At 35.6% G+C, this 72,089-nt stretch overlaps 4 protein-coding genes and 1 pseudogene across 4 annotated transcripts; 3 read left to right on the top strand and 2 right to left on the bottom strand.

Annotated features, from left to right (window-relative positions):
- Window positions 1–8,979: 8,979 nt before the first annotated feature.
- Window positions 8,980–9,968, bottom strand: LOC132799703 (uncharacterized mitochondrial protein AtMg00810-like). Its single transcript, XM_060812165.1, has 2 exons — window positions 9,826–9,968; window positions 8,980–9,409 (listed from the first exon to the last, which is right to left on the bottom strand). The coding sequence occupies exons 1-2, from the start codon at window positions 9,966–9,968 to the stop codon at window positions 8,980–8,982; spliced, it is 573 nt and encodes a 190-aa protein (XP_060668148.1).
- Window positions 9,969–38,057: 28,089 nt separating this feature from the next.
- On the top strand, window positions 38,058–39,486 carry LOC107412297 (1-aminocyclopropane-1-carboxylate oxidase homolog 1-like). The gene is made up of 3 exons (XM_060812164.1): window positions 38,058–38,221; window positions 38,745–39,028; window positions 39,278–39,486. The coding sequence occupies exons 1-3, from the start codon at window positions 38,058–38,060 to the stop codon at window positions 39,484–39,486; spliced, it is 657 nt and encodes a 218-aa protein (XP_060668147.1).
- A 5,881-nt stretch (window positions 39,487–45,367) lies between these two features.
- On the top strand, window positions 45,368–47,921 carry LOC107412298 (1-aminocyclopropane-1-carboxylate oxidase homolog 1-like; annotated as a pseudogene).
- Window positions 47,922–51,579: 3,658 nt separating this feature from the next.
- On the top strand, window positions 51,580–52,632 carry LOC132799702 (sulfated surface glycoprotein 185-like). The gene is made up of 2 exons (XM_060812163.1): window positions 51,580–51,714; window positions 52,390–52,632. The coding sequence occupies exons 1-2, from the start codon at window positions 51,580–51,582 to the stop codon at window positions 52,630–52,632; spliced, it is 378 nt and encodes a 125-aa protein (XP_060668146.1).
- Window positions 52,633–54,056: 1,424 nt separating this feature from the next.
- On the bottom strand, window positions 54,057–56,074 carry LOC132799701 (glycine-rich protein DOT1-like). Its single transcript, XM_060812162.1, has 2 exons — window positions 55,969–56,074; window positions 54,057–54,349 (listed from the first exon to the last, which is right to left on the bottom strand). Exons 1-2 carry the CDS (start codon window positions 56,072–56,074, stop codon window positions 54,057–54,059), a joined length of 399 nt encoding a protein of 132 aa, XP_060668145.1.
- Between the last annotated feature and the right edge of the window lie 16,015 nt (window positions 56,075–72,089).

Here is a 72,089-nt window from a genome sequence, read left to right as displayed (position 1 = left end):
TCGGCTGTTTTTATTTATTTATTTATTTATAAATTCAAATCAAAAGGTAAGAAATGGGTGCCAATTCAAAGTTTCGGAAGTTTTACATAATTTTTTGGAATAATGTTATGGATTGGAGAAGTGAGTTTGCACGGACATCAATAATGCTTTTAAAGTATTAAATTATATTATATTCACCAACTCGGGTTTTGAAAATGTCATAGCATTGAAGATTTCTTAAAATCTTTATCCCACCAAACATATAACCCAAATATAAAACAGAAATTGTTGGATGTACTTTTACCTATAAGCATCAAGAAGTCAAACCAAGTTGTCATTTTGAGGCAAACCCAATTGATTAAAAATTGCATGGCTTGCGACTTAAGACGTTAGATTTCCCAATGCATACATTTATTTATAATTATTACAATATCTTACTACTTTTTCTAATACATATCCCAAATGTCGTAGGCACTGGGTCTTTCACTTACCGGTGGTTTTGACAAATTCTTGATTATAGGTACCTAATTTTCCATAATTATAGAGTCCCATATATGATATAAACTTGCTACACCTCATATATATATATATATATATATAGCTAGCATCGATCTGGCTTACAATCGGAGACGCGTACATTGCAAGTAGGTAGCAAATGGATGTGGCTTCGTGCTCATCTACTTTGCTTCTGATCCATGTGCTATTGCTTTCAAGTTATAGTTATGGAAGTAGGAGTATTGAAGCTGCCTCTTATTCTTTCCCTGCTTCACTTCCATTCCATGTTAGGTCCTCTAGATTATTGGAAGTGAAACCTAACAGGGTTGGAGGTGGAACACCTCCACCAACTCCTAGAGGCCATACTCCAGTCCATCAAATACCTCCTGAGGATCCACCTCCACCAGCTGCATGAACTCCTTACCATACCTCATCCCGTCATCATGATCCAAATCTACATATTATATATATAGATCAGGAGATGTCTTCTGGTAGCCTTTGTTTTTGGTTGTGTAACATATATGTTATTTTTTTGCATATTAGTGATGCATGGGTTTTAGTCATATGTTGTTCGCTGGTGAAAACCGCTAATATTTCTCTCTTCTAAATATGTATAATATTGTGTGTAGGACTGTTTTTGTGCAAAATAAATAATAAAAATAAAAATACATACATCATGAAATTAAAAATATCTTATTAAATTTTGTTGACAAATAATTATCACATAAAGTATTATAATAGTACTTATTTGTAGGGGTGGGCAAAATCCAATCCAACCCGTTCAATCCGTCTAATCCAATCCATTTTTAACGGTTTGGATTGGATTTTTACATCAATTGGATTGTATTGGATTCAAAATATTATAAATTGTATGGATTGGATTTGTTATGGATTGGAAATATAGATTCAATCCAATCCAATCCAATCCAAATAATATATTATATAATTAAAAAATTATATATTTTTTATTATTTTTTTTTTTATATATTAATTTTAATATATTTTTTTCATTTTTATATACTAATTTTTAATATATATTTTTTTTACATCCCAAAGCTCAAATCAAATTGTAAGTTGTAACCCTAAACTAAACATTTACCTCCATTAGCGCCCACCACCAGTCCATCACCATAATCATTAACCACGCCAAGCTTCGATTTGACCATCTGCTCCTCTGCTTCAAGACTCACGGCTTCAAGATTTATGGCAGCTTCAGCATCTGTTCTTCTACTTCAAGACTCACGGCAGCTTCAGTATATGTTCTTAAATTATATTTATATTTATTATTTATATTTTATATTTGAAATTTTTTTTATTTGCATTATATATTTATAAATTAGTAAGTTTCAAACCGATTAACCAATGCAAACCAATCCGATCATAAATGGTTTGGTTTGGTTTGTGTAACAGCCCAGACCACCCGCATCAGGATATTATCCTCTTTGGCCCAGGGTTCACACCCTCTCTCCCCCCTGGCCTCAAGGTTTTGCTCACAAAACGCGTCCTGAAGGGAGAGGTATCCACAACCTTATAAAGACCGCTTCGTGCCCCTCTCCAATCGATGTGGGATGTTACATTTGGGTTTCACGTTTTAATGGTTTGGTTTGGATTCTATATTAGTGAAACCAATAAATATGGATTGGGTTGTATTTTGGTCCAAAATCGAACCAATCCAATCCATGCCCACCCCTACTTATTTGCTCTCTGAATCTTGATGAAAATAGAGCTCATTTATTAATGTCTCACTTGGGAAAAATAAAATTTTCTTTTCAGAAAGTGATGATCAAGTTTAAGGCAGTGGAATATATATTCATCAAGAGGACCCTATCTTTTGAATCAGCAAAATTCTTCACCCCCCCCCCCCCCCCCCAAGCAGCCCCTTTTTTTTCTTTACTGTAAAATGGAATTTAATTAACCAATTTAGATAATTAATTTCTCTATCATATATAACCATTACTCTGTATCTCTTTCCCTTGCCAACAACTTTCCTTTTGCATTAATTGGCTGGTAACATTAGGAGCAGAGTTTCCTACTTTTTTGAAGGTTGTTGACATCCATTAATATATGTGGGTCAACTATGGGATCCAAACCGAAAAAGTTGACTTTGTCAAAGTCTTCTTCACCTTGTCCACACTGAAGTTCCTCTCTTGGACTTGTGTGGATGGGATTTATACTATATGATACCATTAATTGGATCCACTCATATATACTAATTTAATCAAAGTTGTTCTTGTTAATACATAGAAATAGTACGGCCTCACTAACAAAACCATCATTAACGACTATAAATTCAGCATAGACTCTATTAATACTGGTTTAACAAACACAGTATTTATAACGAGGCAAAAGGTTAGGATTAGGAAATTAATGGTGTCCATTAAAAGTTGATGCTACGTTTCATGGTAATATGTGAGGTTGCTACTATCAAATTCTATGCACACCGTTCCCTGCACAACCCAATTTCTCAATTCATTTCCGTCACCATTTTAAATTTTGTGAAACTCAAAATCGAAAAGGGTATCTATTAAAGCTATGCCTGCAGACAGCAACTGTTAATGGGACAGGTTCTTCAATAGTGTTTTTCACGGAAGCAAGATTCAAAAATTGATAATTCAAAGATAGACTAGAAAGAGCAATTAATTAATTCTTGCATACCTGGAGTATTCATGTTTGTTCTGTCAGTCTTTAATTAAATGAATTATTACATACTTCAACGTACTCGGTGGGCAGTATTGAAATTGGCCTTAACAATATATTTACTGCTCTACATATAACTAGACATAGATAACCATCTTAGTTATGCAAATTAAAAAGGAATTAGAAAGTAGTAGTAGCAAAAGCAAAATATGGGTGTGGTTCAATACTTGTTTAGGTTACTTTTGATCCAACAGCTTCTACTACTTTCAGGTAGTTGTAGTTATATAATACCTGCAAGGGCTGCATTAACTCCTCAAACAAAAGTAGGATCAGATAGGCTTCATGTTCCATATCCACCACCATCTCCACAACGTAGCAGTCCTTTTGTTCCCTCGTCGCCGCCGCCACCTCCACCGCCATCGCCTACCACTCGCCCTTAGCCAAAACTAGAAGTTTCTCCTCCAGTATTGCCATCGCTCACAACACCACCGACCAGTATACGATGAACTGTTGTCACAAACTCCAATCATTATCAAGTACATAACAATATTTTATGTGGGATCCAGATTGTGTAGCTGTTATATATGATACCTTCTCATAAACAATTAAGGAGTGAATTCCTACTGTTTCCACATACGGTTGTTTCACTTCATCAACCATGCTACATATATACTACTAGCATCTGGCTTTCTTCACTATTTATCTTTTAAGGCTTTCTTTGTATTAATATATTACCTTTTGCATACTATTTATATAGTTAAGCTGTAAATTTATCATGCTTTTTTCTTTGTCATATTCTTTTCCGCACCAATAATTAATTTAGTCCCAAGCCTCAATTAACATACGAACTTTAGGATGAAAATTAACGAACTTATATACAAAAAACAAAAAGGGAGAGTACTCCATTCCTTTCCAATATTTAATTTAAAAAAAAAAAGTGAGAGACGTACAAAAGGGACTAGATGTAGCTGGGGACTCAGAAATCAACGGGCAAGGCAATAAAAATTGAAAAGTGACAAGTCAGGTTAAAGCTATAGAGAATTGAATTCTAGAAATCTTTAAATTTCGTTCATGTATTCTACTGACCATACGACGTTATCCATTCTAGTAGTTAGGAACTATATTTTGTCAGAGACCACTATGTTTGATCTAAAATAATAATAATAAAGTTAGATTTTCTAAGTGTCTACATACTTTAGCATTGGAAAATTAAACTATGAGCCGAATTGTAATTTGAATTTGTTTTTGTCTGTTTGGTTTCGGTCCCTTTAGGAGCATTTATTAAATTATCAAAATGGTCATCCCCTGTTCCTGGTCCCATGTAGCTTCCTCCCTTTGGAGTAACAGCTATGATAGTCTCAAAGTTAGTTGTTTAAGTGTATTGAGCATGAAACATTAACCAATAAAAAGTAGTAAAGCCATGCATATTCATTTTAGTGTAATATACAATCATCACTCTGGATGTCTTTCCATGCCAACAACTTTCATGTAGCATTAATTGGGGAAAACACTAGGAGCAGAGTCTGCCCAATTCTTTGTAGAGCTTGTTTGGATCTATTAATATATGATCAATTATGGGATCAGGACCAAAACTTGACTTTGTCAAGTTCTCCTTTCCCTGATCTTCCTTGAAGCTCCCTTTCTTATACTTTTGTGTATGACACCTAATGACTATATAATACCATTGTTAGTTGTATTTGTGCACTGCTTAATTGTTGTATATGTATGTAATAATTTAATCAAAGTTGTTATTGTTTATACATAGTAAAAGTAGGGCCTCACAAAACTATGATTAACGACTATAAATCTAGCATAAACTCTAATACTGGTTAACAAGACACAAAATTTATAATTAAGCAAAAGAGTACGATTAGGAAATGAGTGCAAAGCTGCTGCTATATAAGTTTGATGTTAATCTATGGACTACTATACTATCAGATGTTAATGGAGCTTGAAGAATTCTATATTTTCTAGTATATTTTGTAGTGAAGATGATGATAGCTTGAAAGAAAAGTTAGAAGAGAGAAAAAAACGTGAGCTCAGCTTGTATATTTCATATTTTCTCAATGTAACTGTAAAAACAAAAATATTTTTGCTTACATCATAAATGCAATGATTACAAATTTGTTATAAAACATAAATTTGTATTTTCTCTCTCTCACACTTTCAAGCACTCACACATTCATTCTTCTAGTTAGTTCTATGACACATGACATATGAGCCACTAGGAAATACACCTATACTGTAACACCCCGTCCCAAACCATGTCGGAAATTTTTGCACGTTGACCGAGGTTGACCGTTGACCGTTGACCAAAGGGGTCAAAAGTTGACTTTTTGATCCGGTTGGAATTCTAGGTTGACTGAGGTACCGTTACGAAGTACACGTTGGCACGAGTTCGTAGACTGGTAGCACGTTGAAAACGGAGCTTTCGGTTTGAAAGTTTTGAGCAAAACAAGTTGAGGTCCAAACTGTCTAAGGGGTGCCGGAGTTGACTTTTTATTCATGCAAGGTTGAGCTTTGACTCATGCATGGTTTTGAAGTGCTCGTCGATACGAGTCCGTAGACTAGCGGTACGTCCGATTTGGACATGTGGTTTGAAAGTTATGGACCTGTAAAGTTTTTCAAATACCCTATTATTTTAATATTATTTTTAAACGCGTAACGATGTGCCACGTGTGACTTAATGAAGGTGACCATGTGTCACCATGTTGAAATGCCACATGTCAACCATGTTTAAAATCAAATTATTTTTATTATTATTTTAAATAATAATATTATTATTTAATTATTTTTATATATTTTATTTTCTTTTCTTTTTTTTTTCTTTTTCTTCTTTTCCCCACGTGGGAAAACACTTTCTTTTTTTCTTTTTTCTTTTTTTTTCCTTTCCCTTTCCTTCCCTTCTTCCCCGAGCCCGTGAGACAAAATGCAGAATTTTTTTTTCTCCCTTTCTCTCTCCTTTGACTCTCACCCTCTCCCTGTTGACCGACCGGTTGGCTGGATTTCAGTTGCCAGAGTGCTACACCCGCCGGCCACCGGTGTAGCCTGCCACCTCGCGACCTCGGCCACCAAGTTTCCCAGCCAGCCGCCGCCGGACGCGCCCAGATCGGGCCGGCGAAGTCGCGGCGGCGACTTGAAATTTTTCCGGCGATTCTCGCCGTTTCCGACCAACCCAGCCCGTCCCATACCTCTATCCCACTATTTTCGACCCCTCTGAGTCCATTTCCAGGGTTAGATTGCCCAAAATCCTGACCATTTGAAAGATCCCTCAAGATCAAAACCGGCCGAAGCTTCCCGACCAAATTCCGGCCACCTCCGGTGGAATTGGGGTCAATGGAGACCGGATTGGTGATCCTCGTCCATTTTGGTATATTATTCGACCATTTTGGTTAAAGTTTGTGTTTGACCCCCCGGGTACCGGGTATTATTTACCCGATTAAAATATTAATTTATTTGACTGTCTGTGAATTTTGTTCTAGGGGCACCGGTGAGTCGTAGAATTGATCCCGTGGTCGATCATGGGTTAATTGCGTGCTCCAGGTGAGTGACCCACCTTTAAAAATATTTTCGGGGTAATTAATTGTATTTATGTGGTATTAATTTGGTATCTGTAAAATTGTGCTCATATGGCGTATTTTAAATATAATCGGAAAAAAATATTATTTTATATATAATTACCCATTGGTGCTAAATGAAATTTTGGGGTCATTAAGAAATTTTCAATTATTATTTTATTGTGATTAAATGGTATTTATTACACATGAGCAAGTATTTTCAGTAATTGATTGTGTCTGGATTTTATATCATTTTTGGACAATTAATTATATTTAATTGGTATTTAAATTGGTATTTAAATTATGCTCATGTGGTGTGATTTAATTATGGTTATATTGTGGTTTAGTTTATTGTGCATGAGCAAAGTGTATTTCAGTGGTATTTGTACGTGGTTTCAAATATGATTTCTCGGGCATAATTGGGTTAAATATTTTACGAAAATATTTGGTTATATTTTATAAATTATGCCTGTGGTATTTTTATGGTTGCATCTCGTACTTTGAGAAAATTGTGGTTTGTTGGTTATCAATGTTTCGTACCGGGTTATTAAATAAAAATATGTGGGATGGTGTTTTGTGAAAATTTGGTATACTTCCCACGGTAATTTTGAAAAACGGTACGTTTGGTTATTATTGTTTATTTTTAGACGCACTCATACAGTATTGGTGTTCTGGTGTATGGTGTATGGACACGTGGTAGCACGCGGTTATTATGTGGTTTAGCGTGCGGTTATTACTTCACCCGTGAGTTGCCATTGGACCGTGGGCAGGCAAGGTTATTGTTGTGCACAGCCGCCCCCCTCCTTGGCCGGGTTGATGGTTTTAGCAGCGGTACTGTCGGGACGCCGAAGTGACCGTTGCAGGTTTCTCTCTTTAACCCCCCGCCAGTCGGTGCTCGGGACGCTGGGTATCGGAGGGCATCACCGGTATATGGTGTGGTGCGTCAGTGTAAATTGCAAATAATGGTTTAAACCCCAAAGGTGTTCAAAATTATTTACTATAATTTATTATATTTTTATTATATATATTGGGGTATGTTTTTATTTATTTATTGTGTATCAAATGGTTTAATCCCTTGGTTTTTGGGAGGTATGTACATTGGGTTTTGCGAAAAGGTTTTAAAAAGGGAACATTTCAAACGGAGCGATTGGTGAGAGTTTTGAGGGAAATTATTATTTTCCAACAGTTACTATTATTATTTATTAATTGTTGGTATTTGTCTATTCCTTAATTGCTATTAATATTATTTTATTATTAAAAGTGTTTAGTAGTTAGGGTCACTCACGGAGATGATTAGCATCTCACACTCTTAAATTCCGTTCCCTTAGGTGCAAGTGGTGGTAGACGTTCTTCCGGAGCGAACCAGGTTTTCCGCTGCTGTTGTGTTTCGAGAAGTACTTCTTGTACTCTTTCATTTCAGTGTATTATTTCTTTCAGCCTTGTTGTATTTCTGTTGTTTAGCACTTCTTAAGGCTCTGTATACTATTGGGATACTTCTGTTTTATTTATGCACTGGACTGTTGTTGTTTTTGAGAAGTGCTGAAATCTGTGGAACCAATTTGTAGTTTGCGGGAGGAATAAAGGGATGAGTATAGAAGTGTGTTTTCAGTGCAGGTAATTTGTGGTAAGTAAATCCCTTAGGGGAGGCTCTGCCGGATTTTCCGTTGGAGGGTCCGGTAGGGTTTCCCTGGGATCAGGGCTGTCTAGGGTTCCGGGGAAGGAATTCTGGACGGGTCCTGACATATACAGCCTCATTTATCCACATCTGCATTAACCTCCACGTCAGTACAGCAAGTTATATTTCAACACTCTCCTGTAACCTTTATGCTGAAACAACTCCAAGCGTTTCCCTTAAGTAATTGAATTTGTCCCTTGGCAAAGACTTAGTAAATATGTCTGCAACTTGTTCTTTAGAGGCACAATATGTCAAGTCTGCAATTCCATCTTGCAAAGCTTCTTTGATGAAGTGGTACCTCCTGTCAATATGCTTGGTTTTCTGATGAAAAACTCGGCTCCTAGTAATGGCAATTGCTGAGGTATTATCACAGTGCAGAGGTGTAGCTTCTACTTGCATTTCACCAAAATCTTCTAGTACAAACCAAAACCAAATTGCTTATGCAGTTGCATCTTAGGCCCTTATGTATTATGCCTCAACAGTAGAAAGTGCAATACAGCTTTGCTTGATCGAGGCCCATGAAAACACCCCACTTCCAAAACTAAAAGCATATCCTGATGTACTATTCGTGTCATCCACAGATCCACTCCAATCACTGTCACAGTATCCCACTAACATTATTTGTCTTCCCTTGACCTACTGTAAACCATAGTCTAGAGTGCCTTTAACATATCTTAGTACTCTCTTTGCTATGCCAAGATGCTTCTTTGTGGGACAATGCATGAATCTTGCTAGAAGATTTGCAGCAAACATGATATCTAGTCTTGTAGCTGTAAGATACATAAGACTTCCCACAATTCTCCGATAGAACTCTTCATCTGCAGCTCCACTTCCATCTTCTTTGCTTAGTTTCTCATTTGCAATCAATGGTGTGAGAAATGGATTGCAATTTGTTAAGCCAAACTTATTTAGCAATGTAGAAGCATATTTATTTTGGTGCACGAAAATGCTTAAACCTATTTGTATTACTCCCATACCAAGAAAATGATGCAGCAATCCTAAATCTGTCATTTCATACCTTTTCATCATATCTTCCTTAAACCAGTGTAGCATTTCATCATCATTCCTTGTATACACTATGTCATCGACATATATAGCAGCAATCAATATTCCTTTTTCTCCCTTGGTTTTGTATAAAAAGTAGCCTCACTTTGACTCTTTTGAAACCCACTCTTACTGAAATGTGCATCAATCTTACTGTACTAGGCTCGAGGAGCCTATTTTAACCCATATAATGCCTTGTGTAGTTTATACACTTTATTTTCATGTCCCTCAATGACAAAACCATCTGGCTGTTCTACATAAACCTCCTCTTGTAGCATACCATTTAAAAAAGCAGATTTAACATCAAGCTCGTACAATTTTCAGCTTTTGTGAGCTACTAGAGCAATCAAAGTCCTGATAGTATCGAGTCTAGCAACAGGAGCAAAAGTCTCATTAAAATCCACTCCTAGTTTCTATGCATATCCTTTAGCCACTAACCTTGCCTTGTTCTTTTGAATTGAGCCATCTAGATTGAGTTTGGTCTTGTACACCCATTTAACACCAATTACAAGCTTATCTGTTGGTCTATTCACCAACTCCCCAGTTTTGTTTTTCTTAATCATTTTCAACTCATATGTCATTGCATTAATCTAGGACTGATCTTGTGCTGCCTCATTATAGTCTTCTGGTTCAATGATGGAATTATTGCATTTTGCTAAAATATCAGACAAACTTCTCCATTTCACTGGTGTGTGGTCAAATTCAGCTTGCATTTCACTAGCTTCAGTATGTGCAGAATCCATATTTATGCTTTTATGTGTATTTGAAATGGCCCTACTGCTTCCTTTTTTAAATTAAACACCCTTTGTGCTGACCTCTCTGGTGTTTGATAACCATTTTCAAACACTGAATTCACTTCTTCTGAAGCTTTACAGACATACGTGATTATTAAATTTGACCTGTCATCATCATTTTTCATATCTTTCTTCCAATCCCATGAATTTTTTTCATCGAATACCACATCTCTTGATAAAATCAATCTTTTAGTTATAGGATCAAATACCCTATAACCTTTTTTGCAAGTTCCATAGCCAATAAAATCTCCTTTTACACTTTTCTGCCTTGTCTCAATTGGTACATGAATATAACAAAGAGATAGAAAAATTTTCAAATGTGCTACACTAGGTTTTCTTCCATTATAAGCTTCAAAAGGGGTTACACCATTCAAAGCATTAGTGGGGCATCTATTTAACAAATACATAGCTGTATGAACAGTTTCTCCCCACAGATAATAGAGCATCTGTTTATCATGTAGTATAGCCTTGGCCATTTCAACAACCACTCGATTCTTCCTTTCAACCATCCTATTCTATTGAGAAGTGTAGGCCATTGTCATTTGCCTTTGAATTCCCTCAAATTCACAGAATTTTATAAACTTAGCAGATAGAAATTCTCCTCCTCTATCACTTCTTAAGCATTTAATTTTAAAACTATTTTGTAGCTCAACCATTGCTTTGAATTTCTTAAAATAGATAAAAGCTTTGGATTTGTTTCATAGAAAGTACACCCACACCATACATGTACAATCATCTACAAATAGCATAAAATACCTGTTTTCAGCAAGTGTCTTTGTTTGCATTGGACCACACAAATCAGTATGAATTAGTTGTAGTGACTGATTTACTCTCCATGCACCATTCTTTTGAAAAACTTCTCTATGCTGCTTTCCAAATTGACATTCTTCACAAACCTTCATCATTTCTACAAGCTTTGGTATTGTAACACCTTGTCCCGAAGTACACCAAAAATTTCTCAAATTTGACCAAGGTTGACCGAGTTTGACCGTCGTTGACCGAGAAGGGATCAAATGTTGACTCTTTGCTCCTGATGAAAAATTTCATTGACCAAGGTACCATTAAAAAGTACACGTTTTCATGAGTTCATAGACTAGTAGTACGTTAAAAACGGAGCTACGGTTTGAAAGTTATGAGCAAGACAAATTGAGGTCCAAACTGTCCAAGGGGTGCCAGAGTTAACTTTTTGTTCATGCAAAGTTGAGCTTTGACTCATGCATGGTTGTAAAGTACTCGTCGATAGGAGTTCATAGAATAGCGGCACGTCCGATTTGGACATGTGGTTTGAAAGTTATGGACCTGTAGAGTTTTTCAAATACAGTATCATTTTAATATTATTTTTAAATATGTGAACAGTATGCCACGTGTGACTTAATAAAAGGTGCCATGTGTCACAACGGTGAGATGCCACATGTCAATTATGGTTAAATACCACATTATTTTATTATTATTATTCTATACAATAATATTATTTTAATATTATTTAATTATTTTATTTTATTTCTTTTTTCTTTTTTCTTTTTTTTTTCTTCTCCCCACGTGGGGAAAAAAGGGGGGAAAACACGGGGGGGACTTTCTTCTTCTTCCTTCCGACCGGTCCCTCTCTCTCGGTCTGCGTCTTTTCTTCCGGCCATCGGACGGCCACATGCGCCAGGCGACGAGACGGCCCACGACCAGGCAAGCTCAGCCGTCGATTCTCCGGCCGGTTGGCCGACGGACGTGCTGGGATCGGCTCCCAACATCGACGGCCGGCGTCCTCCCTGTTGGCCAGTTTTCCGGTGGCTATCGGCGGCGTGACTGGTCCTTTCCCATGAATTTGGGCCCCCTGAATCTGTTTCCAAGCTTGGATTGGTTCAAATCTGGCTCATTCGTGAGATATGACAAGAGACCCGTTTTGGCAGCAACCTCACGACAGGATTCCGGCGACCTCCGGTGGTGGTTGGACCAATTGAAGGTATCTTCTTGATGCTCTCATCATAAGCTTCAAATTGGTAGCTAGAATGTGAATTATAATTGAGTATTTAGGAAGTTGCCATTGATGGGGCTAGGTTGTGTTTATATTGAAATTGGATAGAGATTGGACAAGTCCTTATCCAATTACCATTACATTTGGGTTCTTAATGATTGTTAGAGGCTAAAGGAATGGTTAAATTGAATTAATTGTCAAGATATTGAAAAATCCCAAATTTGCAGTTTAGGCCATACGGGTTCATCTGATTTTCTATCAAATTCGAGTGGACAATGTTGATAATATTAAGCAGAAGGTGTAAAAGGATTGTTATAGATTTTGTGAGTTTACTTGTTATGTTGATTGGAATTATTATACAAAAATTATAGGTAGCATGTATATAGATTTATATATATATATATATATACACATGTACGGTAAACATAGGATGCATATATGTATGTATATATATATATATTTATATGTATTGTTAATGGCCATATATATATATATATATATATGGAGATGTGTGATGTTATATGAAAATACATAATTATATATATATATATATATATGTGGATATATATGTGTGTGTGTGAATATATATATATATATATATATCTATGTACTTGTGTGCATCAAGACATTTATACATATGTATTTTATATCATTCAAAATTTTGAAGTATATCATATATGTTTTAAATTTTAAGAGATATTGTTATTTGATTTTAATGTGTTATTTTAATGTGATTTAAATATATTCGTTATATAGAATTTATTAGATCATATGTGTTTAATATTTAAGAAACTGCTATTTAAATTTGTGATGCTAAGTTATGTTGATTTAGTATATATATTGCCTCATATTTATATTTTGGGTTGTTAAATTAAGTATATTTTGTGTTAATTAAATATTTAAAGAATGAATTTTATGTGTTGGATATTTAACTAAGTTATTATTTATATTGAAGATGCCAAATTGTGTTGAATTGAATTATTATGAAAGAGACTAATTTTATGAAATTATGATTTAAATTTTATTATATTTATTGATGCTAAATGGAAATTTGGTTTATTAAGGAATTCTTGATTTTATTATTGTGATTTAATTGTATTCGTTACGTATGAGTAAGGTGTTTTCATTTAATTAAGTGTATTTGGATTTTTAATATTATTTTTGGGCATGATTTGGTTTAAATATTTCAAGGAAAATATTGGTTTAAGTTTGGTGGTTTCAAATCATATAATTATACCCTTGGAATATGATTTGATTGATTTTATGATTTGGGAAAAAATTAATTATATATTATTCTCGGTGGATTTATGCTGGTGTTATTAAAGAAAAATGTGGGATGGTGAATTCAAAAAATGGTATAATTCCCATGGTGAATTTTGGAAAAATTGCGTATTTTAATAATAAATATGGTTATTTATTTTAGATGCACCCATACACGTACCGATGTTCTGTACTGTATATGTGATTATGATAAGCGCGCAAGTTGTAATGTCTCTTGTGAGTTGCCATCGGACTGAGGGCAGGCAAGTTTGATATTGGCTATAAGTGTAACACCCCATCCCAAACCACATCGGAATTCGTGCACGTTGACCGAGGTTGACCGTTGACCGAGTGGGTCAAAAGTTGACTTTTTGTTCCAGTTGAAATTTCGAGTTGACCAAGGTACCGTGGTGAAGTGCATGATGCGCCGAGTTCGTAGACTAGTAGCACGTCAAAAACGGAGCTACGGTTTGAAAGTTATGGGCAAAACAAGTCGAGGTGCAAACTGTCCAAAAGGTGCTGGGAGTTGACTTTTTATTGTTGTATAATTTTGCTTTGACTTTTGTATGGTTGTAAAGTACTCGTCGATATGAGTCCATAGACTAGCGGCACGTTTAAATCGGACATCTGGTTAAAAAGTTATAGACATGTGAAATTTGTCGGATACCGTAATATTTTATTATATCTGGCTTAAGTGCACAGTAACACCACGTGTTGACACCTGATTGGTCCACGTGGGTGAACAGTGTCACCCACGGTGGCTTTTATTTGGCAAAAACTACGGGGAGGAGAGAGAAAGAGAGAGAGGAGAGAGAGAAACGACCGGCCGCCGGAATCGACAAATTTTCCGGCCGACCCTTACTACACGCGCCGGCCAGACGGAAGCGACTCCCCATTTCTGGCCAAACCCCAGATCGAGCCGGCGAAGCTCGGCGGCGATTTTCCCCTCCACCGCCGTTTGACCCCTTTCCGGCCATTTTCAGGCCACACGCACTAGCCACCCCTCACCACCTCCTCATTTCCGGCCAGCCCACCAAATTTCACAGCCACATGACTTCCGACGCGCCGGGATCGGAGCGTTTTCCTGCAAGGCGCCGAAAACCTTCAAACCCCGATTTCTTCACCGTTCGGCCTCCGTTTGCCTCACCGCGGGTCCTGTTGGAATCCTCTCCCCTCGATCTACAAAACCCCCAAAAATCTCAGCCAACGGCCACCGCACGCGCCGGCGGCGGCGACGGTTGCCGGTGACCGCGGCGGCTCGCCGGAAGTCACTGTTCCGGCGAGTACCCAGTTGCACTGCCGGTCCCTCTCCACTGATTCCGACCCCCTGAATCCAAATCCGGGGTCCTTTTCTGCCAATTCGTGATGGATTGAGAGAATCGAAGAGTTGAATCACGAAAGCGTTCCGGCGAGATTCCGGCCACCACCCGTCCGATCTCCGGGAAGTAAGACCGGATTTATAATCCTCGTCGCTCAAGCTTCAATTCGGTATATTATTCGACAATTTTGGTTAACGTTTGTGTTTAACCCCCCGGGTACTGGGTATTTTTTATCCGAATAAATATTAATTTATTTGACTGTGTGTGAATTGTGTTCTAGGAGCACGGGTGAGTCGTGGAATTGATCCCATGGTGGATCGTGGTTTAATTGCGTGCTCCAGGTAAGTGACCCACCTTCAAATTAATTTTGGGAATTTAATTTGTGAATATTTTATGTGAATTGAATATTTGAAAATTATATTCTATGTGTCAAATATTTAATTGATTATTGTGGAAATTGTTGGTGGATTTATTTTGATTAAAGAAAATATGCATTATATAAATTCATGCCATGTGAAAATTATTTTATGGTATTAAGAATTGTGGAATTCAATTATATATGAAATTCTTGTGGTTTTAACATTATTTTGGGCATGATTTGATTTTCAAATATTTCAAGGAAAATATTTGTTTATGTTGGTGACTTCAATTTTGATAAGTATGCCCATGAAATATTATGTGATTTAATTTATTATATTTCAAAAATATTTATGTCATTGGAAAATTTTGAATATTTAAATTGGTGGATTTGGGAGTTGGTAGATTTGGAAATCATGGAATTTATGGCGACGATTATAATGGAATTGTGGGAAATTTACGGGTTTAATTGGATGGAATAAACCTGGTATGTTATGGAAAATTTGAGATTTTGAGATATAAAATAAATATGTGGATTTTATGATTTTTAGATGCACCATACACGTACTGGTGTTCTGTTTATATGTGATATGGTTAGTGTGCACACGGATGTGATTAGCGCGCAGGTGGGTGTGAGTAGCGCGCAGGTGATTTTATGGGGTTGTCCTGTGTTTGTCATCGGATGAGGGTAGGCTGCCCCTCCATGGCAGGGACACTTGTTTGCAGCGGAGCGGTGGGACGCCACGCGACCGTATGCCGGTTTCTCTCTATAACCTCCTGTCTGGCGGTACCTTGGGACGCTGGGTACTGTTGGCGCCACTGGTATATAGTGGGTGCATCAAGTGATTTTCAGAACTGGGATTTTTTTTAAAATAAATATTTTGAAATTGTATTGGAATTAAGAATATAATTAATACTGTGTTTATTATTTATTTGAGTGGGGATTTTAAATTGATTTAATTTTTTTCCCTTTACTTAATTATTCAATAAATTAATTTCTTTTAATTATAAATTTTGGATGCTTGAATTATTACATTTTATTTGATATTTAGTTGAATAATTGACTCCTTGGTTTTCGGGGAATATGAATAACGGGTTTTGTGACAAGGTTTTAAAAGGGAAACTTTTCCAACCGAGAGAATCGTAAGGGTTTTGAGAGAAATTATTATTTCTAATTAATTATTATTTATCTACTTAGTTATCGTGGTATTATAATTGTTCAGTAGATAGGGTCACTCACTGAGATGATTAGCATCTCATATTTTTAAATTCCGTTCCCCTAGGTCCAGGTTGGGTGACGTCGATCATCCGGGGCGAGTCCGACGTCTCAGTTCATTGTCGAAAGTCTAAGGAGCATCTCCTTTCCTTTTTCCTCTCCATCCTGTATTACTTCTTTATCGGTCATTGTATTAATTTCATATTTATTTGTATAATGCTCTATATACTGTATTGGACATTTATGTATTAATTATGCACTGGATTACTGTTGTTCATTTGAAGTGTTGTAAATTTGTGGAATCAACTTGTAGTAATGTGGGAGGAATAAGGGGATGTTTATAGAAGTGTGTTTTCAGTGCAGGAAATTTTTGGTTAGTCCCACCCTTAGGGGAGGTGCTGCCGAATTTTTTGTTGGAAGGTTCGGTGGTATTTCCCTAGGATCAGGGCTTGTCTAGGATTCCAGGGAGGAATTCTGGATGGGTCCTGACAATAAGCCGCCCCCCTCCATGGCCGGGATGACGGTTTAAGCAGCGGCGTTATCGGGATGCCGAAGCGACCGTATGCAAGTTTCTCTCTTTAACCTCCCGTCAGTCGGTGCTCGGGACGCTGGGTACCTTCAGGCACCACTGGTATATAGTATGGTGCATCAAGTATTTTTTTTTATGTTCATACATGTATTTGTATGTTATATTGTTTGATATTATACTACATATACCGCACTATACGGAGGCGGCGAACTAATGTGGTCCATGTAGAGCTAGCCCCATAATCATGTTGCCTACGAGTCCAGGGGATTGGGCGGCCAATATAGGCAACCATCCTGGTTTGTATTGGCAGCAGAGTGCCAGCGACAGCTGGAATCATGGATCACGTAGCATGTTAGAAGGTATCGTACGTATCTCCATTACGAGCGTGTATATTTCATTTTATGCTATGGATTCTAAGATATGATTTTACGTATTTATGTTATGTTATCTATTTGTGATTTAATTTCTTACTAATATTCTTAGTCGATGTTATTATATTCTTATTATTATTAATTGTATTTAAATATTTATTTAATCATTATTGTCACTGTTATCGAGATTGTTATTATTATTTATAACGATTATTTTTATTGTAATTCCAATTTCTATTATCATCATTATTATAATTATAGTTGTTATTATTGATTTTTATTTTTATTAACATTATTATGAGGTCTTTAATTTTAATTTTGTTATTGTTGTTTATTAGTATTACTACCATATGGTACCTTCGGATAAGTATCATAGCCTACGGGCAAGAAAGATAGCCATCGGGCAAGTATAATAGTCCTCGGACAAGTGGTAGCCTCTGGGCATGTGTCAGGACCCGTCCAGAATTCCTTCCCCGGAATCCTAGACAGCCCTGATCCCAGGGAAACCCTACCGAACTCTCCAACGGAAAATCCGGCAGAGCCTCCCCTAAGGGATTTACTTACCACAAATTTACCTGCACTGAAAACACACTTCTAAAATTGTCCCCTTATTCCTCCCACAGTACTACAAGTTGGTTCCACAAATTTCAGCACTTCAAAATAAATACAGTAATCCAGTGCATAATAAATACAACAAGAGTGAAAGAATTAGTACAACTGCAATAAAGAAGAACAGGGTACTTCACGAAGTAAAACAGCGATGAAGATCGAGTCCGCTCCGAATGAACACCGACAACCTGGTACCTAGAGGAACGGAATTTAAGAGTGTGAGATGCTAATCATCTCAGTGAGCGACCCTACTACTATACCATATAATATCACAGTAATAAGTATAAATAATAATTATTTGGAAATAATATTTTCTCTCAAAACCCTTACAATTCTCTCAGTTGGAAAGGTTCCCCTTTTAAAACAATTTCACAAAACCCTTTATCCATATTCCTCGAAAACCAAGACATCAATTAAATACCAGAAGCGGTAACAATTATATTTTTACTTCCAATTCAGTTTCCAAACATTTTATTTTTAAAACACAGTTCTGAAAATCATTTGATGCACCCACTATATACCAGTGGCGCCAACAGTACCCAGCGTCCCAAGGTACCGCCAGACAGGAGGTTATAGAGAGAAACCGGCATACGGTCGCGTGGCGTCCCACAGCGCCGCTGCTAACCTGGTGTCCCGGCCAAAGGGGGGTGGCCGCCCTCTCCGATGGCATCCACAGGACACCCTCATAATATCAACCGCGCGCTACTCACACCCACCTGCGCGCTAATCACATCACCTGCGCGCTAATCACACCCACCTGCGCGCTAATCACAACCGTGTGCACACTAACCATATCACATATACCATATCACATAATCAGAACACCAGTACGTGCACGGTGCATCTAAAAATTATAAAATCCATAAATTTAAATCATAAAACAATTTTCACATTTTTCATAAGCATAGCGGGCATAATCCATCCGCTTGAACCGGGAAATTCTCCACAATTTCCTTATAATCCATACCGTAAATTCCATGATTTTCAAATCCACCAACTCCCAAATCCATCAATTCAAATATCCACATTTTTTCCAAGCATAAATAATTTCTCGAAATATCATAATCAAATCCCATAATATTTTATGGGCATATTTCATAAAAATTGAAATCACCAATATAACCAAATATTTTTCTTGAAATATTTGAAAATCAAATCGTGCCCAATTTACCATTAAAACCACACCAATTTCAAAATCCTCAAAACCATAAAATAATTCCACATGGCATAAATTGTAGAATTCGCATTTTCTTAAATCCAATAAATTCATAAATAATTCTACAATAAATTCAATAAATATTTGGCACATAGAAATTAAATTCCAAATATTTAATTCACACATAATATATTCATCAATTAAATTCCCCAAAATTAATTTGAAGGTGGGTCACTCACCTGGAGCACGCAATTAACCCATGATCCACTACGGGATCAATTCTACGACTCACCGGTGCTCCTAGAACAAAATTCACAGACAGTCAAATAAATTAATATTTTATTCGGGTAAATAATACCCGATACCCGGGGGGTCAAAACACAAACGATAACTAAAATTTACGAATTATATACCGAATCGAAGCTCGAGTGATGCTAATCACAGATCCGGTCTTAATTTCCGATGATCGTACCCGACGGGGTCGGAATTTTATCGGGAAGCTTTTCGGGTTTCGGCTCTGCAATTCTCCCAAACCGTCGCGAATTGGTGGAAACGGAAGTCGGATTTGGGTTCAGGAGGTCGAACACTGCGGACTGGAGCTGGCCGGAATTTTCGGGTACTCGCCGGAACAGTAATTTCCGGCGGGCCGCCACGTCACCGGCAACCGTCGCCGGAACAGTAATTTCCGACGGTGGCCGTTTGCTGTGAAATTTTGCAGATTTGTAGATCGTGAGGAGAGCAATCCAACGGGACCGACGGTGAGCAAAACGGAGGTCGGACGGCGGAGAAATCACCGTTTGAAGATTTTCGACCCCTCGCTGGAAAACGCTCCGATCCCGGCGCGTCGGTGGTCCGATGGCCGTGATTTTTGGTGGGTAGGCCGGACTTGAGGAGAGGATGCTGGGTGTATGGCGCGTGTACTGTACATCGGCCGGAATAGTGCCGATTCGCGGTGGCCGGCGGTGGAGGGGGAAAAATCGCCGCCAAACTTCGGACGTCCGATTCGGGCGCGTCCGGCGGCCGTTCGCCGTGAAATTTGGAGGTTTTGCCGGAAATGAGGTGGGCAATCTGGCTGGCCGGCGCGTGTACAGTAACTAGGCCGGAAAACGTGAAAACGGCCGGCGGCCGACGGGTCCTCTCTCTCTCTTTCTCTCTCCTCTCTCTCTTTCTCTCTCTTCTCTCTCTTTCTCTCTCTTCCCCGAGAGTTTTTCAAAATTAAAACCCTATTTGACACTGTTCATGCCACGTGGACCACTCAGAAGCTGACACGTGGCATTTCACTGTTCACGACCCAAAAACATTAAAATAATACGGTATCCGGTAAACTTCAAACGTCCATAACTTTTTAACCACATGTCCGATTTAAGCTTGCCGCTAGTCTATGAACTCGTATCGACGAGTACTTTACAACCATACAAGATTCAACTCACAATTACATCACAAGAAAAAGTCAACTACCGGCACCTTTTAGACAGTTTACACTTCAACTTGTTTTGCCCATAACTTTCAAACCGTAGCTCCGTTTTCGAAGTGCTACTAGTCTACGAACTCAGGGCGTCATGCACTTCGCCACGGTACCCTAGTCAACTCAAAATTCTCACCGAGTCAACCTCGGTCAACGTGCACGAATTCCGGTGCGATTTGGGACGGGGTGTTACAGCCTTCCCCCCTTACAAAAATTTCGTCCTCGAAATTTCCGCGCGTCACTGGAACAAACAAGGGTTCTGATCACGCACCTGCGCTTCGGGCTCCCATGTCGCTTCCTCGACTAAGTAGTTCCTTGCCAACCAATCCATGCCCAACACTACTTCAAGTCCGGATAGATCCAACAGGATCAGGTCTGCTTCCATCACTTGATCTGTGAAATCGTCGGGCGTAGTCCTGGCTCCCTGCTGCGTCATAGCAAACACCCGGCCTTGACTTGTCTGCTGGGGTCTCCTTCCTCTACCTCGACTCGATCCTGCAGACGGCTGGACTGATCCCGAAGAAACTCCTACTGGCTGACTCCCCTGGGAACTCTGTCCTGGAAATATCCCCGTATGCTGTGTCCGTCGACCTGCTTCTAGCACACTGCTGCTACCATAAGGGCAATCCCTCCTTATGTGGCCTGGCTGCCCACACCGAAAGCATAAACCATCCATCTGACACTGCCCAGAATGATTCCCCCTACAAAGTGGACAAATCCGCGGAGAACCAATGCGTGACTGCTGATACGAGCTTGCATCCACAATGATCGAATGGCGAGCTGGCTGGGGCATACGATAACTATCTCTCCTCTGGAATCTGCCTCGTGGGCTTAACCCATCACTGTCTGAGCCTGAGCTATGGCCTTTCTTAGCTGCCCCCTGTCGAGGTACTCCGCTATACGAACCTTCGAAAGATCTGGGCCTTGAGGGTCTGTGTATCTCCTCCTGTCTCTCTAGCTCGAGCGCTGCATCCCTGGCGGACTGATAGGTGGGATGTACTGATCCAGAAAGGGTGTAGCCGATGCTCTCTTTCAATCCGTCTATGAACCTCACCTTCTTCGTGTGATCGTCGGGAATTAGGTGCATGTAGAATTCTGATAGTTCTCGGAATCTCCTCTCGTACTCTGTCACCGTCATGTTCCCCTGTCGTAGTTCCTCGAACTCTCTCCTTCTTGCTTCACGGTAGGCAGGAGGACAAAACTCAGTAGAGAAGGCCATCTTGAACTGATCCCACGTATGCCTTGCACGAACAACTGGGCTAACTTCTCGGGTGAAAAACGTTCTCGCACCGGTAGGAAGTGTGCCGACTTGGTGAGACGATCAATGATTACCCAAATGCCGTCGTACCTTCTAGGTGTGGAAGGAAGCTTGAATACGAAGTCCATGTTGAGTTCTTCCCACTTCCACACGGGAATCGGTAAAGGTTGGAGTAGTCCCGAAGGCTTCTGTCTTTCTGCTTTCACTTGTTGACAAATCAAACATTTTGATACGAAGTCTGCCACTTCTCTCTTCATACCAATCCACCAATAATACTTAACAAGCGTCCGGTACATCTTGGTACTTCCCGGATGCATCGCATACATCGAGCTGTGCGCCTCCTCCAAAATCTCCTGCTTGAGTCCTGGGATATCCGGAACACAAAGTCGTCCTTTATACACGAGGGCTCCATCCCTCCTTATGGAAAATTCCGGATCAAGACCTTCTTGTACCTTGCCCTTAATTGTCCTCAACTTAGGATCTTCCATTTGGGTCTCTACTATACGATCCACCAACACCGGTCGTACCTAGAAGCTAGCCATGAGAACTCCTGAAGGATGCATATGCATTAACACCCCCATCTTCTTCAACTCCACCATGAGAGGTAGTTGGATGACTTGGATGTGAGCAAGGGATCCAGTAGCCTTCCTACTCAAAGCATCTGCCACTACATTCGCCTAATAGTGACTTTAACTTCCCTCTTGTGCAACTTTCCTTCTCATGCCCACTAATTAAGGATAGTCAAATTGGTCCACGAGAACACGATCTGCAAGTCTTGGTCATAGTCGAACGCTAACCATAAGGTGCTTCTAAAGCATGCATCCTTAAACCAACAACCAACTCTCGTGACTCGATCAGCACTTTAAAAGGTTAGATTAGAACTTAAGTCTAATTTCCTCAAATACTGGTATCACCAAGTTAAGGTTGAGATTAATTCACTTGTCTTCGATTACCCTCCTAGTACTTACAATTATAAAACCCTTGCTCCTCATTGATTAACCAATAGTCTTAACCTCGACAAACATCAATCTTTCTTTTAACTAAATTCATCAAGGTCATGAATAAAATTCTCAACATCCAAATACCATTCTTGAAAACCCTAAGTTTCCCCCATTTCAAATAGATTCCATGAATCCACACCTCAAGCAATAAGAAATTTAAATCTTAATTCTAGCATCACCACCAATACTATGAACAAATCACTAGATCCTTAACCCAATAAAGTATTCCACACTTCTTAAATTCTAACTCCGTCCCAAAAATCATACTCCTTATCATTGTAAATTATCACCAACAATATCAACCACCTTGAATCGATGAAGCACCATCAATACGAACCTTAAATCTCCAAGGAAATAAGATATCAAGATCTTAGCTTCTAGAATGAAAATAACCATGCTTAAACATCCAACCATGCCTAAGGAATCATCCTCATCTCATTAACCTCATCAACCACCAAGTAGAACTTTAGTCGCTATCCGGATCTTGCTTGATTCTCTAAACGCTGTCGTACCTTCTCTTTGTGAATGATAGTTTAAGCACGAAATCCTTATTTACATCTCCCTACTTTTACTTATCGATGACCTAAGTACCTTTATTCGGATCTTGCAACTTCCTTTATCGTGCCAAACCACCATGTCATCCAGTGAGCATTCCATACGTCTTGGTACCCTTGGGGTGTATCGCATACATTGAATCACGTGCTTCCTTTAGGATCTCCTTTTTGAACTCAACGATACCCTGCTTTGGATTCTTAATTGGCGATACTTAACCTTAAGTCGCTTTTGGAAAAACCATAACATAAAACAAATAATAAAATATATTTTTCAAATATACCTAACTTGCATAGGCAATTGTTAAAACTCCACATTGAAATTCATATCTTAAAATCCATAGCATAAAATAAAATATGCACGCTTGTAATGGAGGTACGTACGACACCTTCTACATGTTACGTAATCCATGATTCCAACTGTCGCCGACACTCTGCTACCAATACAAACCAGGGTGGTTGCCTATATTGGCCGTCCAATTCCCCGGGCTCGTAGGCAACATGATCATGGGGCTAGCTCTACATGGACCACATTGGTTCGCCGCCTCCATATGGTGCAGTATAATATTACACAATATAACATACAAATACATGTACGAACAAAAACCAAAAATACTTGAATAAAACACTTCTAATTTCAAATACCACTTTGAAAAGCATTTAATTTTTTGATAAACGATCGGAAAAATATTTGACGCCTTGAAATCGATCGACACACATCCTTAGGCAATCATCCCTCTTCTCCATGAACGAAACGGATACCATTCACGATGATAAGCTTGACCTTCAAAAAGAAAAGGCATCCTCGACCATCGACTAGGGCATAGGAATTTCCCGTTAGGCTAGATGATCCTAATTGACACCCTCGAAGATTAGAGTTATTCAAACTCGGGCAACGAATTTACTTCGAGACAAACAGAAAGAACGCTTTCACACGGGTAAAACGAGAGATTAAACACGGATAGGATGCACAACAATGCACAGTCCCTTAGGAATACTAGAACCTAGAGCTCTGATACCAACTGTCAGGACCCGTCCAGAATTCCTTCCCCGGAATCCTAGACAGCCCTGATCCCAGGGAAACCCTACCGAACTCTCCAACGGAAAATCCGGCAGAGCCTCCCCTAAGGGATTTACTTACCACAAATTTACCTGCACTGAAAACACACTTCTAAAATTGTCCCCTTATTCCTCCCACAGTACTACAAGTTGGTTCCACAAATTTCAGCACTTCAAAATAAATACAGTAATCCAGTGCATAATAAATACAACAAGAGTGAAAGAATTAGTACAACTGCAATAAAGAAGAACAGGGTACTTCACGAAGTAAAACAGCGATGAAGATCGAGTCCGCTCCGAATGAACACCGACAACCTGGTACCTAGAGGAACGGAATTTAAGAGTGTGAGATGCTAATCATCTCAGTGAGCGACCCTACTACTATACCATATAATATCACAGTAATAAGTATAAATAATAATTATTTGGAAATAATATTTTCTCTCAAAACCCTTACAATTCTCTCAGTTGGAAAGGTTCCCCTTTTAAAACAATTTCACAAAACCCTTTATCCATATTCCTCGAAAACCAAGACATCAATTAAATACCAGAAGCGGTAACAATTATATTTTTACTTCCAATTCAGTTTCCAAACATTTTATTTTTAAAACACAGTTCTGAAAATCATTTGATGCACCCACTATATACCAGTGGCGCCAACAGTACCCAGCGTCCCAAGGTACCGCCAGACAGGAGGTTATAGAGAGAAACCGGCATACGGTCGCGTGGCGTCCCACAGCGCCGCTGCTAACCTGGTGTCCCGGCCAAAGGGGGGTGGCCGCCCTCTCCGATGGCATCCACAGGACACCCTCATAATATCAACCGCGCGCTACTCACACCCACCTGCGCGCTAATCACATCACCTGCGCGCTAATCACACCCACCTGCGCGCTAATCACAACCGTGTGCACACTAACCATATCACATATACCATATCACATAATCAGAACACCAGTACGTGCACGGTGCATCTAAAAATTATAAAATCCATAAATTTAAATCATAAAACAATTTTCACATTTTTCATAAGCATAGCGGGCATAATCCATCCGCTTGAACCGGGAAATTCTCCACAATTTCCTTATAATCCATACCGTAAATTCCATGATTTTCAAATCCACCAACTCCCAAATCCATCAATTCAAATATCCACATTTTTTCCAAGCATAAATAATTTCTCGAAATATCATAATCAAATCCCATAATATTTTATGGGCATATTTCATAAAAATTGAAATCACCAATATAACCAAATATTTTTCTTGAAATATTTGAAAATCAAATCGTGCCCAATTTACCATTAAAACCACACCAATTTCAAAATCCTCAAAACCATAAAATAATTCCACATGGCATAAATTGTAGAATTCGCATTTTCTTAAATCCAATAAATTCATAAATAATTCTACAATAAATTCAATAAATATTTGGCACATAGAAATTAAATTCCAAATATTTAATTCACACATAATATATTCATCAATTAAATTCCCCAAAATTAATTTGAAGGTGGGTCACTCACCTGGAGCACGCAATTAACCCATGATCCACTACGGGATCAATTCTACGACTCACCGGTGCTCCTAGAACAAAATTCACAGACAGTCAAATAAATTAATATTTTATTCGGGTAAATAATACCCGATACCCGGGGGGTCAAAACACAAACGATAACTAAAATTTACGAATTATATACCGAATCGAAGCTCGAGTGATGCTAATCACAGATCCGGTCTTAATTTCCGATGATCGTACCCGACGGGGTCGGAATTTTATCGGGAAGCTTTTCGGGTTTCGGCTCTGCAATTCTCCCAAACCGTCGCGAATTGGTGGAAACGGAAGTCGGATTTGGGTTCAGGAGGTCGAACACTGCGGACTGGAGCTGGCCGGAATTTTCGGGTACTCGCCGGAACAGTAATTTCCGGCGGGCCGCCACGTCACCGGCAACCGTCGCCGGAACAGTAATTTCCGACGGTGGCCGTTTGCTGTGAAATTTTGCAGATTTGTAGATCGTGAGGAGAGCAATCCAACGGGACCAACGGTGAGCAAAACGGAGGTCGGACGGCGGAGAAATCACCGTTTGAAGATTTTCGACCCCTCGCCGGAAAACGCTCCGATCCCGGCGCGTCGGTGGTCCGATGGCCGTGATTTTTGGTGGGTAGGCCGGACTTGAGGAGAGGATGCTGGGTGTATGGCGCGTGTACTGTACATCGGCCGGAATAGTGCCGATTCGCGGTGGCCGGCGGTGGAGGGGGAAAAATCGCCGCCAAACTTCGGACGTCCGATCCGGGCGCGTCCGGCGGCCGTTCGCCGTGAAATTTGGAGGTTTTGCCGGAAATGAGGTGGGCAATCTGGCTGGCCGGCGCGTGTACAGTAACTAGGCCGGAAAACGTGAAAACGGCCGGCGGCCGGCGGGTCCTCTCTCTCTCTTTCTCTCTCCTCTCTCTCTTTCTCTCTCTTCTCTCTCTTTCTCTCTCTTCCCCGAGAGTTTTTCAAAATTAAAACCCTGTTTGACACTGTTCATGCCACGTGGACCACTCAGAAGCTGACACGTGGCATTTCACTGTTCACGACCCAAAAACATTAAAATAATACGGTATCCGGTAAACTTCAAACGTCCATAACTTTTTAACCACATGTCCGATTTAAGCGTGCCGCTAGTCTATGAACTCGTATCGACGAGTACTTTACAACCATACAAGATTCAACTCACAATTACATCACAAGAAAAAGTCAACTACCGGCACCTTTTAGACAGTTTACACTTCAACTTGTTTTGCCCATAACTTTCAAACCGTAGCTCCGTTTTCGAAGTGCTACTAGTCTACGAACTCAGGGCGTCATGCACTTCGCCACGGTACCCTAGTCAACTCAAAATTCTCACCGAGTCAAAAAGTCAACTTTTGACCCCCTTCGGTCAACGGTCAACGGTCAACCTCGGTCAACGTGCACGGATTCCGGTGCGATTTGGGACGGGGTGTTACACATGTGAGATAGCCCTTAGGCAAGTTGCATTAATACATGTGTGGGAATATAATAGCCCTCAGGCAAGTTACGTCAATACCATCATCATTAAAACGTTTGTTATAGTTTTTTGATTGTTAATGTGATGTAGTTTACCTTTCTTTCTATGTTACACATTGGCATATTTGTAAAACGATATTTAAAGTGTATTTGACATGTGTAGCACTAAGTGGGTGGTGTGGCGAGAATCTATGATGGTATATCTTAATTGGTTATTTACTAAATTAATTCCATTATATGCCTTTTATATAATTTGTTATCGAAGTGCTGCCAGTTGTGGAACTAAAATTGTAGTAATGTGGGAGGAATAAGGTGGTGTATATAGAAGTGTATTTTTAGTGCAGGAAAATTGTGGTAAGTCCAACCCTTAGGGGAGATTCTGCCGGATTTTCCATTGGAGGAACCGGTAGGGTTTCCCTGGGATCAGGGCTTGTCTAGGGTTCCGGTGAGGAATTTTGGACAGGTCTTGACATTTGGTAATGCAAAAACCATATCATTCTTCTTTAGTTCAAGCAAAGCATTCAAATGAAGATGTCCCATGCTTTTGTGCCAAGTTTCCACACTGAATTTCGCTTGAACTCTTAATGCAATCTGCTCACTCAATGTCATAGTTAGTGTTGGTCCATCATATACATGACACACTCCTCCATCAAACATTGGATAATAACCATGCTCATCCATTTGACTAACACTCAATAGACTTTCTTTCAAATCAAGTAGATACAATACCTCTTTGATATGTCTTTTTCCCTTGTCAGTGTCAATCATGAGTGTACTTTTTCCAACTATGTTCTCTAGTGTTCCATTAGGCATTTGGACTCTTCCAAACAAATTTCTCTTAACATCAACCAATAAATTGATATTCCCTATCATGTGGTTACTACAGGCACTGTCTATGTACCATTCACTGCTTTTGCTTGAGCCATCAATCTCACTAGCTGCATAGAACATATTCCCTGACAGTTCCATTTGATTTGTCTAATGGCCTTTCTACACATTCCTTCCATTTGTGCATTCTCTTGCCTAATGTCCAAACATGTCATAATTATAGCATTTTGGCTTTCCTTTAAACCTACACTCTCCAAAATCGTATTTACCACAGGTTTTACATTGTGGTTTTGAATTGTCTTGACCACCTCTAGCTTGCCATTTATTTCCATCATGAAGAGTATTTGCTGAATGTGTGTTTATCATTTGATTTCCATGAAACCTTTTGTTGAAACCACTGTTTAGGTTCCCATTTCTTCTCTTTCAAAAACCATGACTTTTGAAACTTCACTACATTTGCTTGTGTTACTCCCTTGTTCTGTAATTTGGAGTTCATAGATAATGTAGAAAAAGCTTTCTCTGTAGAATCAATAACTTGCAAGTTAAGTCTCTGCTCTTGACTTTTCAAAATTGCAATTACTTCTTGAAATTCTACCGATGCTAAGTCCTTAGTATTTTCTATCACCAAATATACAGGTCATATGGTTTTGTCAAGCTGATTAATACCTTTTGGGCAATTCCCTCATTAGACAGTGTCTTTCCAAATGTTTTCATCTGGTTTATTAGATCATTTAGCCTAGTAAGATAACTAGACGGTGTTTCATCATCCTTCATCTTGGTGTATTCAAATTCTCTCCTTAAACTTTGCAATTTCACAGATCTTACTTAATCTCCACCATGGAATTCTTTGTACAAGAGCTCCCAAGCTTCTTTTAAGGTCTCTATATTTGCTATCCTCGGGAAGATCTGGTCTAAGACAGCACTTTGAATAATTCCCAAAGCTTTTACATCCTTCATGTAGAACTCCATCATCTGTTTATCATCTTCCATTGCTGAGCTTCCTTCAGCTTCTTCACTCTTACCCTTTTGCTTTCCAATAGAAATTGGAATTCCTTTCTCCACGAATTTCCAAAGCCCAAAGGATTTGAAAATAGTTACCATTTTGATTCTCCAGAACTCATAGTTCTCACCCAAAAATATTGAGCTCTTACCTCAGATCCAGCCATTGATGATGCAGATCTGAAGCTTTAGCTTGCACTCTCTGGTCAAGCTCAGATTTACTTGAATTTTGTTTTTTTTTTTTTTAAATCACAGTGTTTACTACCAACTCAGATTCAACAAGCTCTAATACCATGTTAATGGATCTTGAAGAATTCTATATTTTCTGGTATATATTTAAGTGAAGATGATGACAGCTCGAGAGAAAAGTTAGAAGAGAGAAAAAAATGTGAGCTCAACTTGTATATTTCATATTTTCTCAATGTAACAGTAAAAACAAAAATATTTTTGCTTACATCATAAATGCAATGATTACAAATTTGTTATAAAGCATAAATATGTATTTTCTCTCTCTCACACTTTCACGCACTCACACATTCATTCTTCTAGTTGGTTCTATGACACGTGACATATGAGCCATTGTGAAATACACCTATACAGCCTCATTTATCCACATCTGCATTAACCTCCATGTTAGCACAGCAGGTTATATTTTAACATCAGAATCTATTTACATTGGTAAGGCCATGGAGTATGTTTTAGTTGAGCTCTCCATTGAGTTGAAGGTAGTGCCCAAAAGGTTGAGCAGAAGATCAACGCCGCCGCCTCCTCCACAACCCATACTCCTCCACCTTAAGTCTTTTCCAATGATTAATTTTGTAATATGGTCCGGAGGGGAAAAATTTCTATCTGATCTTGGTTATGTTTTATTTTTCATATCATTGAAATATTTCGTAATTTCTTGAAATAAGTCACATGCTATGTCTCATAAAGTAACATCATGATTTGTCTACATTGGAAATGTCAAATTCAAAATTTGGCCACAAATATAGAAATTCGTCCTTAGGTTTTTATTTCTGTCTAGTGAGTTACCAAAATATATTAATCTCAAATGTAAGCAATACTTTCTGAACCTTAAAATATGTCCCTAGGTTTTTCACACATGCTCTATCTCTATCTTTAATTGATTTGTCTAACACTTAGGCATTAATTGATTTGCCTAACACTTAGGCTGTAGGGGTTGGGCAATATTAATTGGATTAAATGCCATTGACCATAGTCAATGGATTTTCCAATTAGCCATAATAACAATATATATATATATATATATATATATGTACATATAGATAGATACATATATGCTGTGATCATCTCAGTTATGATATAAAGGAAGATGAAGTAGCAAATATGGGTGTGGTTAAATACTTGTTAAGTATAGTTATGATCCAACAGCTTCTTCTAGGCTTGGATACTCTTAGTTATGTAATTCCGTCATCATCATCATATGTAACAACCCAGACCAACCCGTGTTCGATATTGTCCGCTTTGGGTCCAGCCCGCACGGTTTTGTCAAAACGCTTCGTACGAGAAAGATATCCACACCCACTTATATGGCATGCTTCGTTTTCCTTTCCAACCGATGTGGGATCTCACAATCCACCCCTCTTGGGGTCCAGCGTCCTCGCTGGCATACCGATCCGGGTACTGGCTCTGATACCAAATGTAACAGTCCAGACCAACCCATGTCCGATATTGTCCTCTTTGGGCCCAGCCCACACGGTTTTATCAAAACGCATCGTACGAGAAAGGTATCCACACCCATTTATATGGCATGCTTCGTTCTCCTTTCCAATTGATGTGGGATCTCACATCATATTCCTATGAGTTTCCTGCTAAATTCAAGCTAGTAGCACCACCTCAACAATTGGGATATCGCCTTTTTCCTCCCTCTCCAAAGTTCACCTCATTTCTTCCTTCAACCCTTGCCAAGAATGAAGATCCACCCTTCTTTTTGATAAAAAACCCTTCCCTTTTGACACCTCATCATCCGTTTTCTTATGCTCACAAAAATAAAAAATAAAACTGAAATATGTTGATGTGTGGAGTTTAAGGGTACATGCCATTTTGGCGTGACTCCACGTCACTCTATCTGTGAAAGAAAACTCGTGGTTGGCGTGAAGCTTGCAGCACGGAGGGTGGTTAGGTGTGGACCTTGGCATGGAGTATGGCATGGACTGGGATCCACTCTATCCTCGCATGGAGCATGGCGTGGAGCTTGGCATGGACTCCATTTTTGGCATGGAGCATTTTCATGCTTGCCAAAATTTGCTATACCCTTGATCTTTTATTCAATAACAAGCCATCAGCTCCAATCTAAAGCTTACTTTCAAAATTTTCACAAAAAAGTATTAAAAATAAAATGAAGCTTAAGTTTTTAAGATATTAATCAATCATTGAAGGTCAAAAACAGTGAGTAAAAATCTCACTTATCAATTTGGTCTTCTTTTTTTTCCCCCTCTCGTTACTGTAAAATAGAAATCTAATTAGCCAATTTAGATAATTAATTTCTCTGTCATTTATAACCACTACTCTGTATCTCTTTCCCTTGCCCACAACTTTCCTTTTGCATTAACGGGGGGTAACATAAATAGGAGCAGAGTTTCCTACTTTTTTGAAGTTTGTTGACATCCATTAATAGTTTGTTGACATCCATTAATATATGCGGGTCAAGTATGGGATCCAAACCAAAAAATTGACTTTGTCAAAGTCTTCTTCACCTGGTCCACACGGAAGTTCCTTTCTTGGACTTGTGTGGATGGCACTGATACTATATGATACCACTAGTTGGATCCACTCAATTCCTATGTACTAATTTAATCAAAGTTGTTCTTGTTAATAAATAGAAATAGTACGGCCTCACAAACAAAACCATCATTAACGACTATAAATTCAGCATAAACTCCATTACTACTGGTTTAACAAACACAGAATTTATAACTAAGCAAAAGGTTAGGCTTAGGAAATTAATGGTGTCAATTAAAAGCTGATGCTAGGTTTCTTGCTAATATGTGAGGCTGCTACTATCAGATTCATCGTTGCCTGCACAACCGAATTTCTTAATTCATTTCCCACCATATGAAATTTTGTGAAACTCAAAATCAAAAAGGAAATCTATTAAAGCTATGCCTGCAGACAGCAACTGTTACTGGGACAGGTTCTTCAACAGTGTTTTTCACGGAAGCAAGATTCAAAATTTGATAATTCAACGGGAGACTAGAGAGAGCAATTAATTAATTCATGCATACCTGGAGTTTTCATGCTTGTTCTGTCAGTCTTCAATTAAATGAATTATTCCACACTTCAACGTACTCGGTGGGCAGTATAAGTGAATTGTTCCACACTTCAACGTACTCGGTGGGCAGTTAAATGAATTATTCCACAACTCAAATTAGACTGTGGGCATTATTGAAATTGGCCTTAACAATATACTCTCTGCGCTACATATATATAGACATATATATCCATCTTAATTATGCAATATTAAAAAGGAATTAGAAAGTAGTAGTAGCAAAAGCAAAATATGGGTGTGGTTCAATACTTGTTTAGTTTGCTTTTGATCCAACAGCTTCTCCTACTTTCAGGTAGTTGTAGTTATATGGTACCTGCAAGGGCTGCATTAACTCCTCAAACGAAAGTGGGATCAGATAGGCTTCATGTTCCATATCCACCACCATCTCCACAACGTAGCAGTCCTTTTGTTCCCTCGCCGCCGTCGCCATCACCACCACCACCTACCCCTCACCTTTAGCCGAAACCAGAAGTTTCTCCTCCAGTATTGCCACCACTCACAAGACCACATACCAATATGCCATGGAGTGTTGTCACAAACACCACTCATTATCAAGTACTTAACAATATTTAATGTGGGATCCAGATTATTTAGCTATTTTATATAATACCTTCTCATAAACAATTAAGGAGTGAATTACTACTGTTTCCACAAACGGTTGTTTCACTCCATCAACCATGCTGCATATGTACTATTAGCATCCGGCTTTCTCTACTATTTTGTCTTTTAAGGCTTTCTTTGTATTAATATGTTACCTTTTACATAGTTAAGCTGTACAACGAACAATATATTGTGCTTTTTTCTTTTTCTTTTTCTTTTTCCTTTTGGCACCAATAATTAATTTAGTCCGAAGCCTCAATTAACATACAAACTTCAGGATGAAAATTAACAAACTCGTATACAAAAAACAAGAAGGGAGAGTGCTCCTTTCCTTTCGAATATTTAATTAAAAAAAAAAGTGACAGACGTACAAAAGGGACTAGATGTAGCTGGGGGCTCGCAAATCAACTGGCAAGGAAATAAAATTTGAAAGGACAAGTCAGGTTAAAGCTATAGAGAATTGAATTCTAGGAATCTTTAAATTTCGTTCATATATTCCACTGACCATACTATGTTATCTATTCGAGTTGTCGGAAACTATATTTTGGCAGAGACCATAAAAGTTAGATTAACTAAGTGTGATACAAACTAATAAAATAATAATAATAAGAAGAAGAAGAAGAAGAAGAAGAAGAAGAAGTTAGATTTTCGAAGTGTGCACATACTTTAGCAATGGAAAATTAAACTATGAACCGAATTGTAATTTGAAAATTTGTTTTTGTTTGTGCGTTGTCGGTCCCTTTTAGGAGCATTTATTGAATTACGAAAATTGTCCTCCCCTGTAGCTTCCTCCCTTTCGATTTCTATGTATAAGATCTAATTAATGAAACAGCTATGATAGCCTCAAAAGTTGTTTAGGTGTACTGAGCATGAAACAATAACCATCAAAAAGTAGTAAAGCCATGAATATTCATTTCAGTGTAATATATAATCATCACTCTCTATCTCTCTTCCATGCCGACAACTTTCATATAGCATTAATTAGGGAAAACACTAGGAGCAGAGTCTACCCAATTCTTTGAAGAGTTTGTTTGGATCTATTAATATATGGTCAATTATGGGACCAGGACCAAAACTTGACTTTGTCAAATTCTCCTTTCCCTGGTCTTCGTTTAAGCTCCCTCTCTTGTACTTTTGTGTATGACACCTAATGGCTATATAATACCATTATTAGTTGGATCTGTGCACTGCTTAATTGCTGTATATGTATGTAATACTTTAATCAAAGTTATTATTGTTTATACATAGAAAAAGTAGGGCCTCACAAAACTATGATTAACGACTATAAATTTAGCAGAAACTCTAATACTGGTTAACCAAACACAAAATTTATAATTAAGCAAAAGTGTAGGATTAGGAAATGGGTGCAATTACTCCTCCACCTTAGTTTTCTCCAATGATTTTGTAATATAGTCCGGAGGGGAAAAATTTCCACCTAATGTCGGTTGGCATGTTTTATTTTGCATATCATTGAAATATTGTGTAATTTCTTGAAATAAGTCACATGCTATGTCTCATAAAGTAACATCATGAGTAACACCATGATTTGTCTACATTGGAAATGTAAATTTTAAAATTTGGCCACAAATATAGAAAGCTCTATCTCAATCTTTAATTGATTTGTCTAACACTTGGGCAGAAGGGGTTGGGCAATATTAATTGGATTAAATGCCATTGACCCTAGTCAATGGATTTTCCAATTTTGCCATAATAACAATATAAATACATATATATATTATAGATAGATACATATATGCTGTGATCATCTCTGTTATGTTATAAAGGAAGATGAAGTAGCAAAAATGGGTGTGGTTAAATACTTGTTCAGTTTAGTTATGATCCAACAGCTTCTTCTAGGCTTGGATACTCTTAGCTATGCAATTCCATCATCATCATCATATTCCTATGAGTTTCCTGCTAAATTCAAACTAGTAGCACCACCTCAACAACTGGGATATCGCCCTATCCCACAACCCCAACCAGAGATTCGTCATCCGCCGCCACCACTGCCGCCATCAGCACCGGCACCAGCACCGGCACAAGCAAGAACAATATCGCCACCTTTTCATGTTTTTGGGGATACAATCACAATTCCATTTCCATTCTTTGAGTTTGCTACTAATAAATTCAAAGCAATTAATCCCGAAAGAACTCATCCAAAGTTTGCACCACCAACTCCATCACGAGGAGCTCCTCCAATTCCGTTGGAATTCCAGGGGTTCCTTCTCCAACATGAACTCAAGGACATTTTTTAGGTTCAGGAACAGCACCATGGATTACTTCTCCTCCACCGTCACCACCATAGTCCTGCATCACTACTGCTTGCGAGCTTCACATACTTAAATCGATATCAGAGTGTAACCACCTTTTTAGTGATGAAAATGAAGTGTAAGGTTGATTAGTTTTGTGATGTTTCTACGGTTGTTTCCCACCACCACCACCGAGCCAAACTTTCAAATATACTAGCAGTAACATGTATGTTACCCTTTTTTGCATACTATTATATATATAGTTAAGTTGTTCGATGATGTAAAAAGCTAATTAAATTTTCTCTACCTTCTCTAATTATTTACAAAAGCATATGATGAACCTACATTAGGTCCAGTACCCATCCTCAATTTTCTTTTCTTTTTTTTGCCTTTTATTTTATTATCTTTTTAAATATTTACTTGCATATTTACAATTATAGCTATAATTGAGTAACTGTGCCCCCTGATTTAGTAGTGAATTGTATACAATTATCAGTTTGCATCTTCCTAATCTTTGGAACTGGAAATTAAACCATGAGCAGAGTTCTAATTTTGAATGTGTTTTTGTTTGTTTATTTGATTTGGTTCCTTTTCGGGTCATCTAATTGGCTCTGTTCAGTTTTCCCCTGTTTCAGGTCCCCTGTATATAGGTATGGTAACCTCGAAGTTAATTGTTTCGGTCTATTGAGCATGAAACATTAACCATCATGTACTAAAGTGCTTATATTAACACACACACAAACATAAAAAATAGTAAAGTTCTGCTGGTTTTACAGAAAAAGGAAAAACGTAAGCAATCTGTGACAATTCAAAGGTTTCAAAAATTTACATATTGAACCCAATGGGCAAGAAGACCACCACTTCTCATCCTACTTGGTTTGCATGGACATCACAGTTTCATATGCTCAAAATTCTTTCTCACAAACCAACGACAGATGAAAATCATCCTCAGCTACCCTACAGCTTATTTTCCTTTACATATATGTAGATATACTTTGGTAAATTTATCTTCCTTTACATAGTTGCTCAATGGAGGTTGCTTAACTGGCCAACTGCGAGGCTCCAAATTTTTTTCATTTATACAACATTTGAACGATATTGATCCTCAATTTTGATCAATTATGACTATTTGTTGCTGCTCCATCAATATGAATAAATTAACTTGTATAAAATACATAAATGTGTAAAAATTCAATAACCTTTACTTATAAAACGGCAGTTTATTACCTGTATAGCTTAGTTTTGATCCAACGACTTCTACTACTTCCAAGTAGTTGAAGTGATGTAGTATCTTCAAGGGACACAATTCCTAAAATGAAAGTAGTACCAGATAGGTTTCATTATCATGTTCCATCTCTGCCACCACCTCCACAACCTAGAAGTCGTTTTATTCCTGCGCCCTCGCCCCACCAGTGCAACCATCTAGCCCTAAACTGGACCCAGAAGTTTCTCCTCCAGTGCCACTGCCACCTGACACCACCGACCACCTTGCTGCCAACATCACCATCTTGTTAGCTATTAATTATTATCCGAATTCTAATTCTAATTTGAATTTGTTTTGTTTGTTTGATTGATTTCGGTCCCTTTTATGGTCATCAAATCAAATGTAAAAATGTCCTCCCCCATTGTTGGTCTCTTGTAGCTTCCTCTCTTGGATTTCAAGTTAAACTGTTTGGGTTTTTTGAGTACGAAGCATTAACCATACACCAACAAGTACTAAAGCCCTCTATATAATTATATTAACGCACATTAAAACAGCATAAATATTTCAAAACTGAAGGTGGGTGTGTTTACTATATGGCCAAGCCTACGAATACAAAAAGTTGGCAATGGGCTACACCGCCACTTTTCTTCCCACTTGGCTTACATGTATATCACTGTTTTCCAGCCCTTCACTTTTCCATCCCTCTTCTCTCTTTTATCTTCCCCATTTTACACCCCTTCTATCAAACAGAGGCGAAGTGTGTACGTTTTGTTGCATGTAAACAATGGAATATAAATCTGAAATTGCATGCAATTTGTGACTTTAATGAAAAGCGACAACTAAATGGTGAAAGAAGCATTTATTCACCCACAACAAAAGAGTGAAGAAAGCATTTTATTGGCTGCTCCATATCTAAGCAAGTTTGTAATTGGCTGAATGGTCATGTATCATTAAAGAAGCATTTGATTCCTCAACCTTTAGTATAATCTAGGATTACCTTGTTCTAGAGGCTAATGTGTACCAGGAAATTTCATCTTTGCATTAACCGACCTTATAATGCTTATAAAAATTCAGTCTCACTTGCTTTCTAATAAGAAAGCCTATAAGCAGATCCCATTGCAATAGAAATCAACTTACTATATTACCTATAAGCAGATCCCATTGCAATAGAAATCAACTTACTATATTAAGTATACTTTTTTTGTAAAGCTTCCGTGTGTTTGGCCCTGACATTACTATAGTCCTTCTAATCTGTTCAACCAGAAATTTGTCAACTCTAAGCACGGTTCTCGAATAAACTGCTAAGCAGAAAAAGTGGACCAGAATCTTCAACCAGTTTCAGAAAATGGAAAGGAATATGAGATTGAAAAAGCGCTCAAGGCCTTTGATGATACAAAAGCTGGTGTAAAAGGACTTGTTGGTGCATAGTGAGAAACAGTCCCTCAGATCTTTGTCATACCACCAGAAGATATATCTTCTGAAAAGTTAGGCTCTGGCTTCAGGGTTCCCACTATAGACCTCAAAGACATGCAAAGTACCAATACTCTACAGCATCACCAAATTGCCATGGAAATAACATATGCAATTGAGATATGGGGTTTCTTCCAGGTGGTGAACCATGGAATACCGCAAGAAATAATGGATCTGACGATTGAAGGCATCAGAAGATTCAATGAAGAACCAGAAATGAAGATGAAGTTTTATTCGCGTGATACGATGAAAAGTGTGCGGTTCAATAGTAACTGGGATATTTATACGACGAAAACCGCAAGTTAGCGGGACACTTTGAACTGTACCATGGCTCTCAACCCACCACCTGAAGAATATCCAGCAGTCTGCAGTTACGCATCCAATTTTTGAAGGATTATTACACGGTTAGATAGAGCTGTAAAAAGAAATTACATATAAAAATAGATTCAATCTTTATGATTACCGTGCAGAAAGTACTGCTTGATTCAATCTTTGTGCAGAATTTAGTAGAAGCAAGCACTCTAGTACAGATGTAGAAGAAAACATATATAAAATTACCGCACAATAGTCCTTCTTTCTAGGCTGCAAAGCTCTTGAGAGGGAGAGAACCAAAAAACAAAAACAAAAAAGCAAACCTTAAGGTGCGTTGATGACACAAGTTGTCAAAAGTAATAATCATATATAATCTTGTCCTTTAGCTTTTTGACAAAATTTCAAATGGTCAATAAATGGTGTTTCTCAGCTGATCTGCCTAAATTTAAGCTGAATTATGTGTTTATTCAGCTCTGTTCACTTCACATGCATCTGCCTTGTTCTCATGCTTTCAAGTTGCAGGGACATAGTGTTGCAGTACTCTGAGCATATCAAGAAGTTAGGACAAGTTCTATTTCGGTTGATATCAATGGGACTTGGACTTCCTCCTCATTATCTGGAAGATATGGAATGTAATAGAGGGCATACCTTTTTCTGCCACTACTATCCACCATGCCCTGAACCAAAGAGGACTGTAGGACATGGCAAACACAGTGATCCAGACTTTCTTACAGTACTTCTACAAGATCACATTGGTGATCTCCAAGTTCTCCACCAAAATCAATGGGCCAAGTTCTCCACCAAAATCAATGGGTTGATATCCCTCCATTGAGAGGAGCTCTATTTGTTAATATCGGAGACCTCTTACAGGTTAGAGCAACGATATTTCACCATGTTTTTGAAATTATTCATTCTGTTTGGCAGAAAAATTATTCCTTTGGCCAATTAATTGAAAATTCCAACCAAGAAGAAGCATTCAGTGCTTTTGTATTCTTTGGATGCAGCTCATCTCCAATGCAAGCTTAAAAGCGCTCAGCATAGAGTGATTGCTAAATGCATAGGCCCAAGAATCTCAGTTGCATGCTTCTTCACAGCATATGTTCAGGCATCGAAAGAGATTTATGATCCTATAAAAGAGTTGCTGACAGATGAAATTCCACCTTTGTACAAGGAACCCTCGGTAGAGGACTATATTGACTCGTTTACTCGATAGGACAAGCTGAATTCTCAGCACTTGAAGCATTAAGGTTGTGACAATTGTGTTAACCCCATTTCTGCAGCCATATATATCAAGAATCCTTTTGAAATTTGGACATGGAAAAAATACAAATGAAAATGAAAAAGAAAAAAAAAAAAAAAAAAAAAAACCTACAATAAGAACATAAAACTACAAAGGGAATCAGTTAGTTAATAGCTAAATGCATATTAATGATAAAACCCTCGTGGTTTAATTAGACCCTCTGTTATTTCCCTTTGGTATGTTCTGCTCTTACTTATCTTTTTATCTAAAATCCACACGCTTCAAAGGAAAAAAAAAAGTACCACCCGTTACTAACACAAGCCGGCAGTAAGAATAATATTGTAAATAAGATACTACTAGATTTACTCTCCAAAGTCTACTTCCCCTATGTTCAAAGAAAACAAAAATAAAAACTCTCTTTCCCAAACAACATCTGTTAGTTTTGGACACATTGAAGAATACAAAGTGTATGTATAAATCATTTTATATGTTGTAGGATGCAAATTACAAAAAGATCATCAGGGCTAAACCCTCCTACTAAAAAGAATAGCATTGCAAGTGTAACATTAGTTCTAGCTCAATGAGCATCAAGTTTCCAATGTTATTGGATGTTCTACATACTTGTATTAATCGTTATTGTAACAAACATTTCACTCTCTTATTTGTTCATTCCCAATCTTCATCCTTCAATTGGTACTAGATGTAGCTGGGGACTCGCAATTAACGGCATAAAAAATTGAAAACTAACAAGTCGGGTTAAAGCTCTAGATAAATGAACTTTACACATCTTTAAGTTTCGTTAACATATCCTACTGACTACTATGTTATCAATTGAAGTGGTCAGAAACTATGTTTGGCAGAGACCAAACCCAAGTAAAGGATTAATCAGAAAATAAAATAACAAGTCCTTTTAGGGGGACGCTTGTCGGGGCAAACTTGATGAAACTCACCCTAGTCTTTGATGCAACATAGACATTAATTTATCCTCTTAAGCCTGGTATATTTGTGGTCTTTGAATCATCTAATTGCTTTATATTTAATTTTGATCTTCATATTCCATGTTTTCATAATTTCATGTCTATAGAAAATAGACCCAAATTAAAAGTGAAAATCAGGTCAGATCCGGTAGGACAACAGCCGAAAACGAAGAAAATAGCGATAATACATATAAAAATTTAAGAAAATTAAAATAATTAAAGCAGGCCATATATGGTGGTAGTAGATGGCAAGTTAAATGAATAACGGACTTTAAATTAAAAATGACGTGGCTTAATTTTACAGTTGGGACAAAGATTCGGATAGGACTTTTTTTGTTTTTTTGTTTTTTTTTATCTGAAAAGATTAGGATAGGACTTTTTGGGGACAGAAGATCTGCACCCCACTTTCCCTATCTTTAATTGATTCGTCTGACACTTGGCCAGTAGGGGTTGGGCAATATTAATTGGATTGAATGGCATTGACCATAGTCAATGGATTTTCCAATTAGCCATAATAACAATATAAATATATATGCGCTCTGTTATGCAAAATATAATTATAAAGGAAGATGAAGTAGCAAATATGTGTGTGGTTAAATACTTGTTCAGTTTAGTCATGATCCAACAGCTTCTTCTAGGCTTGGATACTCTTAGTTATGCAATTCCATCATCATCATATTCCTATAAGTTTCCTGCTAAATTCAAATTAGTAGCACCACCTCAACAACTGGGATATCGCCCTATCCCACAACCCCAACCAGAGATTCGTAATCCGCCGCCACCACCGGCGCAAGCAGCACCGGCACCAGCACCAGCGACAACAATATCGCCACCTTTCCATGTTTTTGGGGATACAATCACAATTCCATTTCCATTCTTTGAGTTTGTTACTAATAAATTCCAAGTAATTAATCCCGCAAGAAATCGTCCTGTGTTTCCACCACCAACTCCATCACGAGGAGCTCCTCCAATTCCGTTGGAATTCCATACTGGGTTCATTCTAGAATACCAACTCCATCATAAAGACAGTTTTTAGTTTCAGGACCAGCACCATGGATTCCTTCTCCTCCACCGCCACCACCATAGCCCTGCATCAGTACTGCTTGCGAGCTTCACCTCCTTAATTCGTTATCAAAGTGTAACCACCTTTTAGTGAAAAAAAAAAAAATATATATATATATATATATATATAAGATTGATTAGTTTTGTAATGTCGTTTCCCACCACCACCATTGTTTGATGATATAAAAAGCTAATTAAATTTTCTTTACCTTCTTTATTCACATACAAAAGCATATGATCATGATGAACCTACCCCTCCTCAATTTTTTTTTTTTTTTTTGCCTTTTATTTTATTATTATTTTTTCAAATATTTACTTGTATATTTACACTTATAGCCATAATTGGGTAACCGTGCCCCCCTGATTTATGTTCCCTCCCTTTATCTCAGGGGCAGCTTTGAATTTTTATTTGTCCAATTTTATTAATATTTTCCCCATTTATTTATTTTTTTCATTTTTTTACTTATCTTCAATCAAAATTACTTTATTTAATACAATATATATCTATAATTTCATTTTTTTTACGTGAACTATATATTTTTTTTTGTTTTATTTAATACAATTTATCTATAAGCTTATATATATATATATATATATATAATAAATTTGTAATGAGTCTATTATGATTACTGTATCATATTTAACTAAAGAATTGAAATCATATTTTTTTCCTTAAAAAAATTTTGAAGAAAACTAAAAAAGATTTTTTATTTTTTTATTTTTAATCTTCTTCAGTTTGAAGAATATTCTCATTATTAGGATTGAATATAATGAAAATGTTGCATTTTATATGTAATTTTATATATCAAGAAAGACACAATAAAATTTATAAAATAACTATATGCTATTTTATAAGTGTGCCCCTTTACCCAAAAAAAAAAAAAAAAAAAAATTCTAAGTACATCTTACAGGGCGCTCTGATGAGGAAATTTTTAAAAAAGGAATCCCAATTAATTAGTAGGGGAAGACCCTTATGTCCTCTCGATCGCCTGAGCTGGAAAATAGATATAAGAATGATTAGAGGGCTCCCATCTTTCCCGATTGGCTCTGCTTTTCTCAAGTGCAGGTATGATTGAGGACGATGCAAAGACAGTCACTGACCTCATTGTGGGAACCATGCTATGTGGAAGGCAAAGCCTTTTGTTTTCAGATCATCATAGATTATCAACGCATACATTCCATTATTGCGGAAATATTCCCTCATGGCACACCTAGAATATGGGGCCAGAAATTGCGGAGGAGCAAGATCTGAAGCGGTGGCTGTGTTTTGTTTTTGATTTTGTTTTTGTTTTTTGTTTTTGTTTTTGTTTTTGTTTTCTGTTTTGTTTTTGTTTTGTTTTTGTTTTTGTTCTTTTGTTTTTTTGTTTTTTTGTTTTTTTGTTTTTTTGTTTTTTTGTTTTTTTGTTTTTTTTGTTTTTTTTGTTTTTTTTTTAATGTATGTATATGCATATTCAAGTTCCAATTCCATTCAATGTTAGCTCTTATGTATTAGAAGAAGTAGTACCCGATAGGGTTGGCAGTACTGGAGTAGTTCCATCACCCCATACGCAATATTCCAGCCCTCCACCTCGGCAGCCATTGCCAACAAAACCGGCATCACCATGTCTGCGGGTAGACCTGGCAATTTGGATCATGACACGACGACACAATTCGAAAATGACACGGAATAAATGGTTTTGGGTTTATTATAAATGGGTTCGGGTCATAATCGGGTCAACCCGTTTAACACAATTATTAATCGTGTCATTTTCGGGTTGACCTGTTTAACTCGAAATTGACCCGTTACGACCCATTTATTAAACGTGTCAGTTTCAACCCGACACGATTATATACCTATTACAACCCATTTAAATTTAATTTTAAATTAATATTTTATCACTAATATAATATTTAATAACTAAAAAATATTATAAATTAAAAATTTTATAAAAATAATTTTCTATTACTAATTTTTTAAAAACAAAAAATACATCTTTAATAAAACAAAAACATAAAAATAAAAATAAAAATAAAAATAAATTTCGGGTTAATAGGTTAATTTTCGGGTTAACGGGTTAATAGGTTAGTTTTCGGGTTAATAGGTCAATTTCAGGTTAACGGGTTAATAAGTCAACACGACCTGTTAAAATAATCGTGTTAAACGGGTCGTGTCGTGTTGACCTGTTTATAAACAGGTCGGGTTAGTGTTTTAGGTACCTAACACGATTAATAAATGGGTCGTGTTCGGGTTAGGTATTTTTGACACGATTATTAAATGGGTTGACACGAACACGATCCACCAACCCGAATTGCCAGGTATATCTGTGGGTATACTGATGCCAATAAGGAACAGGATTTTAAGGTATGTCCAAGAAATTAAGATTGTCTGATCAGCTCCATCTACCTTAATGGAGATTCTGCTTTCTAATGTCCTTATTTGTTAGTATATTGGCTTTTCCAGAGTAAACTAGAACAAAATCTGTTATTCCTCTTTGTATGTATTCTATCTGAATGTAGGCGGTCAGAACTCAGAAACTAAATATTTTGGCTGAGCCCAATGAACCTACAAGTTAAGACTTTTCAGAGTATATATACAACATTTGAAGACTCTAAAATTGTATATAATAGTGAAATTATACAATTATCAGTTTGCATATTCCAATCTTTGGAATTGGGAAATTAAACCATGAGCAGAGTTCTAATTTGAATCCGTTTTCGTTTGTTTATTTGATTTGGTTCCTTTTTGAGTCATCTAATTGACTCTGTTTCAGTTCCCCTGTGTATAACTGTGATAACCTCAAGTTAATTGTTTCGGTCTATTGAGCATGAAACATTAATCATCAACAAGCACTAAAGTCCTTATATTAACACACACACAAAAACATAAAAACAGCAAAAGTTCCGCTGCTTTTACAGAAAAAGAAAAATGTAAGAAATCTGTGTCAATTCAAAGTTTCAAAAATTTACATATTGAACCCAACGGGCAAGAAGACCACCACTTTTCATCCTACTTGGTTTACATGGACATCACAGTTTCATATGCTCAAAAAAATTCTTCGGCACAAACCAACGGCACATGAAACTCATCCTCAGCTACCCTATAGCTTATCTTCCTTTACATATATATATAATATATATATATATATATATATATTGGAAAATATTTACCTTCCTTACATAGTTGCTCATGTAGGTTGCTTAACTAGCCAACTGCGAGGCTCCAAATTGTAATCATTTATACAACTTTTGGACAATATTGATTCTCAATTTTGATCAATTATGACTATTTCTTGCTGCTCCATCAATATGAATAAATTAACTTGTATAAAATACATAAATGTGTAAAAATTCAATAACCTTTACTTATAAAACGGTTATCTAGTATCTTCAAGGGATACAATTCCTAAAATGAGAGTAGTATCAGATAGGTTTCATGTTCCATCTCTGCCACCACCTCCACAACTTAGAAGTCATTTTATTCCCGCGCCCTGCCACCACCAGTGCAGCCATCTAGCCCTAAACAGGACCCAGAAGTTTCTCCTCCAGTACCACTGCCACCACTGACAACACCATCAATCACCTTGCTGCCAACATCACCACCTTGTTAGCTAGTTAATTATTAGCGGAATTCTAATTCTAATTTGAATTTGTTTTTTTTGTTTGTTTGTTTTCGGTCCCTTTTATGATCATCAAATCAAATGTAAAAATGTTCTCCCCCGTTCTTGGTCCCTTGTAGCTTCCTCTCTTGGATTCCAAGTTAATTGTTTGGGTTCTTTGAGTATGAAACATTAACCATGCATCAACAAGTACTAAAGCCCTTTATATAATTACATTAACACACATAAAAATAGCATAAATATTTCAAAACTGAAGGTGGGTGAGTTTCCGACAGGGCCAAGCCTACGAATACAAAAAGTTGGCAATGGGCTTAACCGCCACTTTTCTTCCTACTTGGCTTACATGGATATCACTGTTTTCCAGCCCTTCGCTTTTCCATCCCTGTTTTACACACCTTCTATCAAACACGTTTTATTACATGCAAACCATGGAACATATATTCGAAATTGCATGCAATTTATGACTTTAGTGAAAAGCGGGAACTCAATGGCAAAAGAAGCATTTATTCACCCAAAAAGAAAAATGGTGAAGAAAGCATTTGATTGGCTGCTTCATATCTAAGCAAGTTTGTAATTGGCCGAATGGTCATGTATCAATGAAGAAGCATTCGATTCCTCAACCTTTACTATCATCTAGGATTACCTTGTTCTAGAAGCTAATGTGTAACCAGGAAATTTCATCTTTGTATTAACCGACCTTAAAATGCTTATAAATAGGCAATATCACTTGCTTTCTAACAAGAAAGCCTATAAGCCGATCCCAATGCAATAGAAATCAACTTACTATATTAGGTATACCTTTTCTGTAAAGCTTGGGAGTGTTTGGCCTTGACATTACTATAGTCCTTCTAATCTGTTCAACCAGAAATTTGTCAAGTCTAAGCACAGTTCTCGAATAAACTGCTAAGCAGAAAAAGTGGACCAGAATCTTCAACCAGTTTCAGAAAATGGAAAGGAATATGAGAGAAAAAAAGCACTCAAGGCCTTTGATGATACAAAAGCTGGTGTAAAAGGACTTGTTGATGCCGGGTTAGAAACAGTCCCTCGGATCTTTGTCATACCACCAGAAGATGTCTTCTGAGAAGTTAGGCTCTGGCTTCAAGGTTCCCACCATAGACCTCAAAGACATGCAAAGTACCAATACTCTGCAGCATCACCAAACTGCCATGGAAATAACAAATGCAGGTGAGACATGGGGTTTCTTCCAGGTGGTGAACCATGGAATACCGCAAGAAATAATGGACCTGATGATTGAAGGCATCAGAAGATTCAATGAAGAACCAGAAATGAAAATGAAGTTTTATTCGCGTGATAGAATAAAAAGTGTGCGGTTCAATAGTAACTGGGATAGTTTTATTCGCGTGATAGGATAAAAAGTGTGCGGTTCAAAAGTAACTGGGATAGTTTTATTCGCGTGATAGGATAAAAAGTGTGCGGTTCAAAAGTAACTGGGATCTTTATAAGACGAAAACTGCAAGTTGGCGGGACACTTTGAACTGTACCATGGCTCCCAACCCACGACCTGCTGAAGAATATCCAGCAGTCTGCAGGTACGCATCCAATTTTTGAAGGATTATTACATGGTTAGATAGAGCTGTAAACTTAAGAAATTACACACAAAAATAGATTCAATCTTTATGATTACCGTGCAGAAAGTACTGTTAGATTCAATCTTTTTGTAGAATTTAGGTAGAAGCAAGCACTCTAGTACAGATTTAGAGAAGAAAACATATATGAAATTACTGCATAATAGTCTCTTTTCTAGGCTGCAAAGCTCTTGAGAGGGAGATAACCAAAAAAACAAAAACAAAAAAGCAAACCTGAAGGTGCGGTGATGACACAAGTTGTCAAAAGTAAGAATCATATATAATCTTATCCTTCAGCTTTTTGACAAAATTTCAATGGTCAATAAATGGTGTCTCTCAGCTGATCTGCCTAAATTTAAGCTGAATTATGTGTTTATTCAGCTCTGTTCACTTCACATGCATCTGCCTTGTTCTCAAGATTTCGAGTTGCAGGGATATAATGTTGCAGTACTCTGAGCATATCAAGAAGTTAGGACAGGTTCTATTTCGGTTGATATCAATGGGACTTCCTCCTCATTACCTGGAAGACATGGAATGTAATAGAGGGCATACCTTTTTCTGCCACTACTATCCGCCATGCCCTGAACCAGACAGAACTTTGGGACATGGCAAACACAGTGATCCAGACTTTCTTACAGTACTTCTACAAGATCACATTGGTGGTCTCTAAGTTCTCCACCAAAATCAATGGGTTGATATCCCTCCATTGAGAGGAGCTCTATTGGTTAATATTGGAGACCTTTTACAGGTTAGAGCAACGATATTTCACCATGTTTTTGAAATTATTCATTCTGTTTGTAAGAAAAATTATTCCTTTGGCCAATTAATTGAAAATTCCAACAAAGAAGAAGCATTCAGTGATTTGGTATTCTTTGGATGCAGCTCATCTCCAACGACAAGCTTAAAAGCTCTCAGCATAGAGTGATTGCTAAATGCATAGGCCCAAGAATCTCAGCTGCATGCTTCTTCACAGCATATGTTCAGGCATCGAAAAAGATTTATGGTCCTATAAAAGAGTTGCTGACAGATGAAAGTCCACCTTTGTACAAGGAAACATCGGTAGAGGACTATGTTGACTCGTTGTACTCGATAGGACTAGCTGAATTCTCAGCACTTGAAGCATTAAGGTTGTGACAATTGTGTTTACCCCATTTCTGCAGCCAAATTTATCAAGAATCTTTTTATAATTCGGACATGGAAAAAATACAAATAAAAAAGAATAAAAACCTACAATAAGAACATAAAACTACAAAGGGAATCAGTTAGTTAGTAGCTAAATGCATATTACTGATAAAACCCTCATGGTTTAATTAGACCCTCTGTTATTTCCCTTTGGTATATTTTGCCCTTACTAATCCTTTTATCTAAAATCCACACGCTTCAAAGGAAAAAAAAAGTACCACCTATTACTAACACAAGCCAGTAGTAAGAATAATATTGTCAATAAGATGCTACTAGATTTACTCTCCAAATTCTGCTTCCCCTATGTTCAAAGAGAACAAAAATAAAAACTCTCTTTTCCAAACAACATCTGTTAGTTCTGGACAGATTGACGAATACAAAGTGTATGTATAAATCATTTTATATGTTGTTGGATGCAAATTACAAAAAGAACACCTGGGCCAAACCCTCCTACTAAAAAGAATAGCATTGCAAGTGTAACATTGGTTCTACCTAAATGCAAGCCATCAATGGCCCAAAAAGAGAGTAAAAAATTATAAAGCTCAGCTCAATGAGCATCAAGTTTCCAACGTTATTGGATGTTCTACATTACTTGTATTAATCGCTATTGTAACAAACATTTCACTTTCTTATTTGTTCATTCCCAATCTTCATCACTCAATTGGTACTAGATGCAGGTGGGAACTCATAAGTAACGGCATATAAAATTGAAAACTAACAAGGCAGGTCAAAGCTATAGAGAAATGAACTTTACACATCTTCAAATTTCGTTAACATATCCTACTGACTGCTATGTTATCCATTGTAGTGGTCAGAAACTATGTTTTGGCAGAGACCATACAAGTTAGGTTTTCTAAGTATATATGTATACTGATTTTTCTCCTATGCGGACCAGACAAAATATTTTCCAGGATTCCTTGATGAGAAATTACTGACATGTAATCTTTAGCATTGGAAATCAAACTATGAGGACAGTTGTAAACTGATTATTTTAATTTATTTTATGTTATTTTATTTTTTTATTTTTGTTTATTTGGTCTATTCCCTTTTAGGGTCATCAAATCAAATGTCAAAATGTCCTTCCCTGTTTCTGGTCCCCTGTTGGTTCCTCTCTTGGATTTCATTGTCTGAGACTTAATTAATGAACCAGCTATGATAGCCTCAAGTTAATTGTTTCGTTTTATTGAGCATGAAACATTAGTGATCAACTAGTACTAAAGCCCCTATATATTTACCAAACATAAAAACAGCTTAAATTATATTGGTTTTACAGAAAAATGGGTTGGGTGCCAATTCAAAGTTTCAAAAGTTTCCAATAAACTGAACCCAGTAGCAATGGGTAAGACCATCACTTTTCTTCCCTGCTTGGCTTACATGGATAACACAGTTTTCATATACTCAAAATTCTTTCCACACAAACCAAGGGCACCTTTTATTCATGCTCATCTACCCTATAACTTATTGTCCAGAATTTTTCTTTTTTTGATCATCAATACAACTTGTGGACTAATTCAATTTCGATTAATGGCTAGCTTTTGCCTCGTCAATTGCATTAATTAACTTCTAAAATACACAAATATGAGCAAAAATTCGGTAACCTTTACTTAAAAAACGGTAAGTCATTTTGACTTAATGTATTGGGTTTGAAAAAGTAAGTTTCTGGTTTTGAGGTATAAAATTATATTCTTTCAAAAAATAATAAGAAAAAGGTATAAAACTATATATGTTGACCAAACTAGGGTTTGAAAATGTATTCGCCCAGAAGATTTCTTAGCATCTTTATCCCATCACACATATATGACAAAAATATAAAACGTAAATTGTACGGCAACAGGCATATGCCTGCCTAGAAGTATCAAGAATTCAAACGAAGTTGTTACTTTGAGGCAAACCCAATTGATTAAAACTTACTCAATGGCTTACGACTTATGAGATTAGATTTCTCCATGCATTTATTTATTCTTATCACAATATCTTACTTCTTTATAGATATACATATATATTTATTTATTTTAAATGTCCACTAGGCCTCGTCACTTTCTAATTGTGACTTTGACAAGTTCTTGATTACTGGTATAGATGACATAATTTTCCATTATAATATAGTCGCATATATATGTGCCTGCTACATGATGCTCACATATATATAAAGCTAGCACAGCCATATCTGACATACATATACACCCAAGAATTAGCAAAATGGGTATGGCTAATTCATACTTGTCTACTCTGGTTCTGATTCATGCATTATTGATGCTTCCAAGTTGTAGTTATGGAGGCAGAAGTATTGGAGCTACTACTATTTCTTCTTCCTCTGCCCCATTTCCATTCTATATTTTGTCCTCTAGATTATTGGAACTAGTACCTAATAGGGTTGGCGGTGGAGCAACTCCATCACCTCCTAAAGGCAATCCTCCGATCACTTACAAGCCTCCTGGAAGTCCAACTCCACCACCAGCATGACCTCCCAATATTCAAGCATACCACCTCACCTCGTTGCCGTCTTCATAATCCTAGTAGTAGTATTACCATATACACACACACATGGAGATCTCTGGTTTACTTGTGTTGCTCTTCTCTAGTATTGATATGCTACCTTTTACATACTAGTCTACTAAAATATGTATAATGTGTGTACGACTATATATATATATACGCACACATATATAGCATATTCAATGCACTTTCTCCATATGACCTGCTGGTCAATTAATGGAAAACAAGTACAACTTAATTTCTGGCATTTTTCTTTCTAAAAATGTATCTATATATTTATATATATATATATATATATTATGGCTTAAGAATTATAATTCATATGTAATCCATAAATTTGTGCTCAATGACTGAGATTAAATTGATGTAATACAAATATTAATCTATAGTTGACAAATGTTAATCAATATAGAGTAGTATTATAACACTGCTTGATCATTCGATCTTGATGAAACAGAGCTCTAATTAATTTTTCACTTGAAAAATAGATTTTTTTTTTTTAAATACAGTGATGATTAAGTTAAAACGGTGGAATATTCATCAAGACCTTTTGAATCAGCGAAATTCCAACAAAAAAAAAATTCTAATAAAACATTAGATTTCTTATAGTGATACAGAAATCTAAGCAACCAATTTAGATAATTCATTTCACTGTAGTACATAATCATCACTCTGTCTCTTTTCTATGCCAACAACTTTCATCTAGCATTGCATCCGAGTTGGCAAGTTGTCATGCTTCTTTACCTTCCCCTGTCAAGGTTCGAGTCTGTGGCAAGTCGACAATGCCGTTAATTATCCAAAAAAAAAAACTTTCATCTAGCATTATTTGGGAAAACACCAGGGGCAGAGTCTTCCCAGTTTTTTTTTTATATTTTGTTTGGATCAATTAATATATGGTCAATTATGGGATAACTTTGCCAAAGTCTCCGACCCCTGATCTTCCTCGAAACTTCCTTTCTTGGACTTTTGTGTATGACACCTAATGACTATATGATACCATTATTAGTTGGATATATATATATATATATATATATTAATTTAATCAAAGTTGTTTTTGTTTATACATAGAAACAGTAGGGCCACACAAAACTATCATTAACGACTATAAATTTAGCATAAACTCTAATACTGGTTAACCAAACACAAAATTTACGGTAGGATTAGGAAATGGGTGCTAATTCAAAGCTGCTGTTAAGTGTCATTTTAATCTGTGGACTGCTACTATCAGATTCTAGTCACACCGTTAAGGCCTCGGAGGATGTTACCGAGCTATCCACTCAGACGAAAATAGCGCCCAAAAGGGTCAGCGACAGATCACCGCCGCCGCCTCCACAACCCAATTACTCTATTCATTTCTCACCACCGCCACCACTGCCTCCGTCCTAGTTTTTGTAATATGGTTGGGAGGGGATAAATTTAGATCTGATCTCGGTTGGTATGTTTTTATTTTGCATATCATTGAAATATTGTGTGATTTCTTGAAATAAGTCAAACGCTATGTCCCATAATGTAACATCATGATTTTTCTACATTGGAAATGTCGAATTTAAAATTTGGCCACAAATATAGAAATCCGTCCGAAGTTTTTATTTCTTTCTAATAAATTGCCTAACCATTCATCTCAAAACTAAGCAGTACTTTCTAAATCTTAAAAATCAAAAACCGGATCTTTTAAATCTATGTTAGACAGCAAACAAAAGAGATGACAATTCAAAGCGTACACTGGGATTTCATACATGACTCTATCTTTAGTTGATTTTTCAACACTTTTGGCCGTAGGGGTTGGGCAATATTAATTGGATTAAATGCCATTGACCAGAGTCAACGGATTTTCCAGTTGGCCATAATAACAATATATATATATATATATTATACATATGCTCCGCTCGTATCAGTTATGCAAATATTATAAAGGAAGAAGAAACAGAAAATATGGGTTTGGTTCAATACTTGTTTAGTTTAGTTATGATCCAACAGCTTCTAGTTTTGGATACTATGAGTTATGCAATTCCTCCACCATCATCTTCCTATGAGTTTGCTGCTAAATTCAAACTAGTACCAGATAGGCTTCATGATTCATCTCCGCCACCACCTCCACAACTTGGACATCGTCTACATCCCAGAAATCCACCACCTACACCTAGCCCCGAACCCCAACCAGAAGTTCCTCCTCCACCGCCATCACCGCCTCCACCATCAGCACCACCGACAACGACATAGCCACCTTCTCCTAGTTAATGATCGTACTGTGTACCATTATTACACGTTGTTTTACATCATCAACCATACTAAGCATAAAGAGTCGAGTGGTATCTGATTGGCTCGCTGAAGTGTTAGATCTTGATGTATCTTTTTTTATTCAATGAAATCTTCATATATTATCAAAAAAATAAAAAAATAAAAATGATAGGGAAGCTCCAAAGTCTTTCTTAATTTCTGCTTATTTATTTGTTTATTTTTTAAGGCTAATGTTAATTACCTCTTTCTATATGGTTAAATTATGTACGACGAATAATTAATTAATTAATTACACTTTTTATTTATTATTGTTATTATTATTTACACTTGACAAGTAAAGGTCCCTATATGATTTGACTCTGTCAAAGTCTTGTACGTAGGGAAGCTGATCTGATTGGCTCGCTGAAGTATTAGATCTTTTTGTGTCTCTTTTTAGTCAATGAAATCTTCATATTTTTATCCCAAAAAAAAAAGTTACGGAAGCTCCATCGTCTTCCTTAATTTCTGCTTATGTATTTGATTATATTTAAGGCTAATGTTAATTACCTCTTGCATACTATTATATGCTTAAATTATGTACGATGAATATTAATTAATTAATTATAATTATAATTTTTTAATTATAATTTTTATTATTTTATTATTTTTTGTACACTTGACAAGTAAAGGTCTCTATATGATTTGACTCTGTCACAGTCTTGTATTTAGGCATGGCACTTTGACTGATATCAGGTAATCGATCTCCACCTAACTGGGTCATATTTAATTGGATCTTAATCACTCAATTGCAATAAGAATATTGGAAACTAGAAAACAAAGTGTAAGTGATAGGAAAGACAGTTTCAAAGCAAGAAAACCTGAAGAAACAAAGGGAAAAGAGAAGAATCACAAAAGGTAAATATGTTGGGTCCAAGAACAGAACTTTTATATTTTGATATCGTTAAAAATTAAAAATTAAAAAGAAAAAAAAAAGTTTATGGGAAAGTCACATTTGGCCAGGGGAGTCGTGGTAATTTAATAAAGTGATGCGTGTTTTACTTGGAATTAGAATGGAAATTTTGGATTCGAAGATACTGCCAATTATATATGAGGAGTATTCATCGCATGATATCGTGCGCATGTTGTTACTGGTTTAATTTGTAACTGGTTTTCTCAAGCTTTTAATTTCTTTCTCTATCACCATATATGTATATGCGTACGCTTTTGTTACAGGTCATTGTTCCTAGTTTTCTGAACGCTTAATTCCTTCCTTTATCACAATATATATATATATATACACATTGATATATATGATCAGTTGCAGTAGAATAAAATGCAGAAAAGTAGCAATTGATGGGTACTGTGCTTCGAGACATGTTTATTATTTTCGTGTTGATCATCCATGGAATGCTACGGCGAACTTGTAGTTATGTGGGGATTACAAATCCAATTCCATTTGTGTCTTCTACTGAAGTCAAAGTAATCAATCCCAATAGGGTTTCTCCATTTCCTCCACCACCACCTCCATCACGAGGACCTTCTTTAGGTCCCAAACCGGCACCATGGTTTCCTTCTCCACCACCACCTCCATCACAAGGATCTTCTTTAGGTCCTGCACCATCACAGTGGATTCCTTCTCTTCCACCTCGACCGCCACCACCACCACCACAGTCACCACCATCGCATAGCCCGACATCAGTACTGCTGCTAGCTTCACCAACTTAATTTGTTATGAAAGCATATCCACCTTTTAGTAATAAAATGAAACATAAGATTGATTAGTTTTGTAATGTTTCTGAAGTTGTTTTCCACCACCACCACCACCAAGAATATGGTCAATATAATAGCAGTAATATATGTCACCCTTTTGCATGCTATTATATAGTTGAGGCTTTTTTTTTTTTTTTTTTTTGGGTGAATACTACTATATAGTTAAGTTGTTTGTTGATGTAAAAGCTAATTGAATTTTCTTTATATTTATAATTCTATCTTCCTCTCACATCTTGACTTGAAAAAGCTATAATGAATCCTCTGTTTTTCCTTATTTTTTTCATGTATGTATATGCATATTCAAGTTTCACCAATTAAGTGGCCAATTCTCTTGGAAACTTTATGTTTACATCTCCACAGATATGCTCCAATCATAGCCTATAAATATTTCCCAGATTTGGATGTTTCTAAACCTGTACCTGGGAAGGGCATTTTCAAATTACATTTTTATAGTTGTAGGCTCTGTTTCTTTTTTATCTCTATCTTTGAGCTAACATGAATTTTGTTCGTTGCTGATGCTAGTTTCAAACCCAATTTTAATATTCCAGTTTATTTTTTAATAATTAATCGTAAAAAAAAAGGGACTCTGTATTCTTGTGGATTAAGCTTCTTGGCCTCCTGGACTTTGGGTTTGGCGGCTAATGAACTATGATATATAATTAATTGAACTTCATTAATTAATGTGATCAGAAAAATCGTACACCATCAACTCAAAAACTTCTAGTCGAAGTTGACAAATTAGTAGTAATCACATTATAAAGCTTATTATCTCTCATGCATGTATTGTCACACTAACCAAATTGATAGGATGTCCCTCTAAAGTGTCAAATTTTTTTTCCCCTAATAAACAAGCTAAATAATCAAAAGTAGATTTAGAACTTTTAAAGTCAAAGATTCAAAAACAATTTTTTCAAAGAACTTGTGCCAAACAAACACACACACACTAGTAAACCAATTCGTAGATTCCAGCCAATGAATTGAAGCTCTAGTTTTCTACGTTTTTTATAGGAGAACATCCACGGACATATCGTTGTCATCCAGATAATGAAAAAAGTGGAAATTAACTTGGAGGGGAAGTTTCAATAATCTGATATACTTTATATGTTAATGTAATTTGCAAATGCATATATAGTTGAATCTTGAAATAATTGAGTCAAATATATGCTGTTTATTAGTGTGTGTCTTGTCATATTGAGGCCGGTTGGTGGAAAGTATGATGTGATTCAATTTCTTCTATTAGAGATTATATACACGACACTTTTTTAACCTTTAAAACAAAAAAGTGATTTACAACAACTTGCATGCATAGTGGTGACAAAATTCAAGTCAAGTATTCATTCTCTGTAATGCTTTACTTACATTTATCTTGTTGAAATCCGCATATATAAATATGCAAAGGAATTAAGCATTTATCTATAAATAAGATCTAAGAAATGGTTCAAAACTTGGTAACATTTTTATTGATCCATGGACTGCTGCTTTCGAGTTGTAGTTGTGCAGCAGCATACAATAATTCCATCATCATCCTCTATCTTTGGTGCTACTTATACTCAAATGAAAGTAGTACACCATGGTTATATTCATAGGAAGACTCCATCTCTACTGACACCTCCGAAATCCTTGGGTGCAAAGAGTCAGAAACCGGATTTTCCATTTCCACGGCCCTCAAAGCCATCATCACCGATGTTACCTTGAATGGATGCTACTATCATAACCTCTTATATATATATATATATATATATATATCCCATATTGGTGACAAAGAATCAGAATGAGTACTTTTAATGTCCATGATTGTTGTTTGTGTCCCTTCATCAAACTCATTCAGCTATCTAACAAAGAGAAAACTAGCTTGTTACATATTAGTCTCTGTTTCTTTTCTGTTAATTTTCTGTTGTCAATGGAACATAGATCTAAACTAGCCAATCAATGAGAAGTACAATATTTCATTGATATAAGTACGCTACTACATAAACTGTGCATATATTTCTGATAACATTAGGACTTTATCAAAATGGCATAATGGATTGGTCGGTGTATAGAATAAACAAATAAATATATATATTAATTTAATTAAAATTTTCAAATTTCTGCCAAAAAAAAAAATTTCTCTAGTATTGTATCAATGCACCTTCCTGCTCTGTCTCTTTTTGACTTTATTGGGTAGCTGACGCAAAAGGCTTTGAATGCAATTGACTTTGACAATAACATATACAGACAATGTGTTAGTAGGCCTGTAATTTTCAATTAGAAAAGATGGTATCGGTCTACAACGTGTCTGATAAGGTTGAAGTAATTATGTGCCGGATTATAATTTTAACACACAGCTTGGCAGGAGAACTGGAACTTCCACAATTTTAATAATTTTAATCAATCCTTTTTTTTGTTTTGGTCCAACTTTAATTGCCTTATTTTGTTCGTCTCCTTTTGTATAGTTGAAGTAATTTCATGCAAGTTATTCACCAAAAAAAAAAAAAAAAAAAAGGTTAATTTCATTCAAGTTAACTACGGACTCTGTTTTTATATTGGACTCTGTTTTTCCATTGGAATCTGTCCTTTTGATTGCACTCTGTTGTTTTTTTATTGAACTCTGTTTTTCTTGTCTCTAATTTGAAATGGTATCGAGCTACAGCCATAAATAAGCTGATCATTATTTGTCTTAATAATTAATGGAAATTATAAAATATTCAAGAAATTATTCAACAACACAAAATATCAAATATATGTATATATAGTACTCTCTTATTAAAGAAACAAAGAGAAAATTCTATTTAAATAAATAATTGTTTGTATCCTCCATTTTGGTGTCAACAGAGTGAATAAAATTCTTTATCCAATGAATGAAAGGAGTACCGACTCACATCCGACTGAAAAGATAGGGGTCATGTGGCCTCATATTTCTTCAAATAAAACACCTTTATATTCTCAATAACAGTTTTTGAAAACATTAAAATGAAACCCGAAATTTTAAAATTATAAGTCCAGACTACAGTCAATTGAAGCTAAGAGTAAAGAAAACCACATCCAGGCTAGGTTGGAGAAGTACTATTGGCAATTTTCTTTTCCTTTTTTTTTTTTTTTTTTTTTTTTTTTGGGAAATAACTTTAGGCAAAAACTTAATTAATTTATGGATCTGAGATAATTAAACGAGGTTGTCACTGAAAGTCAACCAGGATGCCGTAAGCCACAAGGCTCTAGGTCCCAAACCAAAAGGTCGTATATATGCGGTGGTCTACTTTTCCAATTACAAAGCCAAAAAGTCGTGGTCTTCATTCTATATATATATATATATATATATAAAGGTAACTCAATCTGAATTATATAAGAAAGACAATTAGTAAGCAATAGAAGTAGCACCAAGAAAATGGGTCATGTTACTCCAATATTTAGTTGTGTAGCTACTTTGCTACTCGTTATGCATACGCTTTTACTTGCTCCATTTCCATGTGCTAGTCATGGAGGTTCTGCTTCTTGGTCTTCCTCAGATTCAGTTGCACTATTCCATGTTTCTAAAACGGAAGTAGTACCCTATAGGGGTGGTGGTGGAACCACATATCCAGTACCTGGTCCTCTTCGCAATCCTACACCACATTTCAAGCGCTCTCCTCCCAAACGCCGATGGCCACCTCCACCGCCTGAAGCCCGAACATAACTGCTATTGTCTCCACCGTGACGCTCTGATCATTTAGTCCTATTACTTACTATACAGATGCCTGATGTTGACAAATACCAATAATGTTTAGATTTGGAAGTGTTACTGTTTAGGCCAGTCAGCTCTCTTTAGTACCGCACGGTTGTCCTGCTTCCTTTTTTTATGTTGCCTTTGCTTGTTTGAATACTATTACATGATTACTGTTATTTTATAGGCTAATTAACCAAGAAATAAAAAATTATATTTAAAAAAAAAAAAAGAAAAAAAAAAACCTCCTTCTAAATACCTCATATGTCGTATATGCAGGGACACGAGTCCATTGGCAAAACACCATTTGATAATACAACAATCCCAAATTCAAACCCACATCACCGATATTAAAAAAATGTGTATGTATATATATGGTTGTCATGATGATGTGTGTTAATTTGTAACCGTCATACTGTAAAGTAGTGTATTCATCAAAATCCATCTATTTTAAAACAATAATCATAATAATAAGAACAACAACAAATTGCGAAAGATATCTAACCACCTGTTCTTATTTTATATCTCCAAACTTCTACAGTTCGTCAAAGTCTCCTCCCCCGGGTGAGTGAGTGATGATCCCCTAAAGTTTCTTTTCTTGGATTTTATTATGACGCCTAGCGGCGGCTATTACACTATTAGTTGGATATTCTTAAAAATTTCCTATGTATACTAGTTTATTATTCCAAGTTGGATTTTTTGTTTTGTTTCTTCCAATTTGGTCTGTTTATAGAACATATAAACATTATAGCCTCACAAACCATCAATAACTAGCTATAAAAACAGCAACAATTATACAAAAATGGGTGCCAATTCAAAATTGCTAAGTTTCATATTGATTTGTGGAGCACTTCTATTATCGGATTTTACTAACAGAGGTACTGTGGTCTTCCAAGCTGTCTCCGTCAGAATACCGGCAGATACAATTCCATCTTATGATAACTCCTGCAATAAATTCAAGGGAGTGCCAAGAAGGGCCAAGAAAATACCGCCGCCGCCACCTCCCCAGCCCAATATCCCAGTTCACTTTTCACCACCGCCACCACGTCAGCCACCACCACAGCCATCATATTAGTCTTTATGGTTTTTGTAATACTGTGATGATCAATATCAGACAAAATCCTTTTTCCTTGGCAACCAAGATATTGTCGTCGTTCAGATGATGAAAATGAATGGAATCATGAAGAGGAAAGTGTCCATTAGTCTGATCTTCTTAGTTGTATGTTAACTGTTATTCTGTAAGTGTACTTGTGTGTCAAGAATATTTGCTGTCTATTGGTGCAAGTCTCGGTTTGTTGTCTTGTCATATAATGTAATTTCATTATCTCCTAGTAGATTGTACAAAATCTAAAATATGTACATCAAAAAGCACATTACTTTTTTTTTTTTTTCCTCCAAACTTTAAAATCCAAAAAAAAAAGTTATTTCTGTCCACAGCTAAGCTCAGAAGCCAAGTGATACAATTTTGCATAATTGATGGCAATATTCAAATTGAATTCAATGAATATGAACACTACCCTTACTTTAGCCTGATGCTCTATCTTCAAAGCATACAATAATATCGTCATCATCCTCTGTCTTTGACATTGGCACTGCTCAATTGAAAGTAGTGTACGCTGTTGGGACAGGCATAGGACTGCCCCATCTCCATCTCCACCTCCGGAATTCAATGATCCAGCAGGTCTCAAATATTCATTTCCGCCACCTCCACCACTAACAAAGCCGTCATCACCACCCATGTCACCTAGGATGTTGCTAGTATAACAGCCTTTATTACCATAGCATACATCCCATAATCATATCTCTTAAATAGAGAGAAAGAATAAAGTTAAATACTGTTATTTGCTATGTTTGTTTCCCTCCATCAATTCTGCTATCCAAATAAAGAGAAACCTAGCAAGTTGCTTGCTTCCAACAATGAAGCAGCTTCTTGCTCGACTTAATTCTATCTAGGAAAGTTTCAAAGAAAAGGATTTCTTTTTTTTTTTTTTTTTTTTTTGGTTGATTGCTGTTTTTGTTGTTGGTCTCTGTTTCTTTTCTATCTTCTATCTTCCAAGTTAATCATGCATGATTTATTATATTCATTAACTTATCCAATATATACTATATCCTTAATTAATTATTCCAGGCTCCGGCAAAGTTATTGTGTATTGTATATTCTATTATTTTCTATTGTGACCGAAATATGGAAATATAGAAGCTTTTTCCCTCCTAGATATGGGCATATATTACTCAATTGAAAGACAAATATGAAAGTGTGCAAAATAAAGTAGAAGTAAATATTGGAAAAATACTTTAAAAGAATTAATATTGTTTAGAAAATGAACCATTTTATACAGCACAGCACCCAGATTCTCTAGTTGTTTTACGATGCACCTTCCTGCAATATCATCCGAACTTTAGTAGGTAGCTCGCCCTCAAAAGTCTAAGGATGCAGTTGACTTTGACAATAACATACAGAGAATATATGTTAGTTGGCCTGTAATTTCAATTTATAAATATATTTTCAGTTGACAACAGCTAATGAAGTTGATTACTCTAACTGTGACCTCTTTGTCCAATTTATATGTATGTTAGATGTCGCCACGTGCAAATGCACGTGGGCTGAAATAAAGTTTTTGTACCACTACAAATTATATTGGTTTTTTTAATTAATAAAATAAAATTAGATAAATAATATATCATATGAAATTATCTGTATATTATAAAGTTAAAAACAATTTTATCTCCATAATTATTTATCTTTGCATTCTAACATTTAAAAATTTTCACTCTGCAATCCAAATAAATTATCATTTATTGTAATTGTAAACACTTTCCAAACATTTGAACGGAAAAATTCACATAATTTTTTTTGAATGGAAAAAAATTATGTGAAGGAGAAAATCATGAAGATAGATGAAGGAAAAAAAAAAACATATTTTTATTAATTTATAATATTTAAAAGTTATATTAAAGAACATCCTATAAATTGAGATGATAAAAGTTAAAACTATAAATTTCGAGAAAGCAATGATAAAAAATAAATAAATATAATAAATAAAGCAATTTAACAAGTCCTTCCTAGCCTTTTTTTTCTTCTTTCACATATATTAAAAAGTAAGGATTCACAAAAATTTTATATATATATATATAGATATATATTAAAAAACAAGGGATAATTGTATAATTTGTTATAAAGCAATTAGATACCTAATCTACCCTTCCTTTCTTCTATCCCATATATAGAACAATCGACTATTTTGTAATTTTGGAGTGTGAAAATTGGACAACTAAATGGACTGAATTTACTTTAATAACCTCATTGTTCATTGAAAATCAAATAAAAAAAAAAACTTCAATGGTATGATAAATTCATTAAAGCAAGGGTATTTAAGAAATAAAACCAACAGAAGAAAGGATTATTTTGTAATTTACGGAACCAGAAATTGTACAACTTAATAGATAAAATTTACTTTAATACCTTCACTGTTTATTAAAAATTAAATAAAGAAAAACTTAAATAGCATGTGAAATTCTATAAAATAAAGCCAAAACCAGTGGTTTGGAGTAAAAATTGGTTTTTGAGAGTATGCAATCAACTTTTGGCACACGGAAGAAAAAAAAAAAAAAAAAAAAGAAAAAATGTCAAAACGCATGGTGGAGCGCCCCTTTTTAACCAAAATGAACAGTTAAAATGGATCAAATACCACTCATCTTCTCACTCATAGTATAGAGAAGATATAGAAGAAATAGATATATACACAGAAACTTAATCAGAGAATGATGCAAGTGAGGAAGTGTAAATTAATGGATGTTCCAGTATCAGCTCGCTCGATTTTGATAGTGGTAGCTTCAGCTTGTTTGGTTTCACTTTGACAAAGCTATGCCGCGATGGCACAGTTTGGTTTTGATGATGATATTAGTCATGATGTTCATGATCATATGGAGAAAATTGACGTAATTCGAGTTGATAAACATGGAGATCATGATCAAGATTTTGTCTGCTCATGAAATGAATGTTCAGCTTGGCAGGGGAACTGGGATTCCCACAAGGCCTTCTTCTTCAATCCCCAACAAAGCTGTTCATGAGATTAATCCCACACCTAACATTCCTTGTGCATTTGCTTCGACCACCATCGCCACCTCCTTCTACACCGCCTTCTATACATGATTTTTATCTCAGTTAAATTCCTGAAAATTATTTGAAATTAATTGGTGAGATTATTCTTTTATTATTTTGGTCCCTACCATGGTAGAGTTCAAGTAGCTTCATTAAAGTTAACTAATGAACTCTCTGTTTGCTGTAGCAGTATGTATACCACGGTTGTTTGCCATCATCAAAGGCATGCAGTTTTCATCGGTCTGTGTCTTTTTTATATCTAATTTGAAATTTGAAATGGTACTACCATAAATAAACTGATCTCTATTTTTGTCTTATTAATTAATGCATAATTTTCAAGACATTACTAAAAAAATTTAACTTTTAAACTTAACTTTTAAAATCTAATAAATAAAGTATGATTTTTCAAAAGTGTAAAGTTTAATTGTAATTAAGTTAAAACCAATCTAAACGAAGTTTTTCCTATCATTATTTAAATGGTTAATGACCTTACGCAGACACGCAATAAAAAATAATTAACACAAAAACCAAGATGAGGAGAAACAAAGAAAAGATCCAAATCATATTATAGGCCTATCTAGCGATTTTTTTTAACTATTTTATTATTATTATTATTTTATTATTATTATTATTATTATTGAAAGATGTCTTCTGATCTCTATTTGGTTGGTTTTTGACAAGGCCCTGGACGCTTAGTTATCGAACCTACTTGTCTGGCTTGTTTACCGTATTGACATAAAGGCGTAAATTTTTTGGTTATGGGTTTGGATTTCTGGTTTAAAGTTTAAGTCTAAAATTCGAATCAAAATTAATTTTTAGTTTTTTTATAATTTAAAATTCAACTCAGAAATATATTTTATGGCTTAAAAAAATTTTATGATAATAAAATAAACATAACATCTTAATAAATGAGCAATGCTACAAGTATCATTTTTTTTTATATCAAATGATATGATCGTTTATTAATGATTGATATAAATTTTCTAAAATCATATAAAATAAATTCAATAAATAACGTGAAGTACACAATATTTGTACATAAATTCAATAAATAATGCAAAGTACACAATATTTGTACATAAATTTAGTAAAATTAAAATTATTTTTAATAAATTATCTTATTTTATGATAAACTGTAAATAAATACAATTTAACATATGATAAATATCATATTTATAATATATTGAATATAAATAGAAAAAAAAATTGCAAATTATATAGGGACGGATTTTGAGCTAGGCTTTGGATCAGGTAGATTGGTAGTCGATGGGTTGAGCTTTAGATTGGGTTTACACTAAAAGTCCAAAACCCAACCCAAAAAAAATTAGACAGGCTCAATCGAGCTGGATTGAGCTCTACCTGAATTTTAGCTGTATTTTTTTTTTTTTTTTGTAGGATTTTATAATTTATCTGTGTTGCAAAGAAAATAGGGAACCAGTAGCAGGAAATGGATGTGGCTCCTTATGTCTATCACAATTCGGGTTCATGCAACTTTAGTTTCATGGTGTTGTCTGCGTGATGCTTCTGTACTCTTCTTCCTCGAAATCGATTCCATTCTATTCTGTGATCTCCTCTAATAAGGGTGGCGGTAATTTAGTACATCCATATAGTAATAAAATATAATTCTGGACAAATTTTTGAAAGGTTTGCTGAATGAGAGAATTATATATACATATATATATATATATATATGAATATAATGTTGATGAAGAATTGATTTCAAAGTGCATCTAATTAGACCACCAATACATATTCCGTGTGAAGATTCTCTTTTTAATTTAACGTGTCCTTATTGTTAGTTACCAACTCGTCTATATTGCCTTTTACATGCTATTACATAAATCCTACTATTTTTTATATGAATTATTGATCGGATTCGTACAGAATAATATACATTCATGTATCGTAAGCTTTGATTGAGATTGACGGCTTGATGGAGAGGAGAAGAAAGATGGGTTTACGCATAGGAAAAATGGATGGCCAGAAGCGGGGTTTGGGCTCTCTTTTTGATTTTTTAATATAAGGCGCCAATCGTCGTGCACATGTCATTACTTAATTGGATATGTTTTACAAGTAGCTAAGATGCCATATTGCCTTCACATTGTGTATTGTAGCCCAGTGATGAAATGCTTCTCTCCAATTTATACCCAAAAAATAAAAAAAATTGGGAGTATAGACCAGGAATATATAAACTTAGTTTTTTAAAAGAAATATATTATATTGTGATAAATCTGATCCCTGTGTTATTTAATTAAACACTTACGTCGTAGCCTTTTAAAAATCATGTATTGCATTTATGACTTGCCAAGTCTTGACCTCTTCGAATATTACAACAAAATAAATAAAATTCATAACCATTTCTATTTGGATTAGGAGAAGAGAACAAAATAAAAACTGTTTTTTGATGTTAAATGACCATAACTCAACACAAATACATATCTAAATGGGGAATAAGCCATGTTAAAGTGTAAGCCCATTAATAGAGATGTAAGAAATAAAACAAACAACAACTCAACCCAACTCAAACAATAATTCAACACAAATATAAATTCAAATGGATACCAAGAATCCAATACAAAACTTCTGGTCACAAAGTTTTAATATCTTATTAAATCACTCACTATCTTAAAAGTTATATAGAAAATTTATCTAATAATGTATATCAAAGTTACTTTTCAATAATTGGAAATTTGAGAGCTGATCAACATTGATTAATTAATTAATTAAGAGATTTTTATTTATTTAATTTAATTTTTTAAATAAGAGGATTAGGTGGCCGTTGTTTTGTTTTTTGTTTTTTTGTTTTTTTGTTTTTTTGTTTTGTTTATATATATATACAGCGACATCGAGAGCCTTTCTCTTTGACTCGTTAGTTCTTATCCATCGGTATTGAATTACCTAAATAGCCATATATGTATCTACCTTCTATATATAAGTATGTATAATATAAAGGTAGTTCCATTGAGTACTTATATAAGAAAGGGAATTTAATTAGTAAGTAGTAGTAGCGCCAAGCAAATGGGTCATGTGGCTCCAATATTTACTTCACTAGTTGTCATCCATACGCTTTTATTAATATTTGTTCAATGTTCTAGTAGTCATGAAGATTCTTCATCGTCTTTGTCAGATTCAATTCCATTATTCTATGTGTTATCCTCTAGATCTCCATTACATCCTATGCACAATCCTCTACCGCATGCTATGTTGGGCACTCTTGATCGGACAGACCCATCCCCACCTCCACCTCCACGAACACCTCCTCCACCGCATCAAGTGTTGGGCAGTCCTCTTGATGGGCACCACCAACACCCGCCTCCACCTCCACCCCCACGAGCACCTCCATCGCCTGCCTAAGCCTCATCAATGCTAACATCTCCACCGTGACACTGATTGTGTCCCCATACAGATGTTGATGTTCGATCAAACAAATAAAAATAAGGTTTCAAGTGTAGGCAAGTCAGCTCCATCTGGTGCCATAGGGAAAAATACATGTCTTCATTTTCTCTATTGTATTTATATTTGTTGGCTGTTGCCTTTTTATCTATTACTATTTACATGCTACTACTTTTGAAGTTGATTTTTGACTAAAACTGATTTATAAAAAGTCTATTTACCCTTGTATTTTAGAATAAACATCAATACTTTATGGTATAAATTCAAATACTGCTGAACTAATGAACTCTCTTTTTTCCATGGTAGTATCCCACGGTTGCTTACCACCATCTACCTCAGTTTTGGGACTCTGTTTTTTTTTTTTTTTTTTTTTTTTCCCTGATGGACTCTGTTTTTCTTGTATCTATATATTCTGAAATACTACAGCCGTAAATAAAATAAAACTCTATTTGCCTTATTAATTAATTTATTCAAAGTATAAAATGATCAAGTCATTATTCAAAAAACAAGAATATCTAAATTCTAATTAGTTGAATAATTAATGTTTCTATAAACAGAGTGAACAAAAATTTGATCAAAATTCTTTTTATTATCAATAATTAGGCAGGAAAAGGCATCATATTATCCGTAATAGGATGAAATCATAGACAAATTTTTGTCCAGATTTACATATATATATGATATATATATATATATATATATAGGAGGATTTTATGGGTCAAGATCGATCGGATGTATTTGCGTGCGGACTAGAAATAAAGTTGATGCAAAGCCAATGCAAAATTGATATTTTTTAGAAAAGCCGATGCAATTTTTTGTCTAGCGTCTACTTTCCTCTGAGAAAAAAAGTCAATATTTTTTTTTTTTGTACAGTATCGGTTTTATTCTGGTCTGCACGCAATCTTATCCGGATAATCCTGTAGAAAAACTTTATATATATATATATATATATATAATAATGATGAAGAATTAGTTTCAAAGTGCATCTTATTTGACCGGCTATACATGCACAATGTGAAGATTCTCTTCTTAATTTCGTGTGTCCTAATTGTTAGTTACTAATTAGTCTATGTTGCCCTTTGCATAATACTACATGAGTCCTGCTATTTCTTATATGAATTATCGATCGGATACAAATAGAAATAATAACATCCATGTAATGGTAAGCTGTGATTGAGATAAGAGGGCTTGCTGGAGAGGAGAAGAAAGATGGGTTTGGAATTGGAAAAAATGGATGGTTTGAATCAGGGTTGGGCCCTCCTTGACTTTCTAATACGAGGTTGTGTCAGTAAATAGTGGTACATATGTCATTACATAATTGGACATATGTTGGTCAAAGAAACTGGTTTTATTTTATCAATTTATTCAATTTTTATTTATAGTCTTTTCAGAAATTGACTGGCATGAAATTCTTCTCCCTGCATGCCACTTGAAGCTTTCCCTTAATATTATACCAAAATTTGCTGCTTCTCTTTGTATATAAATAATAAATATATATATATATATATATATTAGGGATGTGCCTTATAACTCCATTGCACTCTGGTCTACTCTTCGCGCGGTTGACTTGACTTCTCGCACCTTATTACAAGCAATGTCGGAGTATAGACCACGCACATATAAACTTAATTTTTTTTTAAAATAATTATTATACTGTCATAAATCGGATTCCCATTTTGTTTAATTAAACATTTATGCCAATATGTATTACATTTTTCAAAATTAGCAATTGATGAAGAACAAATTAACAATTCACATATATATATATATGTTGTACATTCTTTTAAAAATCATGTATTGTATTTGTAACTGTTATTGAGATCTTGATCTTTTCGAATGTTAGAACAAAATAAATAAAACTTATAACCATCTTCATTTGGGCTAGGAGAGATCAAAAGAACAACCTTCTGTTTTTTTTCTTTTTTTTTATAAATTTGGGTTTCATCATATTAATCACTAATCAAATTATAATACGATACGAACTATTGATAAAATTCAATAATATCAAAGATAAATTTAAATTTAATAGAATAAATTGTGTACAGGTGCGTGTAAGTTACTGTCTTTGTCTTGTCATACAATGTTATTCAATTACGTACTTATTATAATGGACTGTACACAAATATCTAAGACATATGTTCAAAAAGCACACTACTTTAAAACCAAAATTTTAAGTCAAGAATTCAATCTTTGTAATGGAATGTATACTATCCCAACTTGAAAGTAATTATATAACTCAATTAATGAGAAAGAACCAACTTAATTGTATCTAGGAATTTTTCAAAGACAAGCATATATTTTGTTGTTAGTCTCTCTCTCTTTTCTTTTATGTTATATTTCAACTTAATCATGATTTATTATATTCGTTAACTTTTAAGCCAATATATACTGTATCCTTAATTAATTTTCCAGCAAAGTTGCTTGTATATTGTATGTTTCTAGTAATTTAATTTTCTGTTGTGACTAGAATATAAACTAACCAATCTCAGGAGATAACATAATTTCACCGACATTTACTATATATCAACACTCCGCTGTTATTAATTCTCATTCTAAAAGCGTCCTAATTTTGGGGAAGTTGTTAATTTTTTTTTTTTTTCGTTTATTCTTTTAAGTTCTTTTTAATCGTTGTATGCCTAAATACTGACTCTGGTAAAGTATTCTGTCCCCTGCCTCTGAATCTTTCCCTCCTACAAAATGTTATATCCTACTCAATTGAAAAGCCAATAAGAGGAAGTTTGGAAAATAAATGTTGTTTATTTTTCTCTTAATGTGACTCCCTTTGCCCAAATATCCATACTAGCTCAGTCAGTATATGGAATAAATTTAATATTTAATTAAAATGAATTCTAAAAATCCCTGCAAAAAGATTCTCTACATGTTTTACAATACACCTTCCCGTAATAGCATCTTTCACTTTAGTAGGCAGCTGACTCTCAAATGTCTATGAATTTAGTTGACTTTGACAATAAGATACAGAACCAATATGTTAGTAGGCCTGTAATTTCAATTTAGAAAATATATTTTCAGTTGACAACAGCTAAAAAATTTGACCTAATGAACCTTACTACGAAGAATATATAATAATTAAACCTTTAGCTTAATTGGTAATTACTCTAACTGGGACCTCTATGTCCTATTTATATACATACACAAAAACTAAAATAGAGAATAAATCGAGTGGAGAAGTGTAAAATTAATGGATGTTCCAGTATCAGCTTGTTTGATTTTGATAGTCGTGACGGTAATTTCAGCTGGTTTGGCTTCACTTTCGAAATGTTATGCCGCAGTGGCACAGTTTAGTTTTGATAATATATTAATCATGATGTTCGTGATCATATGGATACAATTGAAGTAGATGGAATTGATAAACATGGTGATCATGATCATGATTTGTCTGCTAATGAAGTGAAGGTTCAGCTTGGCAGGTGAAGTGGGATTCCCACAATGCCTTCTTCTCCAATCCCCAACAAAGCTGTTCATATGATTAATCCCATGCCTAATATTCCTCGCGTTTTGCTTCGACCACCATCGCCACCGCCTCCTATACCGTCTTCCCTACCATGATTTTTGTCTCAATTTTTATATTCCTGCCAAAAAATTCTTGAAATTATGACTCCGTTTACGTTGTATCTAATTTGAAATAGTACAGCCATAAATAAATTGATCCCTGTATTAGCCTTATTAATTAATGCAAATTATAAAATATTCCAGACATTATAAAAGAAAAAAAAAAGAATGGCTAAATTTTAATTAATTCAAATAATTTAATGTCTCTTGCACCTTCCATTTCCAATAAAGAGAGCAAAAAAATTCTTGTACCCAACCAAGGGGTGCCGGCTCTTGCAATAATACTGAGCTGTTAAAATGGTTACTAAATTTATTTACTGAATTATATTATAAATAATGTAACAATACTTAATTGATTTATTTTTATAATTTATTAATTTATTTAAAAATTTATTTTTTTATATTTAAGATTTAAGAATATATCCAACATTTAAATATATATATCATTTGGTAAATAAATTTATTTACATTTAATATACAAAGCATTACTATTTTAATACATATAGGATTACTATTACAACTGAAAAGAGCATTTATACAATAGGTTCATGTATGGCCTCATTTTCCCTAAGCCAGAAATAATATACATCATGGGTTGTAAGCTGTGATTGAGATTTGGAGAAGAAAGATTGGTTTAGAAAAATGGATGGTAGGAAACAGGGTCGAGCTCTCTTTGACTTTTTAATAGGAGGTGGTGTCAGTGTCAGTAGATAGTGGTACACTTGTCATTACTTAATTGGATATGTTTTACAAGTAGCTAAGATGTAAATTGTCTACACAACGTGCATAGAAAATTTTTTTCCGATTATTAATTAGGATGGAAATTTCAAGTCGAAGACACTGTTTTTTCTTTTTCTTTTTTTTTATTTTTTTTATTTTTTTGAACCAAAAAAGAAAGACACTGGTTTTATTTTTACTAATTTCATTAAGTCTTTATGTATTGTCTCCTCAGAAATTGACTGTCATGAAATCTTCTCCCCTGGAAGCTCTACTTTTCACACTGGATATGTGTTAAATGTAGCTAAGATGCTATTTTTTTCTACAAGTTTTGCACTGAAAAACTGTCATGAAAATCTTATCCGGCGCATGCCTCTGGAAGCTCTATTTTTCACACGGTTAAGACTTCTTGCACCTTATTACAAGCAATGTGGGAATACCATATAAAATCATCAAGTTTATTTTTCAATAGTTGAAAATTTGAGGGCATGATCACATTAGTTAATCAATTGAGACAGTTTTGTTTGTGTTAATCAAGGTGCTATAGCTATATATGTGTATATGCTGTGACACTGAGCTTAATTAGTTTGACAAGTAACTTAAATTGGTTAATGGTGTTGATTACCTAAATAGCCATATATGTATCTCGCTTCTATTTACAAACATGTATAGTCCTAGGCCCGTTAAATCTAAATAAAATATCTATTTTGCTACTTTCTATAAATAAAAAATAAATATATATTTATTAATTAATTTTGCATATGGAAATATTTATAATGCATTATTATATAAGTTGTTTTAATCATATTCAATTGTATTTAATTATGATATGGATTTCAAGAATAAAAAAATAAAAATAAAAATCGTTACTTAATATGCAATATTTTCTTGGAAAAAAAATATTTATTCATCTAATATTTTTATATATTTTTTAATCCTTTTATCACCAAATTTTGGACCTATTAATTTTGACAAAAATAATTTTTTAAAGAAACATTTTTAAATTAAAAAATATATTTATATATAACTCATTATATACATATGGCTCGGATGCCCCCATTATTCTAAGCCCATTTGTAGTCGCACATTTTACACATCCTCAGAGCCATCTCTGCCGAGGGTTTTCATGTTTGCTTTTTCTTTATCTTACGCATTATTCCTATAAATCCTTAACAGTCTCAATTGATACAAATAAACCCGCTAATAACTGAGTCAAATGATTATAATTAGTCCACGTAAAATATTTACCAAGAAACATGGGAAAATTAATTATCACAAGGGTTAGAATATATAATTGATGTTAGTTGTATGTTAGCGTAATTTGCACAAACATATATAGTTGAATCTTGAAATAATTTATTGAGGTCGAGAAGATGCTGTCTATGGGTGCGTGTCTTTGATCTGTGTCTTGCCATAGCTGGTTGGTGGAAAGCACAATGTGATTCATATACTGTTTATGTGTTTTTTCAAAAAAAAATATATATGTATATATTATATACTGTTTATGTCATTATACAATTACTTTTTTAACCTTTAAAACCAAAAAATGGTGCCAAATAAATGAAGTCAAGGAATTTAATCCCTGCAAATGCTCTAACTTATCTATAAATATGCAAAGGAATTAAACATAAATAAGATCTAAGAAATGGTTCAAAAACTCTTAACTTTGGTATTGATCCATGGACTTCTGCTTTCAAGTTGTAGCTCTACAGCAGCATCTGCTTCTACGTCTACAAAGCATACAATGATTCCATCATCATCCCTTAGCTTTGGTGCTACTACTACTCAACTGAAAGTAGTACGCCATTATTACGCCCGCAGGAGGACTCCATCTCCACCGCCACCTCCAAAACTAGGGGTTCCAATGGGTTATTTCCCGATTTTTCGATCGCCTCCACCGCCCTCAAAGCTGTCATCACCGATGTCACCTTGAGTAAATGCTGCTAGCGTCATCTCTTTTATAATCATAGCATATATATCCCATGATCATCTCTTTTATAATCATAGCATATATATCCCATGTTTGTGACAAGGAATAAGTACTTTTAATTTCCACGTTTTGTTGTTTGTTTCCCACCATCAAACTCATTCAGCTATCTATTAAATAGAAACCTTGCTAGTTACAAGTTACACGTTCGTGTCTATTTCTTTTCTGATCTTAGCCAATATATAATATATCTTTAATTAATTATTTCAGCACAAATATTATTGTATATTTTATAATCTATT

Source organism: Ziziphus jujuba, chromosome 10 (genome assembly GCF_031755915.1).
Source record: "Ziziphus jujuba cultivar Dongzao chromosome 10, ASM3175591v1".
Taxonomy (NCBI): Eukaryota; Viridiplantae; Streptophyta; class Magnoliopsida; order Rosales; family Rhamnaceae; genus Ziziphus; species Ziziphus jujuba.
Note: the sequence above shows the minus strand (reverse complement) of the source record. Positions and strands in the feature narration are given on the sequence as shown.

Coding starts and splice junctions, on each gene's coding strand:
- LOC132799703 (XM_060812165.1), bottom strand. CDS start 9,968: ATGACATATGAGTTGAAAATGATTAAGAAAAACAAAACTGGGGAGTTG. Junction 9,410..9,825: donor ATTCAAAAGAACAAGGCAAG/GTTAGTGGCTAA, acceptor AGTGTATACAAG/GAATGATGATGAAATGCTAC.
- LOC107412297 (XM_060812164.1), top strand. CDS start 38,058: ATGGAAATAACATATGCAATTGAGATATGGGGTTTCTTCCAGGTGGTG. Junction 38,222..38,744: donor GATACGATGAAAAGTGTGCG/GTTCAATAGTAA, acceptor GTGTTTATTCAG/CTCTGTTCACTTCACATGCA. Junction 39,029..39,277: donor ACTTCTACAAGATCACATTG/GTGATCTCCAAG, acceptor CTTTGGATGCAG/CTCATCTCCAATGCAAGCTT.
- LOC132799702 (XM_060812163.1), top strand. CDS start 51,580: ATGGGTGCTAATTCAAAGCTGCTGTTAAGTGTCATTTTAATCTGTGGA. Junction 51,715..52,389: donor CGAAAATAGCGCCCAAAAGG/GTCAGCGACAGA, acceptor ATGATCCAACAG/CTTCTAGTTTTGGATACTAT.
- LOC132799701 (XM_060812162.1), bottom strand. CDS start 56,074: ATGGCTTTGAGGGCCGTGGAAATGGAAAATCCGGTTTCTGACTCTTTG. Junction 54,350..55,968: donor TTCCTATGAATATAACCATG/GTGTACTACTTT, acceptor TAACAAATTAAG/TTGGTGAAGCTAGCAGCAGT.